We start from the raw sequence: 72089 nt of genomic DNA, 5'->3' as shown, positions 1-72089 counted from the left end.
GTGAATGCAAATTGGTTAGAGACCCACGACATTCCATTAATGAAATTTTTTGAGAGATGGGGGCACGACAATTATTTTAGACTATTCCCGAACGAATTCCATGATCACAGTACTTGGAGGCAAACTCAAGCTATCGCTTTCTCTACATGCCTCTTAGGAACTATGGTGTTCCCTAAAGACGAAGGAAACGAAATCGACACCCGGGTAGTGATGGTAGTGAATGCCATGTTCAGAGGATTCGGTAGAAAATCTGAAGAAAAGAAATACTGCTGCTTGGCCCCAGTCATCTTGTCCGACATTTACCGATCCTTGAGTCTTTGCAAGAACGGGTTCCCGTTTTTCTAAGGTTGCAACATCTTACTCCAATGGTGGTTGACGAAACATTTATGTAAAAGAGATAACCCCAGCCACAGGAGTTGGCCGAACCGAGTCAAACAAGTCCTCTCGATAATTACGAGTTCTACTTGAGTATCCGTAAATTTCCAATTCACACCACCAGGGAAGCGTGGGCAAGGGTGTTTTATGATTTAAAAGAAGGATACATACAGTGGGTGTTATCGAGCTTCAAGTCCCAGATGATAGCAGCACAAGGGGCCAAAGTGCCATTTTTAGTCCTTCCTAGCATCAGAGGACTGCGTCCTTACAACCCGACGAGAGTAATGCGGTAATTTGGGAAAGTCGAAATCATACCCGTCCAAGGGGATGCCAGCTCTTTCATTGTCGATTACAACGAGAAGGAAAAAATACCTTTCGTTAAAATTATCCTCCAGGAATGGGCCGGACGTGTCAACATGAAGTGGGATGTTACTGAAGACATGTATGGAGCTGGGTATGTTGACGAATACAAGACATGGTTGCACAATGATTTGCATGGTGTAGAGGATCCAACACCACGAACGGGTCGGAAAATCTAAGACGTGCAGACAAGGCTTCAGATTCACGCATACCATTTTCAGCAAGATTGGGACCGAAGGGAGCAAGAATTTCATAAGAAAGAGCAGGAATTTCAACAAAAGGAGCGAGAGTACCAGCTTCGGGAATTAGAAAATCAGAGGGTTTTGGCTGTGACGTCACAAGAATTAGCTGACACAAGGGCTTGTCTGGTGCGTTTGGACACTATTCTGGATGAGCAGATGAACACCTTACGAGACGTACCGACATCTTCCAAAGCTGCGTTCGCTGAACCATACGTGTTCACCAGCAAATGCATTATCCGAGAAGAGGTGGAGAAGGCCAGAAGAGGAGCTGGATCATCGACCCTTTAACTTCCCTGCGCGGGATTGATTTTATATGTGTACTTGCACTACATACCCTTCCTAAGATGTATCCCGTTTGATTTTGATTATGTAATGAACGGTCTCATGTCTAGTGAAATTTGTTTCGGGGATACAATTGCTTGTTTAAATGGTACAATACATCCTTCAGATCGCTAGGCCTACCCTTGGCACAAAAGGGTCACATGCATGTTTAGGACTCGATATATGTGTTTAAATGTTTATATGTTATGCCTCTATGATTGAGGATATCGTAAACCCACTCCTAGCCAAAATTCCAAAGAGTATACAGAAGCCACTATTACAAATGTCCGACCAAAATTCCCAAGTCTTGAGTTTCTCACTCAAAAGTCTGTATCCCATACAACAAATCCTAAATACCGCTCTATCGTCTCAGGAAAGGTGAATCACCGCTATTGACAAAGGCAAGAACGTCTAGACAGAGCTCACTGAGGATGCATTGTGCAGAAAGATCGAGCGAGTCACTCGAGAAATTCAGAAGATTAAGGAGGAAGGACTTAAAGTAGAAATGACCGCGGCAATCTACAAAGCTGCGGTCACAACCTTGGATGAAGATCTGGTATCGCAGATAAAAAGAAAGAAGGAGGTTGAGATGGAAGCTGAAAGCCTAAGGAAAAGGTTAAACTTGCTTCGTTTGGAGATACACGAAGGAAAGGCGAGAGAGGCAAAAACAGATATTGAGACTGTCGTGTCGCTGTCCAGAAGTGTGGCGCTCGACGGGGAATGGGCGACCTATAACAACTTAAAGGGTGGAAAATACCTCGCCCGTGATCAGGGAGCAGATAACAGTGGCCCCGACCGTGAAGTAATCAAGGAGGACGATGAGGAGAAAATCGTCTATAAGCATCCATTTCCGACTGTTTTAAAGGAAAAGACTGACGCAGCCACAAGATGAGAAATCGCCAAAATATTGTCTTCTAGGAATTTCAATGTTGTTTTTCAATTCCCTTGCACTCGCGATGAAAGAATGAATGAAAATATTTCATCCTAAGACTCGAACTACGTTGGGCTTGTATTCTCCTCGTGAGATACGTAGGCAGCCTTCCCCGGCCCGGCCCCTATCGCTTAAAATTTTCATTCTCCTCCGTGTTTCGGAGATACGAACATAAGATCAACGGGCATCAAAAAACAGCTGCAGAAAGACCATAGCTCAACGTGATTCGGCCTTCCCGAGATAGCGCTAAACAAACAAATTCCTGTTTGTTCAAAATATATTTCCGTCCTCATTCGTGGGTTAAGATATCCTCAAACAAAGCGACTTGTGTGTTTATCTGTTTTTTGTGCGATATCATGTATTTTGTACTCTAAACATGCACTGACAAATTTGCCTTTGAGTTGTTTCACCTCTCAGGTACCTTTAACTGATATGTGTCGATAAAAGCTTGCAGATCACCCCTACTTCACCAGATCAAAAGGTTCCGCAGATTCCTTCCCCGGACCAAACGCAAATACAGCCATGGGAGACAACAATGAGGAAGTCAGCCTTATAGATGTTGTGGTGGCTCAGCCTACCGTGGCAGAGTAAAATGAGCTAATTGCGCAGCTAATAAAGCAGATAGCAGATATGAGGGTAGAGATGCAGCGAAGGCAAGATACACATCAACCTGGATCTGGCCCCAACTTTCTCAATGACCTCCTACATACTTCCCCTCGTCCAACGTGGATCTAACTAAGAACCATCCATCGACGCCCGTGCATAACCCGTCCGGGATAGATATGACAACCCAAAACCCCCAATACGTTTCAGTATCCTATCAAACTCCCTCACCACTTCTGAACAATCCTCCACAAATGCCACCACACCCCTATAATACTCAAATAGTCCCACCACCCCAAATTAAGAACCAAAATCCGACCGCCTTCAACCCCCAGTCACCATATCCCCACTTGACCCAAAATACCAATCCACAAAATTATGCGCAAAACTATCAAACTGCACAGAATCTCCCGAGCCCTTCCATAGCCCCACCCCTCCCCAAAAGAACCACCTTTCAAGTCCTCGTCCCAGCCGAGCATGAGGTGCACGGTTCCGAGTTGGACCATTACGAGGAGCAGGAGAAAGAGCGGAGGGCGAGGGAAGAGGAGAAGCTCGACATTAAGGAAGAGATCAAGAGGGCAATGAAAGAGTTGCAATGCCTTGCAGACGTCGCCGGGTTAAGCTACACAGAACCATGCATCTACCCAGACTTGAACCTGCCTGAAGGGTTCAAGATCCCGAAGTTTGATACCTTCGGAGGGGTGGGAAACCCCATGGCACACTTGAGAGCATACTGCGACCAACTCGTGGGAGTTGGCAAAGATGAAGCTTTGCTGATGAGGTTGTTCAGCCAGAGTCTGTGCGATGAGGCCCTGGAATGGTTCACGTCGCATGAAACTCAACAATGGCCCAGTTGGAGCGCACTGGCTAAGGATTTCATCGACAGATTCGTGTACAACGTCGAGATAGTCCCTAATCGGTACTCCTTGGAGAAGATGAAGCAGAAATCCACAGATAGCTATCGAGAATTTGTGTACAGATGGAGGAAAGAGGCAGCAAGGGTGAGGCCTCCGATGACGAAGAAGGAGATTGTAGAGGTGTTCGTACGGGTGCAGCAGCCCGAGTACTACGACCGAATCATCCTGTTAATCGGCGCCAAGTTCACTGATATAGTCAAAGTGGGTGAGACTATCGAAGATGGCGTGAAGTAGGGGAAGATAGCCCGAGTGTCTGCATAGCCTGGATCTTCCGGACTTGTGACGAATAAGAGAGAAGAGGTTGTCGCCATTTCATATGGGGGAAGAAAAATCCCTAGAAACTCACCGAGCCCTCAAGACCGCTCCAAGCCTCCACCAAAGTCTCACCAAGCCTATCGCCCACAATCCCATCCCTCCAACAACTACAACGCTTCCCCCACTTATCCATATGCCCATATTTTGTCGTTTAAAAATCCACCCCGAAATCTCCAAAAATTCCCCCCTCCCCCCCTCCCGTGTACCCAAATTACCCCCAAGCTTATCAAATTCCTCCACCTTACCAGAATGTCGCTCCCAGATGTGCTAATGTACATCCAAGCTATCGAGCACCTTCCCCCGCATATCAAATACAAACTCCAGCATATCAAAGCCCCCTCCCAAATTACCAAGCTCCAATGCCAAACTACCAAACAAATCCCTACCCAAGAACCCAAGCTCCACACCCAAATGCCCGTAGTTATCAATAAGTCCCTCCCCCTCAGCAGAGCGGGTATGATCCCCCTCGCCCCAGGCTTGAGAAGAATCCCTCCAGAAGCTTCACCGCGTTGGCTGAAAGCAGAACAAAATTGTTCGAAAGATTATCCGCGGCCGGATACATCCACCTTGTGGGGCCCAAGCCCATGGATGTCAACTCCAGATTCTACAGACCGGAGCAGAGATGTGCTTATCACTCAAACAGTGTTGGACATGATACTGAAGACTGTATCAATCTTAAGCACAAGATCCAGGATTTGATCGACCGGGAAGTGGTCTCCCTTCAGCCTGCGGCTCCTAACGTCAACACAAATCCGTGCCAAATCATAGGGGGTGGAAATATCAACATGATAGAAATAGACGAAGACGAGCATGAGACTAAGAGGATTACTTGTGTTGAGCAGGAAGACTTGGAAAAGGTTGTCGCTTCTTTGAGCGTCAGGGAAAAAGGAGAGTTCGTCATTCTAACACCTGCAAAGGCTGTTGCCTTGGTGCCCTCAAAGACTCCCGCCAAACCCAAGTTTTTCATAGAAACGGTCGTGGCTCAAGGCATGACTAGATCTGGCAGATGTTACACTCCTGACGAGCTTGCTCTCGGAGGACAAAAGAAATATCATGCCAAGAGACCGATCATTGAAGCAGAAGCCGAGGAGTTCCGGAGGAGAATGCAGCCTAAAGATTACTCCATCATCAAGCACTTGGAGAAGACTCTAGCCCACATTTCTGTATGGGCCCTACTAATGAGCTCCCGGTCCCACAGACAGGCTTTGATGAAAGCCCTAGATGACACGTATGTGCCCTCAGGTACAAGCAGCAACAACGTAGCTGCCATGATTCACCAAGTCATTCAGGGACACCGCATCAGCTTCTGCGATGATGAATTGCCGGCCGAGGGGAGATCCCATGACAAAGCTCTACACATCACCGTGATATGCCTCGGAAAGGTCGTCAACCGTGTTTTGGTAGACTATTGATCTGGTTTGAACATATGCCCTTTGTCCACATTGAAGAAACTGAGGTTTGACCTCAGAAAGTTGGAGCAGAACCAGGTTAACGTAAGAGCGTTTGACAGTGTGCAGAGAGACACGTTAGGAGCGGTGAACTTGACCATCCAAATGGGCCCTGCGGAGTTCAAGGCAAAGTACCAGGTGTTGGATATCGACACCAGCTATAACCTTCTTTTGGGAAGGCCCTTCATTCAGATGGCTGGAGCCGTCCCCTCCACTCTCCACCAAGTGATGAAACTAGTATAGAAAAATGAATAAGTATTTATTCAAGGTGAAAGGAGCCACTCAGGCAAACAGGTGCCGGTCTCGGACGAGACGCTGCAAAGTTCAGATTTTTACACGGTGGAGTTGGTAAATGCCACTGATGAGAGCTTGGACCCGCAGACTCCAATGCCGGCCGTGTACAAAATTATCGCCACGGTAATGTTCTAGAGCGAATTCGAACCAGGTTTTTGGTTGAGAAATTTTCAGACAGTCAGAATTTTTGGTCGAAAAGAAATTGTTGTTCTGACTGCTGCAAGTCTTGGAGTCGAAGTTCGTCTCCCTCTTCATCCTTTTTTAAAGGGAGGCACTATTAGCTGAAGATATTTAAACAGAGCTCCCATTTAAGTTTCGATTAAGGTATCGCAGTCCGTTCTGATGATACCATGTTCGCGTGGTGGAACAGTTTGCGCCTGCTCGCTCGTTCCCGTCGCTGCTTTCGTAGAGGTAATCCCCCTCCTCCATATTATTTTTTTCTTTGTTGTTCTATTCCGAAAGTTATTTTTCTTTGTCGCTTTGGTGTTTGGATGCTGCTGTTGTGTCAAATGTGTTAAAATAGTCGAACTTTGAGTATATATATGTCCTGTTGTTTGTTTTATCATGTGTTGATTTGCACGTACTCATGTTTTCCATTTGTTTCTTCCTGTTTTGCTTTCCTTCTCTCATATCTATGCTAAATCGGCTGTTATTTGCCGCTTATTCGATAGCATTTGGTGTGAACGTATGCGTCTTCAGAAGTTTATCGTTGTTTCTTGCTTCTCCTTTGAACTTTGCTGTTGGCATTCGCTGTGAGTTCGAGTCCATGTGTTTCATATTTTGGGGGGTGTGGGATGTAAAAAATCAAGTGGCCAGCATCCGAAATATCTTCGATAAACAGTCTTGTTTCTCCCTTTGATCCCGACCAACCTGAAGGTGTTTTCCATTTTGGTTCTTCATTCTCGTGCAAGTATTGTCTGTTAGTACGTCTTGAAGGGGATGTTGGGTCATTTCCCTTGCCTTCACACCCCTGTATTTGGAGCATGATGGTCATTACTCATAAGTCTTCTCTGTGTGTATTGAAAGTCTTAACTCGACTGAGGTTTGTTTCGTCTGTTAAATCTGCATTGGTTTTTTATTTATTATTTATTTCATTTTGATACGTCCTAATTGAAAATAGTATCTAATGGTTAAATCATATGATTTATTTGAGTCATTAATATTAAATGCTATCTACTCAAGATTGATTTGGTAATATGGTTGTGACTAAATGTTATACACTTGTATGCTTATGGTTTCTAGTCATGGGTGTTGGTTTCGCTGTTCTTAGGAATATTTTATTAGTATTGCATGTTAAAGAGAGCCTGGTTGTGCTTATGAATTTCGTTATTCTAGTTATTTTTTTAAAAATGTCAAATCTCATTTCTTTTGATTCGTGGCATGTGAAAAATCCTCTCGAGTCCATTTTGGACTTCATTCTTTTCCTCGCCTTTCGGAAGAGTCAAAAAGGCTCGGAAGATTCCCATTGAGTCAACCCATTGAGGCAAAACGTAGAAAGTCGAATGCCATGAAGATTGAAGAATTTGAAGAGATGGATTAGAGAATTTCTTTATTTTTTTTGTTTTGTATTTTATTTTGTAATGGGCATAAGCCCTCTTGTTGTTGTTTTACTTTATTGAATTCTATTTTGTATGTTTAGACTAGGACAAGTACGAAAGAGAAAATGGGTCGAAACCCAAAAAATAGGTGGGTCCAAAACTCGGTCAAGGCGAACAGGACCCGAGTTTGGACCCAAATCACCCTCTCTCTCTCCCACTTTACTCTTTGTTTACGTGCTTTTACTTAAATGTCGTTAGTCTAAGGTTAGAAAATTTCAAACCTCGCCGAGACGCTTTTATAATTTACTAAACTTAAAACTAAACCTTAAAAGCGATAAACATTTCAACTTGTAAATTTGTCTAAAACTCTAATATGTTCAAAAATTCAAATTCTACAAGTTTGTTTGAGTTTAAAGAGCTTTAACCTTAAAAAGAAAATTTGTAAGATAAATATTCAAAAAATTTGTAAAATTTGCCTAGATAAGATCTTAAGAAGTTCGATAAACAAAAGATTCGCAAAGTTAAAATAAATAGTCGAATAGTTAATCGTCGGAAAACCGTAATTAGCGGAGCGTCTTAGGTGCTTTTTCGAAACCTTTAGAAGACACTAATAGGAATCCCGAACCCTAAAAAAGTTTTTTCAAACGATTTTTTGTTTAGTTATTTGAAAAAATAAGTTTTCTTAGTTTTTCTTAAAAATTAAGTGGCGACTCCTAAAAGTTAGAAATATATCTTAAAATAAAATAAACTCTTTTCGAAATTATATTTTTTCGATAAAACAAGTATAAAGTTCCATTACATTCAACTCATACGTCGTGAGAGCTGGCTTCTAGTATGAGGACATTATAGATCAATAGATGATTTCTCATCTCATCATTAATATTATTTGTATATTGATCTCAATACTTTCATTAGAGTTTTCATAGACACTGGTTGATACGCTCGAACTTACCTCTCAAATAAGAAGTAAATCGGTCGTATCAAGTAAAGAACTCAAAATTTGATACGCTCAAACTTACTTCTCAAATAAGAAGTAAAGCGGTCGTTTCAAGTAAATAACCCAACTAGTGAGGTTTGGATCGTTCCCACGAGGAAAATAGTTTAGACTTAACTTTAACCTATTATTACTATTGTTCGGTCAATTACTTCCTTGGAAAGCAAAAACAATAAAAGGGGGGTTTCTATTTCTAAATGAATGAAAATAACTTACGAAATTGAAAGAGACACTCAACAGCTTTGAATGTTGGAGTTTAATCAATTAATAAAAGTAACTAGGGTTTACGTGTTCCCACAAGTTCATAACTTGATAATTCTAACTATAACAATTCTTTCCTAGTATGTTTCATGCAAAGTTATAAGTTATGTATTTCTAAATCCTTGGTCCGGCATCTAGAAAATCTCACTCCGCACCTTGGTCCGGCTACGTGTCTTGCTATCCTAACCCATATCTTTACCTTATATTAAGCATCGTATTCGATATTTGACTAAGTGATTACCTCGTACCAATCAATACTAGCCTATTAGATAGTATACACTAAATCTATGTTGATAATTCTTTTCCTATTATCTACCTCCTTGGTCCGGCAAGTAGCATTAAGGCAATTTCTAACGTTGGCCATCCGTTTAAAAGACTTTTAAGCGAAAGAATTATTAATACATGCAAGACACTATTCTAGAATTGTTATTTTAGTTAGGTTTTATCTCATTATTTGCCTATGGTTCCCACAACCCTAGTTATGGAGTTTAGTTTCCCATAGTCATAATCACAATATTCAAATATATTATATAAGAATTCATGTACTTACTTCAATGAGAAAGAGTAAAATCTGAAAGTTTGCTTGATTAATCACCAAAAATCACCACCAATTACTTGCAAGAATATCAAAGTAATCAACAATCTCACAAAAAGGCTATATATAATCAAAAGTATAACACTAATACACAAAGTCTAATTATGATCCAGAGTCTAACAATACGGAGTCTAACCTCAATAACGAGGTTTTTCAAACTATTTATAAAAAATAAAAACCTAATTAAACAAGGAATCTATTTTCTGGAAATCTGTCAAGACGCGGCTGGGTCGACGGACCTCGCGACGGATCGTTGTGGTCACGACGGACCGTCATGGACTCCGTCGTCCCATGCTTGATGAAATTTCTTCTGCTGCTCTCTTCATTACCCTCGACGACAAGTTTGATGGACTGTCATCGGCACAATGGTCTGTCGAGGGTCTTCGTTCCAAAACACTTAAAGTCTTGGAATATGGTTACTAGATTACTTCGACGAACCTGCAGGACAGACCGTCATAGACACGACGGGCCGTCATGGACTCCGTAACCGCACACTTGGTCAGACTTCCCCATCTTCCTTCAGTAGCTGCACTACGCTGCGACCTACGGACCATAACAAGCATGAAGGACCGTCACAAGCTCCGTAGGTGGTCTCTTCTGCATTTCTTCGCTCAAAAACCTCCGCATACATCTTTGAACAGATTTTCTGCAAATAAGGAGAAACATATATAAAAATTAGCATAAAAAGGCTTTTGGACACACTAATTTAAGGAAAAGTGTTAATAATACCCTGAAACCACGGTATATCAACACCCTCAGCTTAAATTCATTGTTTGTCCTCAAGTGACGCACTATGACTCAATACAAAATCTTTGTACGATAGTATCCATGTTTTGTCCTTTGCAATCATTTAGCTATCAATCCCGATTAATCTCATCATATCTATGAATGCTATCACTATAAGTCTTGAATTATGTGGGTTCAGAACATGACACAGACTCACCATGCGCTAACACCTATCATCTTCAATTTCTCACCGAGATGCTAATATTTCCAGTATTGCAACTAGTGTCCTCACTTTGAAACAAAATCCTCATTTTTCACACAATGATTTCAGTTTGAGTATAAGGACTACTTTTCAACACTCGCTCTCAGAACAAAGTCACACTCATTCATACCTATTGCCATAAGCTTGCCCTTATTTTTACTGCCTTAAGTTTGCTATACAACCCTTAGGATCACGATAGGACTTTCTTAGGTTGTAACATATGCTCAGGGTCAGGTAGGGTATATTTAGGTATACTTTAGTGACTTTTTTTCCTCCTTGACATATCGGCTAAACATACCATTTTCTATCATTTTATCTCACCCAGTTTCTCATATTCTTTCACCTTGCTATTTCCTCTTCTTTCTTCATTTTTTTACGTGACTCTCTTCTTTTCTTGCTTGTATTTCTTGTATATTTTTCTTTTTCTTTAATTAGCTTTCAACTAATTCTTGAGTCACTTTACTTTTGTTCTTTCTTTCTCTTTGTTCTTTCAACCCCACTTTCCTGAGCATTCCTCATAATAGTCAGCCTCAACTCGTGGCTTCACCATGAGTCAAGGTACACAATACCCAAAGTTGGGTCAGGGCCATAATGAAGGTTGTTTGCTGCATTATCCACCCTCAACTTATGCTTTTGGCATAAGTTGAGGTGCACATTTCCAAGGAGGGACAAGGGCCAACACATTGTTCCCAGAAAAGATCAGTTGGGGTGAAAAAGAAAGGTCTAATTTAAGCTCAGATCATTTGGATCAAAGAAGGATAAATTTCATTTGGTTTTCTTTTATTTAGGTTAAAAATGGGCTATATTGAATAAGGGCCTATGATCCTTTCCTAATTGTCTATTATAGCTTACTTTTTAGCAGGACTAACCAGGCAAGTTCTAGCTCAGTACAAATAGTGGACTATTCAAATCTTCCTCACACTCACTTGACATCTCATCACTCTACCAGATTATCAGACACCTAGTTCAAATTTTAGACTTAGGGTAATGCAATGGTGTACCTCTATGTCATGCTTAGAGCCACACATTTATCAGTTACTATGCCTAGTCGTGCATCATTTTCCAGTTTATCAAGATATCATTTTAGTCATCATGCTCCAGAATTAAACTATGTACAAAAGATATAGACATGCCGGTTCAATAGAAAAAGTAATCATTCGTTTGGAGAAAAAGAACACAGGCAAGAAAACCCCAAAAAAGGATAGTTAATTGAGCTACTCAGACTTCACCCTAGCACTCACTGTCCATTTACCCCACCTCCAATAAAAAAACATGCAATTGTCCCCAATGCATAAAAAATTTAAATACTAGAGTGGTAGGTGAAGCAAACCTGTGGCGCAAAGCGCCGTCGATCAGCAAGCTGGTGGGTTCGGTTCCCCGTAACCAACGTCCTCTGCAATCTGGACAACCTCAGTGGTGTCCTCAGCAACAACCGCACTATCAGCAGTGCCTCTCGCAATCTCCAGAGTTTTGGAGCTAGACACCCCAGCCGCTAAATCTCTTGCTCTCATCTGGTGCGCCGCCTCCTCAGCAAGTGAGGCTCTCCTTGCCTCCATCTCACGGCGCTCCTTCTTCCGTGCTGGTGCCTCGTCCTCTGCTCAACCCCTACGCCTCTTGGCATGCTCTCGAGGGGGAGGTGGTGAAATCTCTGAGGTGGCGAATAGGGCCGCCAACACAGTGTCTTCAGCAGGCTCGACAAAAGGGGCCTCAGACTTCGGCACCCTAGCCTCTAAGATCGTGTCGATATCTGCGCGAAGACTGTTGACCGCAGCCTGAAGAGTCGACACATCCACCAGAGGGGCTGGCCGGGCTAGAACCCGCAACTCAAAGGTGTCTTAGCGCTGGTGAACCTTAGTGATCTTCCGGTCTGTATACTGGACCATTTTCCGCTCCACGCGCTCTTCTGCCTCGGTAATAGACCTCTGCATCCACGCCTGGATATGATGTAGAAGTGTATCCATTTACGCCTCTAATTTTTGGACCCTAGCAAGCGGGACCAGCGTGGGTAGAGGGGCTGTGCGAGAGGAGCTCGGGGCAGTTCTACTACCCGGGATAGACTCGGCCGGGGTAGTGTTAGTGGACGCTGCCTGCGTAGCCGTGCGGGCCTGGGCTACCGTATCAGCAAGATCATCAGCAAGTGGGGGCATCTCTGGACGGGGCCCTCTGCGTGGAGCCAACTCATTGGCCTCATCTCTGATGAGGCTTACATAAACAGTGCCCATAGGGGTCTTGAGCTGATCAACGTGCCATATAGACACACATGCGGACCTGCAGAGAGAAAAGATCATGCACGGGAAAGGGTAAGTAGTTGTGACCTTGAAATCCCTCTCGTGCATGACTGCCTGTAAAAGACACGTGAAATCGACCTCGAACCCGGCTATTATCATCGCAATCAATACTGCTCGATCTCATGTAACGATATTATCAGCGGCTGTGGGGGAAAGGCAGTGGCGGACAATCATCCACAAGAACTTCGCCGTGAAAATTAGGTTGGCCTTCTTGATGGCCCCTTTTGACTCGGTCACCCAATCGGCACCCTCTCCATCAATTGACAGGTGCAGGGCCATCCACCTCTTAGTGGTCTCTCTCAGCGATGGCTCGCATAGGAATTGGCCATCTTTAACAAGCTGCCATTGGTAGTCAAACTCGGCAGTGAGAGGGGTCCGAGTAGCATCAACACCATCACCGTATAGAAACCGGCGAATGGCAGGTAGGGAAATGTCGACATGAACGCCCCGTACTCGGACCTGCTCCAGTGGAGCCTGTTTGGTGGGGGCAGCCCGCCTATCAATCTGTGATCGGAGAGTCGCTACGTAGGATGCGTAGAACTCTCGGACCATTTATTCACCGTAACGTCCCAACAAACGTGCTGTCTACTCCAGGCGATGCCTGGTGAAGAGATTGTTGATCTCAGGCATCGTCGGGAGACTCCCTGTAAGGACCCGCCACTCCAATGTGAGTGTTCGAGTCATAACTCATTTGTCGTTCAGGAACTTGGTGTCGGAGTAGACTTGAAATTTCCTATCAACACGCCACCGGATGGGCTGGTCAGTAGCCGGGGTGAGGGCATAAGCTGGTGATCCTGGTGTGGATTCCAAACTGTCATCCTCATCAGACGAGGTCGACGATGCAGCGCTGGCGGTGCGGGTACCTTAGCAGAGCCGAAGGCTTCCTCTGACCACGAAACTTCTAAGGAGCAAGACGCTCCTTCTTCATTTGTGGCCGACCCAGAAGGTGTGTCAATCAGTGTGCACTCCTCATCAGACTGGGAGGCAGTGACTACGCCGGACACCACCTTTTTGGGTGTGGCTCTGGTGGCACGGGAAGCACGGGAAGGGGTGGAAGTGCCTGGGGGCACATACTCGGGGTCATGCTCATCATCAGAGCCAATGACCATGCGGGCAGACGGGGCGACATACTTCGATCGCCCACGTGCATAGATTCGATCGTGCTTGGGTGACATAATAGATAGTACCTGTAAAGGATCAATATTAGTACGAATAGTGGCAAACAAGACAAGCAAAACCACAAAAAAAAAATAAAAATAATATGACATTTCTATAATAACAGTGACACAAGACGGGCCTGGTGATGGCACGTCGTGACTATGACGGACCATCATGGGGTCCATCGTGTCTTACTTAGACTATGTATATATGGAGAACCCTGAAGGAGAGTCTCTGACTAGTATGGCGGTATGTGTAGGACGGACCGTCACAGGTATGAGGGTTCGTCGTAGGTGTCCGTCAGAGGACACTTGAAAAAAATGGAGACCGTTAGGAGAGGGGTCTCTATCCGTCATGACGGTCATGAAGGATGGGCCATCGTGGGTATGATGGTCCCTCGTACTCATCCGTTTGAGGACACTTAGAAAAATGAAGAGAGACCATTAGAAACAGTGTCTCTGACAACCAAGACGGTTGTGCAGGACGGACCGTTGTGAAGACGACGGTCCATCACATGTGTCCGTTGAAGAACACTTAGAAAAAAATGAGAGACCCTCAGGAACAATGTCTCTGACAACTAGAATGGTTGTGCAGGAAAGACCGTCGTAAAGACGACGGTCTGTCACATGTGTCCGTTGGAGGACACTTAAAAAAATGGGCAGTGGGGTGTTAGGGCATTTGGAACGGAACCTACGACGGTCCATCATCGGGGTCTCATTCTGTAGATCAGTGACAAAACTGGGGGTACCCCATTCATCCCCGATAACCTAAATCAAATTTTTAGTGTTTTGGACCTGGATTGGTCTAACCCAAATACCTAGTAAACTAGTTATTGCAAAAGCACCTATGTCTAGGGTTGTACACCCAGCAATTTCAGAGATTTTTAACCTAGGTTAGACAGAATTTTATATAAAAGAAATGAACATGTCAATAAAAACTAGGCCAAAACTAATTGATTAGCAAAAATGCAAGATAAATGAGTAGAAATTAGAGACACATACCTTAGAATTGGAGAAAAACAAGATGTAAAAGTATTTGGTGACCGAGAAGACACCCACAACAGCAACTCCGACTAGTAGATGATAACTTTTAGGGCTTTGGAGGATTGTGGGGGAACAATGATTGGTTGGTAGAGGGAGAGATTTTGGAAGTTGAAAAGGGAGGGAAATAGGCGGAATAGTGAAGGAATAGGGATGAAATGAGGGGTTGGGAGAGTCTAAATGGTATGATTTTGAAAAGAACTCCAGCCAGGTCTTGTCGGGTATGCCTCATTAATGACGCAACGACAGTCCATTTCAGTTGCGACGATTCGTCGTTGGGTCCATCGTGTGTTCCCTGTTTGATAATAACGGAAAGACATACCTGGCACGACGGATGCATACGACGGTCCGTCGCAGGCGCAACGGTCCGTCACTGTATCCGTTAGTGACTGCTGCAGAGTAATTTTCTGCAGAATTTCCTGGTGATGTGCCTACAAATTTAAAACCCATTAGTAGAAAAATGCTACCATTACTAAAAAGACTATAAGTATTGGGTTGCCTCCAAACAAGCGCCTGATTTAATGTCGCGGCACAACTGAGACACTTGATTACTCAGACTTCATCAAGATGGTATGCCTCGATCACTTCATTTGCTGATTCAGCATGCCAGAAATAGATTTTTATGCGTTGTCCATTCATTTTGAGCCGCACACCCTCCTTAGTTTCCAACTCAACTTGTACATGAGGTAATAGTTGGGTAACCAAGTAAGGACCAGTCCATTTGGACTTGAGCTTGCCTGGAAACAAGCGCAACCTTGAATTGAATAAAAGCACCAAATCCCCGACCATAAACTCTCTTTTTTCAATTTTTTTGTCATGGTACTTCTTAATCTTTTCTTTGTATAGGGCTGAGCTTTCATAAGCTTTCAGGCGAAATTCATCGAGTTCATCAAACCCATTTAACCATTATTCTGCAACTTTGCTCCAATCTATTTTCAACTTCTTCATAGCCGACATGGCTTTATGCTCTACTCAACCAGAAGATGACAAGCTTTCCCATATACAAGTTTGTATGGAGACATACCTATGGGAGTCATATATGTGTCCGGTAGGCCCAAAGAGCATCATAAAGCCTCCTTGACCAATCCGTTCTACTAGCGTTCACTATTTTTGACAATATCTGTTTGATCTCCCGATTCGACACTTCAACTTGCCCACTAGTTTGAGGGTGTTAAGGAGTGGCCACATTATGGCGAACCCCATATTTATCCAATAACCCCTTTAACAATATTTTGCAGAAGTGGGAGCCCCCATCACTAATAATTGCCCTTGGGGTGCAAAAACGATAGAATATATTTTTTTTTAAGAATGCACTGACACTCTTCCCTTCATTTTTTGTGAGGGCGATGGCTTCGACCCATTTAGATACATAATCAACTGCTACTAGAATGTACTTCATTCCATCAGAACTCACAAAAGGGCCCATAAAGTCAATACCCCAAACATTAAATAACTCAATCACAAGAATGGGGTTTAGAGGGGGCTCTTGCTTTCTTGAAATGCCGCCATCTCGTTGAAATCTTTCACATGCTTTAGCAAACTCATGAGCATCTTGATGAGGAGTTGGCCAATAGTAACCACATTGTAATATCTTATGAGCGGTTCGGATACAGATGTGATGTCCACCAACAGGTGAGGAATGGCATGCCTCCAACACACTCAACATCTCACATTCTGGCACACAACACCGAATAAGCCCGTCGGCACAACTCCTATATAAGTCTGGTTCATCCCAAAAGAACTTATTCACATAGTGCATAAACTTTTTTCTTTGATGAAAGGACAAGTCCAGTGGAACAATATCACTAGCCAGATAGTTCGCAAAATCTGCGAACCATGGGATCAAGTCTTGTGAAGCAGCCAATACATGCTCATCGGGGAAAGTATCATCAATGTCAGTCTTATCCCCTAACTCTCTCATAGCTTCATCCTCTAGACGAGACAAGTGATAAGCAACTTGATTTTCAGTTCCTTTTCTATTCATCACTTCAAAGTCAAATTCTTGTAGCAGTAATACCCAACAAATTAGCCTAGGTTTCACATCCTTCTTTGCCATCAAATATCTCAATGCTGAGTGGTTAGTATGCACTATAACTCTAGTACCTAGTAAGTAGGAGCGAAATTTATCAAAATCAAAGACTACTGCAGAGAGTTCTTGCTCGGTTACTATGTAGTTCTTCTGATCTTCATTTAGGGCTTTACCAGCATAGTAAATGGGGTGAAGGATTTTGTTCTTTCTCTGTCCCAATACTACACCAAGAGCCACCCCACTAGCATCGCACATCACCTTAAATGGACTGTTCCAATCCGGAGAAATAATGATAGGCGCAGATATCAATTTTTCTTTTAGCTCACTAAATGCTTTAAGACATGATTCATCAAAACAAAATTTACAATCTTTCTCCAGCAGTTTGAACAATGGATGTGCAATCTTTGAAAAGTCTTTGATGAATCTCTGGTAAAACACTGCATGCCCAAGAAAGCTTCTCACACCTTTCACAGAGATCAGTGGGGGAAGTCTCTGTATTACCTCGACTTTAGATCGATCAACCTCTATGCCCTTTTCTAAAATGCGATGACCCAAAACAATACCCTCTTCCCAATTTATTACTAAATTGAAGTCTTCACATCTCTTAAGGACCTAAGATAAATTGGTCAAACACCTCTCGAATGAATCACCAACCATAGAAAAATCATCCATAAAAACATCTATAGTATCCTCCACCATGTCAAAAAATATCGACATCATACATCTCTATAATGTGGTGGGTGCATTGCACAACCCAAACGCCATTCTTCTGAATGCAAAGGTCCCATATGAACAAGTAAAAGTGGTTTTGTCTTGATCTTATGGTGCATTAGAAATCTGATTATACCCCGAATATCCATCAAGAAAACAGTACCACCCTTTTCCGGCAAGTCTATCCAACATCTGATCCATGAAGGGCATATGAAAGTGGTTTTTTTCAGTCCATGAATTTAATTTGTGGTAATCCATACACACCCTCCATCTAGTAACCGGTCTTATTGGAACAAGTTCATTTTTTTCGTTGGGGACCACAGTCATTCCCCCTTTCTTAGGTACACACTGAACCAGGCATACCCAACTTCTATCGGCGATTGGATAGATTTCTCCAGCGTCCAACCATTTAATGAATTCCTTCTTCACGACCTCTTGCATAGGAGGGTTTAAGCATCTCTAGTGCTCAATACTTGGGTTATGATCAAGCATGAGTTTGATTTTATGAGAGAAAATACCAGGAGGGATCCCAGTAATGTCCGGAATAGTCCACCCAATAGCTCTTTTGAAACTTTTTAGCACCTTCACCAAACTCTCAACTTGTTGTTCATTCAGGTCTGATGCAATGATTAGCGGCAAAGTGTCACCATTTCCTAAGAATTCATACCTGAGATGAGGTGGGAGAGCTTTTAGTTCTAATTTTGGAGCCTTCTCTATAGATGGTTTTGCTGGTGGGGACTCGCGATTCTTCATATATAGCTCATATTTCTTTTGTTTAAACCGAACATCACCTCGGTCAAGAGCCGAGACTAATGACTCATACTCTTCAATGCAATTGCTATCAAAATTCATTATAATTTCCGCTAATGCTTCTACACCTAGACGTTCTTCTATTTGTGTCACAGATGTCTCACCGATGTTGTAGGATATAGCAGATACCGATTGGAGCTCACCACTCTGCCTCATGGACCTACAAATTTTAATGGTCACTTCCTCATTGTTCAATAAAAACTTCATCTGCCCCTTTTCCATGTCCACTAAGGCTCTTCATGTAGCAAGGAATAGCCTCCCAAGAATAATGGGCACTTCAAAGTCGACTTCACAATCAAGAATAACAAAATCTGCCGGAAATATGAACGACTCCACTTTTACTAGCACATCGTGAAGTATCCCTATAGGCCTTTTTACTATTCGATCAGCCATCAATAGCCGCATTGCAGTGGGCTTTGGATCACCCTAACCCAACTTCTTGTAAATCGAGAGGGGCATGAGATTTATGCTTGCCCCCAGATCATATAATGCTTTTGCAAAATTTAATAGCCAGATTGTACAAGGAATAGTGAATGTACCCGGATCTTCTTTCTTTTGTACCTGAGATCTTGTAGCAATAGCACTACAATGCTGCATTCTGTCATCATCCTCTAAAGTGACCGATCTTTTCTTCGTAACCATATCTTTCATAAACTTGGCGTAACCGAGCATTTGTCTAAAGCTTCTACCAAAGGGACATTGATAGAAAGTTGCTTCAACATTGTTATAAAACGCCGATATTTACCATCCTAGGTCATTTTAAATAATCTTTGAGGAAATGGGGGTGGTGGCCTAGGCATGGGCGTTACCTTTTTAGGAACTTCAGCATCTTTTACAGTGTTATCCTCTACTTCACCATCAACATCTACCACTTTATCAAAATCTTTTGTCACCATTTTTTCATTAGATGGCATAGGTGGGTCAATGGTTTTCTTGCCACCGTGAGTAGTAATAGCCATACAATGTTTATCATTTTTCAAATTTTGGATAGTTTTGCTAGGAAGAGTGCCCGGTTGCCGTGTGTTCACAATCGGAGGTAATTGGGCCAATTCTAACTCAAGTTGCTTAATCGATATTGCATGTGTATCGAATTTTTGCCTAATACCTACTAAATCATTCCTCAACTCTTTATTGTGCTCATCACTAGCATCGAACCTCCTCATCATTTTGTGCAACATATCCTCAACTCGTGCCATACTACCTCCACTACCCCTAGGAATAACTTCATGATTTTGAGGAGGAATATAGGGCCCATTCCTGTCATTTCTGTTACCATAGTTACCCCTGTTGAAGTTGTTGTCGCGGTTATAGTTTCCATCTTGGATATAATTACCCTCACGGTTGTAGTTACCATAGTTCCGACCTTGGTTCCCTTGACCTTAGCGCTAATTCTCCTAATTAGATCCTTGGGCACTTGGTCGGAAAACCCACCGTCTGCTCATTTACCGCATAGGAATCCTCCTCATAATAACACTCATCATTTTGTGGTGGTGGTTTCGACAAGTAGTTTACTGCATTTATCTTTTCGGCACCCCAGTGACATGTTTTAGTACCAACCCAAGCTCAGTTCTCATCTGAGCCATTTCTTCACGAATCTCATCTGTGGCTGGGTTGTGAGTGGACTGCACTGCAAAGGTGTTTCTCCCAGTATCGGACTTCTAGTACTCCAAGCTTTATTGTTCCGGGAGATTTTCTCTAATTTTTCAGCAATCTCAGCATAAGGACACTCCCCATAAGATCCACCTACTATAATGTCCAACACCGCTTTATTATTATCATCATGTCCTAGATAGAAGTATTCCTTCAGTGACTCATCATCTATACGGTGATTTGGACCACTTCTCAAGAATGAGGTGAATCTATCCCAAGAACTACTAACTGACTCTCCTGGTAGTTCCACGAAGTTGTTCACTATATCTTTGTGGTTTAGTTTTTTGGAGACCGGATAGTAGCGTGCTAAGAAGACATCCCTTAGTTGGTTCCAAGTGAAAATTGAATTATAAGGGAGCTCAGTGAACCATATAGCAGACTCTCCCGTCAGTGAGAGAGGAAACACTCTGAGCCCTATTACATCTAAGTCCAAGTCAGGTCTCCCTACACAACTTTTACACACTGCCCTTACCTTAGCTATATGGGCATGTGGATCCTCAGAAGGTAGCCTTGAAAACAAACCTCTGGTAGTGAGCATTTGCATCAGGCTACTAGTTACCACAAAGGTGTGTCCTGTGGGTAGAGGAGGTAAGACTAGTGGCCCATCGAAGTCTGCTATGTTATCATAGCCTCTGTAGTATGCTTGGGGCTGTGGAACGAGATTTTGTCTCCTCTGTTGGTTTCACCAAGAGCATCGGGTAACAACTGCCCATGAACATCAACCGGAGCTGGGATGTTTTGGTTTGGGTCATCATCATTCATTCCCAAGTTTCGATTCATATTGCGTAGTGTACACTCTAATTCGTGATCGTAGCGAAACAAGGGTTCTCTTCTTCTCTGTTTATTTGGAATACAAGGAGGATGGTTCTGAAAAAAATCAAAAACAATAAAACAAAATAAAATCAAGAAAATATCAACTAAACTATAGTAATAAGTTCAAGTTAATCTAAAAGCTATATTCCCCGGCAGCGGCGCCAATATTTGATACGCTCAAACTTACTTCTCAAATAAGAAGTAAAGCGGTCATTTCAAGTAAATAACCCAACTAGTGAGGTTGGGATCGTTCCCACGAGGAAAATAGTTTAGACTTAACTTTAACCTATTATTACTATTGTTCGGTCAATTACTTCCTTAAAAAGTAAAAACAATAAAAGGGGGGTTTCTATTTCTAAATGAATGAGAATAACTTACGAAATCGAAAGAGACACTCAACAGCTTTGAATGTTGGAGTTTAATCAATTAATCAAAGTAACTAGGGTTTACGTCTTCGTTCCAAAACACTTAAACCCTTGGAATATGGGTACTGGATTACTTCTCTGAACTTAATGACGAACCTGCAGGACGGACCGTAATAGACACGATGGACCGTCATGGACTCCGTAACCGTACACTTGGTCAGACTTCCCCATCTTCCTTCAGCAGCTGCACTACACTGCCACCTACGGACCGTCACATGCTCCGTAGGTTGTCTCTGCTGCATTTCTTCGCTCAAAAACCTCCGCATACATCTTTGAACAGATTTCCTGCACATAAGGAGAAACTTATATAAAAATTAGCACAAAAAGGCTTTTGGACACACTAAACTTAAGGAAAAAGTATTAATAATACCGTTAAATCACGGTATATCAAGGATCGTTCTTACGAGGAAAATAGTTCAGACTTAACTTTAATCTATTATTACTATTATTTAGTCAATTATTTCCTTAGATAATAAAATACAATAAAAGGGGGGTTTTTATTTCTAAATTAATGAAAATAACTATCTAAATTAAAGTAAACAACTAATAAATTCAAATCTTGGAGTTTAATCAATTAATAAAAGTAACTAGGGTTTAAGTGTTCCCCAAAGGTTCCTAACTTGATAATTCTAAGAATAACAATTCTTTCCTAATATCTTACATGCAAAGTGATAAGTTATGTATTTCTAGTTTCTTGGTCCGGCATCTAGAAAATTTCACTCCGCACCTTGGTCCGGCTACGTGTGTTGCTATACTAACCCTTGGCATCTAGAAAATTTCACTCTTCCACCTTGGTCCGGCTACGTCTGTTTCTATACTAACCCTTAGCTTTACGTCATATTAAGCATTGCGTTCGATATTTGACAAAGTTATTACCTCGTACCAATCAATACTAGCCTATTAGATAATATACACTAAACCTATGTTGATAATTCTTTTTCTATTATCTGCCTCCTTGGTCCAGCAAGTAGCATTAAGGCAAGTTTTAACGTTGGACATTCGTTAAAAAGACTTCTAAACGAAAGAATTATCAATACATGTAAGACAATATTCTAGAATTGTTATTTTAGTTAGATTTTACCTCATTATTCACCATGGTTCCCACAACCCTAGTTATGGAGTTTAGTTACCCATAGTCATAATCACAATATTCATTATGTAATATAAGAATTCATGCACTTACTTCAATGAGAGAATAAAATCCAGAAGTTCACTTGGTTAATCAACAAATGCACCAATAATCAATTCCAGAAAAGTGTTTCAATTATTTAATTTAATCGAGGATTAAAGATTTACCAAAATTATAACAATCAAAAAGTATAATATCCAAGAGTCTACTAACAAAGAGTCTAACATAAGAGAATCTAACCCCTAAAATGAGGTTTTTTCAACTATTTATAAAAAGAAAAAAAACCTAATAAAAGAAGGACTCTAATTGCTGAAAATCTGTCAAAACGAGTCCGAGTCGACGGACCTCGTGATGGGACATCGTGGTCACGATGGGTCGTCATGGCCTCCGTCATCCTATACTTTAACAAATCCGTCTGCTATTTTCTGCATTACCCTCGACGAACAAGTATGACGAATCATTTTAAGCACGACTGTCCGTCGAGGGTCTCCGTTCTATAACACTTAAACTTCTTGGAATTAGGGTACTGGGACTACTTCTCTGATCATCACGAGGAACAACCACGACGCACCGTCGTGGATATGACGGTCTGTCATGAACTTCATAATCACACACTTAGGTTAGACTTCCCCATCGTCCTTCAGCAGCTTCACTACGATGCCACCTACGAGCCGTCACAAGCTCGACGAACCGTCACAGGCCCCGTAGGTGGTAACTTTTCTGCATTTCTTGCTCAGTAACTTCCGCATTCATCTTTAGGCAGATTTCCTGCAAATAAAGAGAAAATTACATAAAAATCAATACAAAAAGGTTTTTTGACACACACTAAACTTAAGGAAAAAGCATTAAGAATACTAGTAAACCACGGTATATCAACACCCTTAACTTCAATTCGTTGTTTGTCCTCAAGCGACGCACTATGACTCACTACAAAATCTTTGTACAATAGTATCCATGTTTTAGCTTTCTAAATCATTTGGCTATCAATCCCGATCAGTCTCATCATATTTATGCATGTTACCACTATTAGTCTTGAATTGTGTGCAATCAGACCATGACACAGACTCACCATGCACTGACGGTATCCTCTTCAATTTCTCACCGATGTGCTAATATTTCTGGTATTGCAACTACTGTCCTCACTTCAAAACAACATCCTCATTTTTCACACAATGATTTTAGTTTAAGTATAAGGATTACTTTTCAACACTCACTCTTAAAACAAATTAACAACTCATTCATACATATTGCCATAAGCTTGCCCTTATTTTCACTGCTTTAAGTTCGCTATATAACTCTTAGGATCACGATAGGACTTTCTTAGCTTGTAACATACGCTCAGGGTCAGGTAGGGTATATTTAGGTGTACTTTAGTGACTTTTTTCCCTCTTTGACATATCGGCTAAACATACCACTTTTTATCATTTTATTTCGCCCAATTTCTCATATTTTTTCACCTTGCTATTTTCCCTTCTTTCTTTATTTGTGTAAGTGACTCTCTTATTTTCTTGCGTGTATTTATTGTATTTTTTTATTTCACTTTTCTTTCAACTGGTTCTTGAGTCTCTTTACTTTTGTTCTTTCTTTCTCTTTGTTCTTTCAACCCCACTTTTCAGAGCATTCCTCATAATAACCACCCTCAACTCATGGCTTTGTCATGAGTCAAAGTACACAATACCCAAAGTTGGGTCAGGGCCATATTAAAGGTTGTTTACTGTATAAGCCACCCTCAACTTATGCTTTTGGCATAAGCTGAGGTGCACATGTCCAAGAAGGGACTAGGTCCAACACATTATTCCCAGAAAAGATATGTTGGGGTGAAAAAGAAAGGTCTATTTTAAGCTCAAATCATTTGGATCAAAGAGGGATTAATTTCATTCAAGTTTTTTCATTTAGGCCAAAAATTGGCTATATTGAACAAAGGCCTATGATACTTTCCTAATTGTCTGATACAACTTACTTTTAGCAAGACAAACCAGGCAAATTCTAGCTCAGTACAAATAGTGGACTATTCAAATCTTCCTCACACTCACTTGACATCTCATTACTTTGCCAAATTATCAGACACCTAGTTCAAATTTTAAACTTAGGGTCATGCAGCGGTGTATCTCTATGTCATGCTTAGATCCACACATTTATAAATTACAATGCCTAGTCATGCATCATTTTCATTTTATCGGGATATCATTTTAGCCATCATGCTTCAGAGTTAAACTATGTACACATGATATAGCCATGCCGGTTCAACAATAAAAATAATCAGTCTCTTGGAGAAAAAGAACACAAGCAAGAAAACCCCAAAAGAGGATAGTCAATTGGGCTACTCAAACGTCACCCTAGCACTCACTTTCCATTTACCCCACCCCCAACAAAAAGATATTCAATTGTCCCCAATACATAGAAAAAATTGGAATACGAGAGTGGTAGGTGAAGCAAACCTGGGGCGCAAAGAGCCGAAGATCAGCAAGCTGGTGGGTCATGTTCCCCAGAACCCACTACCTCTGTAGTCTTGACACCCTCAGTAGTGTCCATATCAGCAATAACACTATCAGCAGTGCCTCCCGCTATCGCCACACATCTAGAGCTAGATGCCCCAACATCTGACTCTACAGCCTTGATCCGATGTGCCTCCTCATCAGTAAGAAAGGCTCGCCTCGCAGCCTCCAACTCATGGAGCTCCTTCTTCCGTGCTCTAGCCTCATCCACCTCTCGACCTTTGTGCCTCTTGGCATGCTTTCGAATGGGAGGTGGTGGAATCTCAGAAGTGGAGAATAAGGCCGCCATCACTGTGTCCTCAGCAGCCTCTGCAGAAGAGGCCTCAGACTCAGGCCCCCTAGCCTCTAGGATCATATCAATGTCCGCTCGAAGACTCTCGATCGCAGTCTGAAGGATCGACAGATCCACCTGAGGGGCTGGCCGGGCTAGCAACCGCAACTCAAAAGAGTCCAAGCGCTAATGAACCTCGGCAATCTTCCGCTGTGTGTTGGACCATTTTAAGCTCCAAGCGCTCTTCTACCTCAGCAATAGATCTCTGTATCCAAGGCTGGATGTGATGCAGAAGTGTAACCATCTGTGCCTCTAGTTTCTGGACCCTAGCAAGCGGGACCAGAGCGGGGAAAGGGGCCAAGAGGAGCTCAAGGCAGTGCTACTACCTAGGATAGACTCGACCGGGGTAGTTTCAATGGTTTTAGAAGCAGCCTACGTAGTCGTGCAAGCATGTGCTATCGTATCAGCCAGATTTTAACCAAGTGGAGGCAACTCTAGATGGGGACATCTGCGTGGATCCAACTCATTGGCCTCATCCCTGATGAGGCCGTTATCAGCAGTGCCCAGTAGATTCTTGAGCTGATCAATATTCCAGATGGACACACCTGCAGGCCTGCATAAGGAAAATATCATGCACGGAAAAGGGTAAGTAGTTGTGACCTTGAAAGCCCTCTCATGCATGACCACCTGTAGAAGCCAAGTGAAGTCCACCTCAAATCCGTCTATCATCGCCGCCATCAGAACTACACGATCCCATGTGACTATATTATCACCGGCCGTGGGTGATAGGCAGTGGCGGACAATCAACCATAAGAACTTAGTCGTGAAGGTCAAGTTATCTTTCTTGATGGCTCCCTTTGGCTCCGTTACCCAGTCGGCACCATCTCCATTTATAGACAAGTTCAGGGCCATCCACATCTTGGTAGTCTCTCTCAGCGATGGCTCACGCAAAAATTGTCCATCTTTTACAATTTCCTACCGGTAATCGAACTCGGCGGTGAGAGGAGAATTGTTGGCATCAACATCCTCGCCTTATAGATACCGGCGGATGGCGGGTAGGGAGATATCGACCTGAATGCCATGTACTCGAACATGCTTAAGTTGGTCCTGTTTGGTGGGGGCAACCCGCCTATCTATCTGTGATATGAGAATAACCACGTAAGAGGCGTAGAACTCTCGGACAAACTTCTCACTATAATGGCCTAAAGAAATAGATGTCCACTCTAGCCGGTGTCCGGTGAAGAGATTGTAGATCTCTGTCATGGTGGGGAGACTTCCTGTAGGGGCCCACCTCTCCAGTGTAAGGGTGCGTGTCATGACGCCTTTATCATTTGGAAACTTGTCTTCAGAATAAACTTGATATTGCCCGTTGACACACCATTGGTTGGGCTGGTCGGCAATCGGGGTGAGAGCACCAGTCGGTGAGCCTAGAGTGTAATCAGGACTGTCAGCCTCATCAGACGAGGCAGACCGTGCAGATGTGAAGGGGGCAGGGACTTCGGCGCACTCGGAGGCTTTTTCCAACCATGAAACTCCTAAGGAGCCAGACGCTCCTTCTTCATGTGTAACTTACCCAAAAGGTGTGCCGGTCAGTGTGCACTTCTCATCGGACTAGGAGGCAGTGACTACGTCGGATGCGACGATTTTGGGCGTAGCTCTGGCAGCACGTGTAGTCGTTATGGTGTGGTAGTGCATAGGGGCACGTACTCGGGGTCATGCTTATCATCAGAGCCTATAACCAGTCGGGAGACGAGGAGACAGACTTGGAATGCCTACGTGCATAAACTCAATCTTGTTTTGGTGCCATAAGAGATAGTACCTATAAAGAATCAATATTAGTACGAGAAGGAGCAAAAACGACACAAAATAAATATAAGAGCTAAGTTGTAATGACTTCTCTGCAGTAACAGTGAAACACGATGGAAAAGGTGATGGCTCGTCGTGAGTACGATGGACCGTCATGGGGTATGTCATGTCTTACATCAACTATGTTGATGTGGAGACCCCCGAAGCAAAGTCTCTAACAAGTATAATGGCTAAGCAGAACGGACTGTCGTGACAATGAAGGTCCGTCGTCGATGTCCGTCGTGGGGTACTTACAAAAAAGTATGGAGACCCTTATGAGAGGGTCTCTTGCCGTCACGACGGTTGTGCAGGACGGACAGTCGAGGGTATTACGGTCCGTCGTAGATGTCATCAAAGGACACTTAAAAAAATTGTGACACCCTTAGGACAAGGGTCTCTGACAACCATAACGATTGTGCTGGACGGACGTCGTGGGAACAACGGTCCATCTTAGGTGTCTGTCAGAGGACACTTAGAAAAAGTAGGAGACCCTTAGAAAAAGGGTCTCTAACAACCAGATTGTTTGTGCAGGATGGACCATCGTGGGAATGACAGTCCATCGCATGTATCTGTTGGTGGACACTCAGAGAAAATGAACAGTGGGGTATTGGAACAGACTCTATGACGGTCCGTCGTGGGTGCTACGGTCCATCATCGAGGTCTCCTTCTGTCATTCAGTGACAGAATTGGGGATGCCACAATCATCCCCTATGACTCAAATGGAATTCTTAGTGTTAACCTACATGTGTCTAACCCAAATACCTAGCAAACAAGCAATGCTAAAGCACCTATTTCTAGAGTTTTAACAATGCGATTTGAGGATTCTTAACCTAGGTCAGACAAAATTGGATCAAAGAATGAAGACCCACCAAAAAGAAATAGGCTAATACGAATTAAAAAAATAAAAATGCAATGTAAATGGGTAGAGATCAGAGACACATACCTGAGAAGAGGAGAAAAACAAGCAAGGGAGGTACTTGGTGATCAAGAACAGAACCACAGCAACCAACTTGACCAATAGAAAGAAGATATCCGTAATTGGGGAATTTGAGGGTGTTGATATAGAAGAGAGGTAGGAAGTTGGAAGTTTGAAAGGGAGGGAAATGGGATAAAGAGGGTAAGAAATCGCTCAAATAAAGGGGTGGGGGTTTTTATAGGTTGAAAATTTTTAAAAGTCCCCAGCCAGGTTGGGTCAGGTATGCTGTTTAAGGATGCAACGATTCCCCGACGACGGTCCATCATAGATGCGATGGTCCATCATGGGTTCCATCACGTGTGCCCTAATTTTGATAGTAAATGAAAGACATACCTGGCACGATGGATTCATACGACGGTTTGTCGCAAGCATGACGGTCCGTCGATGTATCCGGCAGTGACTGTTGCATGGTGATTTTCTACAGAATTTCCTGGTGATGTTCTTGTTAATTTAAAACCCATTAGTAGAAAATGCTACCATTACTAGAATAAAAACTATAAGTATTGGGTTTCCTCCCAACCAGCGCGTGATTTAACGTCGCGGCACGATTGAGGACACTTGATTACTCAGCCTTCATCAAGATGGTATGCCTCGATCACTTCATTCGCCGATTCAGCATGCCCAAAATAGAGTTGTATTCGTTGTCCATTTACCTTTAACCACACACCCTACTTGGTTTCTAATCCAACTGCTCCATGAGGGAATAGTTGGGTAATCAAGTAAGGGCCAGTCCATTTGGACTTGAGCTTGCCCGAAAACCAACACAACTTGTATAAAAGCACCAAATCCCCAACCATAAACTCTCATTTTTCAATTTTTAGGTCATGGTGCTTCATCGTCTTTTCTGTGTAGGATATATCAGATACCAATTGGAGCTCACCACTCTGACTCATGGACCTACAAATGTTGAACTTCGCTTCTTCATTGTTCAATCGAAATTTCATCTGCCCCTTTTCCATATCAACTAAGGCTCTGCCCGTAGCAAGGAATGGCCTCCCAAGAATAATAGGAACTACAAAATCAACTTCACAATCAAGAATAACAAAATCTGCCAGAAATATGAAAGACTCCACTTTTAGTAGCACATCGTGGAGTATCTTTCACTATTCGATCGGCCATCAGTAGTCGCATCGCAATGGGCTTTGGGTAACCCAAACCCAACTTTTTTAAAATTGAGAGGGGCATGAGATTTATGCTTGCCCCTAGATCACACAATGTTTTCACAAAATGTAATGACGCGACTGTACAAGGAATAGTGAACACACCCGGATCTTCTTTCTTTTGTACGACAGCTAGTAGCAATAGCACTACAATGCTGCATTCTATCATCATCCTCGAAAGTGACCGATCTTTTCTTTGTAACCAGATCTTTCATAAACTTGGCATAACCGGGCATTTTTTCTAGAGCTTCAACCAAAGGGACATTGATAGAAAGTTGCTTCAACATTCTTATAAAACGCTGATATTTACTATCTTTGGTCTTAAACACTAATCTTTGGGGAAAGGGGGAGGGTGGTCTAGGAATGTGATTACTTCTGTAGGCACTTCAGCATCTTTTCCAGTGTTATCTTCTACTTCACAACTACCCTCTACCACCTTATCATTATCTTTTATCACCTTTTCCTTCTTAGATGACATAGGTGGGTTAATGGTCTGCTTACCACCCTGAGTAGTGATTTCCATACAGTGTTCGTCATTTTTCGGGTTTTGAACAGTGTTGCTAGGAAGATTGCCCGGTTGCCGTGTGTTCACAATCACTGATGATTAGCCCATTTGCAACTCAATCTGCTTAATCGATATTGCATATGTATCGACTTTCTGCCCAATACCCTCTAAATCACTCTTTAACTCTTTAACGTGCTCATCACTAGAATCAAACCTCCTCATCATTTAGTGCAACATATCCTCAACTTGCGCCATATTATCTCCACTATCCTTAGGAGTAACTTCACAAGGTTGAGGAGGGACATAGGGCCCATTCCTATAATTTTGTTACCATAGTTACCCATGTTGAAGTTGTTGTCGCGGTTGTAGTTTCCATCTCGGACATAATGACCCTCACGGTTATAGTTACCATAGATCCGACCATGGTTTCCTTGACCTTGGCACCAATTCTCCGATTTTGGGCCTTGGGTACTCAGTCGGAAACCCCCGTCTGCTCATTTACCGCATAGGAATTCTCCTCATAATAATATTCATCATTTGTTGGTGGTGGTTTAGACAAGTAGTTAACTGCAACTGCATTTATCTGTTCTCCACCCTAGTGATATGTTTTGATACCAACCCAATCCTAGTTCACATCTGAGCCATCTCTTCACGAATCTCATCTGTGGCTGGGAATGTATTTCTCCCAGCATATGACTTCCTAGTACTCCAAGCTTTATTGTTCCGGGAGATTTTCTCTAACTTTTCAGCAATCTCAGCCTAAGGACTCTCCCCATAAGTACCACTCTCTATAGTATCCAATACAACTTTATTATTATCATCCTTTCCCCGATAGAAGTATTCTTTCAGTAACTCATCATCTATGCGGTGATTGGGGATGCTTCTCAAAAATGAGGTTAATCTATCCCAAGAACTAGTAACTGAGTCTCCTGGTAGTGACACAAAGTTGTTCACTCTATCTTCGTGGTTTAGTTTCTTGGAGACCGGGTAGTAGCGTGCTAAGAAAACGTCCCTTAGTTGGTTCTTAGTGAAAATTGAGTTATAAGGGAGCTTAGTGAATCAAATAGCAGCCTCTCCCGTCAGTGAGAGAGGAAATACTCTTAGCCCCATTACATCCAAATCTAAATCAGGGCTCCCTACACAACTTTTACACACTGCCCTTACCTTATGTATATGAACATGTGGATCCTCATAAGGTAGTCGTGAAAACAAACATCTGGCAGTGAGCATTTGCATCAGACTACAAGTTACCACAAAGGTATGGCCTGGTGGTAGAGGGGGAAAGACAAGTGGCCCATCAGAGTCTGCTATATTATCATAGCCTCTGTAGTTTTCTTGAGGGCGTGGAGTGGGATTCTATCCCATTTGTTGATTTTCACCCGTATCATCGGATAATAACACACCATGAACATTAACCGGAGCTGGGATGTTCTGGTTTGGATCATCATCATTATTACCTAAGTTTGATTCATATTGCATAGTGTACTCTCTAATTCGTGATCATAGGGAAACAAGGGTTCTCTTCCTCTCCGTGTATTTGCATACAAGGAAGATGCAACAATAAAAAACAATAGAAAAGTAAAATCAAGAAAATATTGACTAAACTTTAGTAATAAGTGTAAGTTAATCTAAAAGTTACTTTCCTTGGCAGCGGCGCCAAAATTTGACACGCTCAAACTTACTTCCCAAATAAGAAGTAAAGTGGTCGTATCAAGTAAAGAACCCAACTAATGAGGTTGGGATCGTTCTCATGAGGAAAATAGTTCAGACTTAACTTTAATTTATTATTACTATTATTTAGTCAATTATTTTCTTAGAAAACAAAAGACAATAAAAGGAGGGTTTTTATTTCTAATTAATGAAAATAACTATCTAAACTAAAGTTAACAACTAACAAATTCAAATCTTGGAGTTTAATCAATTAATAAAAGTAACTAGGGTTTAAGTGTTCCCCACAGGTTCCTAACTTAATAAATCTAAATATAACATTTCTCTCCTAATATCTTGCATGCAAAGTGATAAGTTATGCATTTCTAAATCCTTGGTCCGGCATCTCGAAAAATTTCACTCCGCACCTTGGTTCGGCTACGTGTGTTGCTATACTAACCCTTACCTTTATCTCATATTAAGCATTGTATTTGATATTTGACTAAGTTATTATCTCGTACCAATCAATACTAGTCTATTTGATCAAAATACCCCCCCCCCATGCAAACCCTAGCTTACATCTATATAAAGGGTCTTTATAAGATCAGAAAGAGAGATATAAATACATAGAGAATTTATTTGGTGATCTAAAAGTCTTCAATATACAAAGAATTCTTTGCTACAAGTGCTGAGCCACAAATACTTCATCAAATCAAGAACAATTGTGAAGAGAAGAACCAGGGATAACATTTCTTTTCTTAAAGATTTCATAAAGATTGTAACCTTCACTCAAATTTAAATACAAATATTATTGTTTGCTTGCTATTTTCCTTTCATGTTTGCTGTATTTGAGGAACAAACTTTAGACCCATACAAATTTGCACGTCCAGTTGGACCAAATCTATCCTTCATTTCTTCTCTCATAAATTAAATAGGCAAATATGAAACCACAAGACCACAAAGGTCAAAAGGTGAGTACTTAAAGTCTCTTCTTTGAGTTTCATCCAGTCTACACTCAAATAAGCCTTAAAGTAGGTAGAATTTGTAGACTAAATTTTTTTGGACTCTATAAGATGTGTTAATTTCAATTAGGATTCTTGGAGGCTATTTAACAATAAATCCTAGTTCATGCATATATAAAGGGTACTATACTCCCTTTAAAAGGTGTCTCGACACTACAAAAAAATCAGCGTTAAGCGACAGACGAAATTTGTTGCTAATCTATGATATTTCGTTGCTAAACATGATTAGCGATGGACTAGAGACGTAATATCGACTGGTGCTATATCGCTCCTTAGTAATCACTTAGTGACAAAAAATATGTTCCATCGCAAATTTAGCGATGTCTTAGAAACGAAAATATCCGTCTCCACTTGTTAGCGACGGACTATTCCATCATTTTATTTATATTTTTTGTTGCTAATTTCATAATTCATTTCGTCATTTTTGATAAATTCTTGATAGATTTTTCGTCGCTTATTCGTCGCCATAATTTATTTATGTAGCACCGACCAAATAGTTGCTTAATTTGTTGCTAAATTTTTTCTTGTAAATTTGATTTATATGTAACTTAAATTAAATTGCTCTATACCTTAAAAATAATCAACATATATAATGATATCATAGATGGTTCAAAATGTATAGAATATCGAAATTGCCTTTTTTAGATTAAAAAATTCATAATAATATATCAATTGTACTTAAAAGAACCTACATTCATCAAATATTATTACTAAAAAAGGGATATAGTGGTCACGTGAAACTAAGGATCAACCTCGTCCTCATAAGTAATAGCTGAAAGAGCAATCTCGTCCTCATAAGTAGTAGTTAAGGAGGCACTAAGAGTGTACTAACGATGAGGCAAAAACTTCTATTTGTATTAAGTTTTTGCTTCATAACCAAAACCTATAGTCTTCTCTTCTTTTCTCCCCCACAACTTGATAATATGCTTCACATTGATCAATATCAGTTTGAGACACTATTTCATTTTGTGATATTTCTTCATATTTTTGTAATAAATACAGGAAAAATGAAAGCATCACATTGGATACAAAATATATTTTGAAGTCCAATACAAAAACATGCATAACATTTTAAGAATTAGCAGTAATGTACATATTGTTCCTTCAAATTTCAAGCCTTAACAATTCATATCTACATAAGAAGTTTCTCTACTATAATAATATGCGCAGTTGATCAATAATATATGAGGAAATATGCAGCCCAACATAGAATATGCAGGGAAGAAAGGAAACAAAGGGAGTCGAAACAGACTCATCAAAACAAGAAAATGTATGTACCACCATTCAACCCTCGGCAAGTACTTGACTCTTTGAAACAAAAGATAAGTTAATACTTGATTATGCATAATGCTTAAAACAAAGAAAATTCTTTAGTCTATCATACTTATACTCAAGCTTAACTACTGAAAGGAATAATTAACTAATCAAGGCCACTTTTGGCTTTATATAAGCAATGTAAACAAAAAAATTCCAAATCATTACACTTAATTGTTCAATTATTCAACAAGGTCCAAAAGTAAAAGTTTATTCACAAATTGACATGGAAAATGAACTTTCATACACATAAAATTAGGCACTATTCATGCTTATATTTAAAAAAGTTAATCTCCACTATTAATAGAGTCAAGCATTCGTAATCATCAAACCAACATTTAATTCCCATATGTAAGTTGAACTTGTAAACCAACTTCGAGATAGAGAATATACAGTAGTTACTCAAATTGAGTTATTACAAAATACATCCACATTGACTTTCGATTAACACACACATATATCCAAAAGTGATGGATGATAATGTGATAGACTTCTCAATCTTATGCACATAGAAGGTCTTTGCATGATGATTTTAGTTTAGAAATACTCAATATACTTCTTAGAATATATTACATCATAATCATAAAAGCTTTTTAGTAACTTAGTAATGAAACATGTAAAACAGAGTGATAAACTTCATAATAATCGGAACTTAAAGTTCTTTTAGGAGGTTTTTTTTGCTATGTACACACTTGAAGATTATGGGAGATTATAAGCTTTGAGAAATTCTTCATTTCACATAGTATTATTGGTGTGTTCTAACATTGTTCTAACTTCTTCAATAAATTCTTCTCTCCATTTCGCAAAGGATTAAATTTGATTATTTTTTGTTTGTCCATAAAATATGCATCATAATTATTGTCACTCTCATTGGAGTTTAAAATTCTAATTTTTAAACACTACAAAGATGGTAAGAAAGAAAGATGAGGATTCAAACCTAGGACACTCAGACTGCAACTGTTGTTGCAGAAGAAAGTTCGTACATTTTTGTTATGGGTGAGAGAGTAAAGTTAGAAGAAGCATGAGCTGGGAAGTTGTGGCTAGTCTTTGTTGGTGAGCAGACATAGATCTGAGAAGTTTTTGGCAATGTTCCGTCATTTCAAACTTTTTTGGTGATCCAACTTCACCCTTACAAGTCCCACCACCATGAAGGAACCTACAACTACTTCCATTCTTACAATACCATATAGCAAAACAGAGACAAGGTTTACATCCAAGTCCTACACTTGGGATATCAACCCCAAAATATATATCACTCATAAAACAAATAATAGGAAATATTATAAAGTATACTAAAAAAAATGAATAGTAACCACAATGAAAAATAAAAGTAAATAAACTTTAACAGAAAAGTATGTGAATAAGTAAGCTTTAACAAAATGACACTAAGGGATCTACATGTCTGCTGTCGGTGCTCACTACTCGCTACATGGAGCTTATGTTGTTGTAATTTTATCCGGAGAGGGAGACAAGTGGTGGCGCCATCTCCTTGATGTTGTTGCGGACAAAGATCTCCTAGTTACTTGCCGACTAAAGCTGCTGCCATCAACGGACGTTCGATGGTGGTGTTCGCGTGCTTGCCGCAGCTCTCCATTGTTGTCCAACTGCTTGTTTTCACAGATGTTGCTGGATGACGTTGTTCTCTGATCATTCTCTAGGCTGCACTACCGGAAAGAAGGACGGAGAGGAGGGAAAATGGATCTGGGCGGCGGATTTGGAAAGGAGAGGAGGAGAATGAAGAAAAAATTAGGGGTTTGGGCTCTTTTGTATAAAATAGGAAAGAGGGTCCTAAATCAGGACCATTGATCAAATTCGTATGAGCAGATTTGATTGATTCTCGGAGTTTAACGAACCATGATGAGTATTGAAATCTGAAATTGGAGTTTGCAACGGAATAAGTGATGGATTCTAGAATACGTCGCTTTCAAATTAATGTATATATAATTTAGAAAATTATATTGACGGATATTTTCGTCACATTATAATATAAATAATTATAAAATATATCTAATAGTGTAGCAACCGTTTTTTCCGTCACTAATTCCGTCGCACGATATTAATTAAATTTGTGAGCACTACTTCGTTATTAAATCCTTACGAAAAATTAGGCACCAAATTTTTGCGCTAATATTTAGCGAAGAATTAAATATTTTGTTGTAAATTGGTTGCTATATAATAAATTAAAACATCATTTCTTAATTATGCAACAAAATGGTTATTCCTTCGCAAATCCGTCGTTATATGGTGATGGAATATTGTTCGTCGTCTAATATCCATCGCTAAACGTTATTTCTTTAGTAGTGCTAATATTTTGTAAATTTATGGAATATTCATGGAGACATCAATATCAAAAATCCTAGTTCGAGAAATACTCCTTAACGGCCTCCGAATTATGGATAAATCCCATAAGAAAAGAATCAAGAGACGAACATACTTATACCTACATATTTATCAATAAAGTTATGTTCCTTCATATTTTATTTGTGATTATAATTTTTGTCTATGCTTTTAAATTTTTTTTTGGAAACAACATCAACTAACAATGAAGTAAGGTGCGGTATAAAGTTCAATCAATCTCCTCCAACTGACAATAGAGGGCTGACCTGACTACAATTGATTAGTTTATTATTCAGGTTTGATAGCCTAATCAATGAATATTTGATCCTTTTCTAACAAGCTTGAAATCTTTTCTTCTGGAGTTAAATTTGTTGTTTTCTCTGCTCTGAGATGAGTTTCTTTTTCCCTTTCCCTTATGGGAAAAGAATGCAGGTTTTGTTGTGGCACTTTTTCTTCATCTTCTTTCATATCTGTTAGAAAAAATAATAAGAAATATATGGAATTAAGAAGACGGTGTCTTTGAGGCATGAAATATTACTTTCTTTTAAGAGATATTGCTTATAAAGATATTGAGGAATATGCAAGCAATTCCCTTGAGGATACAACAAATCCTTTTATACACTTGCAAATTTTTCTATTGGCTACTTCTAGAGAGTCTTTATATTTATAGAACTTAAGAGATTACTTTTCGTAATTACAATCATGTTCTATCATGATCAAATAAATTTTCAAAATAGTCATATCTTTCATGAACAAATGACTTTTCATAATAGTCATGTTCTTTCATGAACAAATGTATTTGTTCAATTCAAGACCTCAATATATTACAAAATATCCAACAATATCAAAACCACTAATTAAGAGCATTAAATGTTGTTTAAGCGTGGGATACGGTATCTTACCTAGCATGACAGTTATAAAAGTCTTGTACTTGAGACCTAAACCTCTAGCAAAGTTGATTACTTTGGTAACTTCATCTACATATTTGTAAATGGCTCCAAGGCCATCACATATGTCTTTGAATCTCTTAATGTATTCATTAATCTTCTTGGTTTCTAGCCTAACACTTTGCAATTGTTGTTTAAACTAAAACTCCTTATATTGTGTTTGTTGAAGATAGGGTTATTCTAAGCAGTCTCACATCTCCTAGGAAGTTGAGAAACCTACAATCAGATACATGATTTCTTTTGTCAAAGTGCCTGAGTTCCAAAACCTTAGTAGTACATCTTTCTCCTCTCAATCATCAATTAATATTGTCACTGTCTTCTATATATTCCTCAACACCTGTAGCTACAACTTTCTCAACACCCTTTCTAGCGGAACAACTACTTATCGTTGGCTCATTCTTCTTGATGATATGAGTTAATCTCATCACCTGAACCAATTGTAATATTTGTGTTCTCTAGATGAGATAGTTTGTTGATTTACATTTATAGAACAAGAAGCAATGAGGTGTTAAGGGAAAAAGTGGACTGATTATTGGTAGAGGGAGCCATTTCAGTTGGATGTCACTACTAAAATATTGCCAAAAAAAGACGAAAAAGCAACGGACTGCGACACTTTTTTAGCCAAACATGACTCATTCAATCTAGTCACTTTTTGGCTCGACACTTTTCCAAAAGTGATGGACTGCATCATTTTTTTAAAAAAAAGAATGTGACGCCGTCCTTTGCTTTTTTATTTTATTTTTTTAATTTAAAAAAAAAGAGACGAAGTCCGTCGCTTTAATTCATTTTTAATTTTTTTATAATCTTAAAAAGAGACGGACAATGAGACGCGTCCGTCGCTTTATTGGAAATAAAAATTTGAAAAATCCAGAAAAGTGATGAACTAAAAGGACCCGGTCCGTCGCTTTTCTAGATATTTTTAAAAATAAAATTAAAAAACGACGGACTAAAGGACTGTCGTCGCTTTTCTCGATTTTTTTTAAAAAATCGAGAAAAGCGATGGACAAACCCACCCTGTCCGTCGCTTTTTCTGCAATTTTTTTGAAAGCAAATCTGACTTTCTACTGCCCACTTGTAAAAGTAATTCATAACAATTCAATTCAATTCAACCCAAATCAAATACAAAATATATTAAAGAATCTACACAAAATATAAAATAAAAACTTATATTAACATTTAAAAATATCTTAATCACAACTTAAAGACTGCTAAAGTCTTTCAAAATTCATTTTAAAATTACAAATAGTTCATAGAGACTATATTTTATCAAGACATCTAAATTCAACCTAATGATTGGTTCATAAATTCTATAAGTAGAGATTTTTGTAAAGTTAACAACCAAGTTTAAATTCCTAATTCATGATTTCTAAAGTTCACTACTTAAAGTTCTAAAATCCCCCAATAATTCAAGATTTATAAAGCTCACAACTTACAGTTTTAAAATCCTAAAATAATTCAAGATTTCTAAAGTTCACAACCTAAAGTTCTAAAATTCTAAAATAATTCAAGATTTCTAAAGTTCACAACCTAAAGTTCTAAAATCTTACAAAAATTCAAGTTTTCTAAAGTACACAACTTAAAGTTCTAAAAATTAATAATAATTCAAAATTTCTAAAATTCACAACTAAAGTTCTAAAATCTGAAAATAGTTCAGGATCACTAAAGTTCACAACCTTAAGTTTTAATCTCCTAAAATAATTAAAAGATTTCTAAAGTTCACAACCTAAAGTTTCAAAATCCTAAAATAATTCAAAACTTCTAAAGTTTACAATCAAAAGTTTTAAAATCTAAAATAATTCAAGATTTCTAAAGTTCACAACCTAAAGTTCTAAATCCTACAAAAATTCAAATTCTCGAAAGTTCATAACTTAAAGTTCTAAAAAACCATAATAATTCAAAATTTCTAAAGTTCATACGCTTAAGTTCTAAAATCCTAAAATAATTCAAGATTTCTAAAGTTCACAACCTAAAGTTCTAAACTCCTAATATAATTCAAGATTTCTGAAGTTCACAACCTAAAGTTCTGAAATCCTAAAATAATTCAAGATTTCTAAAGTTCACAACCTAAAGTTATAAAATCCTACAAGAATTCAAGTTCTCTAAAGTTCACAACTTAAATTTTAAAAATCCTACAATAATTCAAGATTTCTAAAGTTCACATCCTAATTAAAGTTCTAAAATCCTAAAGTAATTAAGGATTTCTAAAGTTCACTTCCTGAAGTTCTAAAATCCTAAAATAATTCAAGATCTAAAGTTTATAACCTAAAGTCCTAAAATCCTAAAATAATTCATATTCCTAAAGTTCACAACCTAAAGTTTTAAAATCATATAAAATTTCAAAGTCTCTAAAGTTCACAACTTGAAGTTCTAAAATCCTACAAAAAAAACAATTTTACTAAAATTTATAACTTAAAGTTCTAAAATTCTACAATAATTCAAGATTTCTAACGTTTCACAACCTAAAGTTGTAAAATCCTACAACATTAAAGTACTCTAAAGTTCACAACTTAAAGTTCTAAAATTCAACAATAATTCAAGATTTCTAGCATTCACAATCTTATAAAGTTCTAAAATTCTACAAAAAAAAATGTTCTCTAAAGTTCACAACTTTAAGTTCTAAAATCCTACAATAATTCAAGATTTCTAAAGTTAACAACCTACAGTTTAAAATTCGACAATAATTCAAGATTTCTAAAGTTCACAACCTAAAGTTTTAAAACCCTAAAATAATTCAAGATTACTAAAGTTGACAACCTAAAGTTCTAAAACCCTACAAAAATTCAAGTTCTCTAAAGTTCACAACCTAAAGTTCTAAATTCCCACAAAAATTTAAGTTCTCTTAAGTTCACAATTTAAAGTTTTGAAATCCCATAAAAATTCTAGATCCCTAAAATTCACAACTTAAAGTTCTGAAATTCTAGAATAACTTAAGATTTCTAATGTTTCACAACCTAAAGCCTAAAACCCTACAAAAATCATGTTTTCTAAGGTTCACAACTTAAACTTCTAAAATACTACAACAATTCAAGATTCCTTATGTTCACAACTTATGAAGTTCTAAAATCCTACAAAAATTCAAGTTCTCTAAAGTTCACATCTTTAAGTTATAAAATTCAATAATGATTCAAGATTTCTAAAGTGCACAACCTGAAGTTCTAAAATCCACAATAATTTAAGATTTCTTAAGTTCACAACCTAAAGTTTAAAATCTTACAATAATTCAAGATTTCTAAAGTTCACAACTAAAAGTTTTAAAATTACACAACAATTCAAGATTTATAAAGTTCACAACCTAAAGTTCTAAGATCCTACAATAATTCAAGATTTCTAAAGTTCAGAACCTAATTAAAGTTCTAAAATCCTACAAAAATTCAAGTTCATATCTAATTTCTAGAATTTTTAAGTTCAAGAATTTCCAAGTTCAAGAATTCTAAGTTCAATAACAAAATTCAAGTAACCCAATTTTCAACAACAATAATTTAATATGATACATATAAGCACAAATACAATGGCAAATTGAAAAATCTCCAATTTTTTTATCTTCAACTTTCAAACTTACTAAATTCAAGAACTTCTAATTTTGAAAATTCAACTAATCTAATTTGAAATTTCATATACTATCCAATATTTTTCTAACATCAAAGTAATCTAACTTTCATGTACATTTCAATATTTTTCTAAGTTCAACCGTCAAACATACTAAATTCAAGAATTTCAAAGCTGAAAAATGCAACTAATCTAACTTCTAACTTTTAATTATTAGTTATTTCTAACTTCTGGTACTCAATTCACAATCATATTTGAAAAAAACAATTTAGAAAAAAAACCCTAAAGTCAAAAATCCCCAAGTCTTTCCCTAACTAACAATAATCAAATATACAATTAACAATTGAATAACACAATTCATCAAACTAAAACAATATACTATTTTATAATAAATCAAATATTAATAGAATTGAAAAAATAATTAAAATCAAACCCTAACCTTAATAAGCTAAGGAAAAAAGAGGCAGTGGGACGACGGATGGCGGAGGATATGGGGTAGGGTTGCAAGGGGACAAATGCTCAAGGAGAGAAAAAGGTGACGACGACGTGGGTGGCGGCGGCGCAACATTTTGGTTTTAGAGAGAAGGGAGAGAAGAGAGAGAAAGCGAGATGGGAAAATGGGGGGACAATCCGCTTTTTGGTTCAATATAATTTTTAAAAAGTGACGGACAACGTCTCTTTTTCCGGCGCTTTTTGAAAATATTTGACCAAAATTTTGAACAAAAAGCGATGGACTAAGAGACGATGTCCGTCACTCTTCTTAAATGTTTCACTAGTCATTTTGACCAAAGAGTGACGGACTAAGAGATGTCTGTCGCTCTTTTAAAAAAAACAATTAATCAAAAGTGACGAACAATGTGGTTAGTTTTAAAATAAATAAATAATTATTAAATAAAAAGGGATGGACTGTGTAGCTACCGATATAAGATAATTATTTATTGATTACATATATATAATCCACAAAAAAAAAAGAGACGAACTAAGAGATGACATTCGTCGCTTTTTGAAAAATAATTTTTTTATTTAAAAACGACAGACGGTGTGGCAATTTGTGTCGCTTTTTGTAGTGACGTTGTCCATCGCTTTTTCGTCTGTTGCTTTTTGACAATTTTTAGTAGTGCGTGTGATTATTTTAGATTCAATATATAGACAACAAAATATCTTAAAGCTCTAAAATCATGTAGAAATCTCAAGCAATGAATGAGAAAAATTAAGGATCGTATTGATGATTAAAATTTTTGTGTACATGTTCCTTATATAGATTAGATACATAGTTGTAGAGTTCTTGGCTAGCTACACTTAGAGTTTCCTACATTACAAATACAATTACAAGAGTAGAGGTTAACTACTAATACGTACTACACCTACATAACTTAGTCCTATTCCGATTCTTACTCTTTAATAGCTAACACAGTAGTTCCACATTGATCAACTCGATCCTTATATTCTGCTTGATCCTTATCTTGAACAATTCTTAGTAAAGATGATTGTGATTGGATTGAGGATAGTAATTGTGGATGGTAGGTGGTTTTAGACTACTTGTTATGGCTGAAATGGTAGTTGTTGGTTATGGATGAAAGTAGATGGAATAGCGGTGAACTGTCATTTTTTATACTTAAAAATCTTTATTAACATTTTTATGATATTAAGACTAATTAATTTCAGTCGTACATTTTCAAACACATTAAATGGTTGCAAAATAAGAAAAATAAATACAGTGAATGATTAAAATTTGAATAATTAAGATTCTATCTTCAAAAACAAGTGACCTTAATAATTAAGATATGAATAATTAAAATTAAGACATTTATCCAGTACAAACGAAAAAAAATCTTAATATATCTTCATTAGGGGTGCATAAATCTAAACCAAAAATCAAATAAAACCACAAATTGAGTCAATTCAGAAAAAACATCCGACTAATGGTTTGGTATTGGGGAAACCGATTATATTTTGGTTCGTTTGTTTTTAACTGAAAAAAAGTTAATTCAAGATCAAACCAACCTAACATTATATATGTTATTTTAAAATTTATATTATACATAAAAATATTTACTTTGACATAATTTTAAAATATTACTTATACTATTTCATAGTTTATCTTTTTAATATATTATTTCAATTTAAAACTTAGAATTCGGAATGATTCAATAAAGATTATAGTGCATAGATGTTGATAATTATAATAAAACATAAATCAAATTAATACTAATGCAAAAAGAAAATCATTCAACACTAAAAATGACAATAATATTGAATATTTATTCTTTAGTTTTACATTGGTTTAGATAATTAAAATACATAAATTAATTTTAATCTATTTAAATACTTAGTAATGTAACTAATACTTAAAACTTATTTTAGCATGATTTAGTACTTTTAAATTATGATCATTTTCAATATGACTTTACAGTATTTATTTTATATAATATTTCATTATTATTAAGATTATGCGTTTAAGAAACACCTTAGATAATTGTATTTTGGTTGGACTAAAAAAATTTGAAGCACAAGTTAATTATATGTTTCAATGCAAACTTTACCAAAAAATCCAAAAATCTGGGAAAAAAATCGAGGTTTATTAATTGGTTTGACTTATAAATTTAAAAATTTGACACAATGATTTAATTTGATATTTGAAAAAATTCAAAACAACCCAATATTGAAAAACCATATAAAAACCGAATTTTATTAATTTGATTTAGTTTATATATTTAAAAATTTTATACAAATAATTTAATTTAATATTTAAAAAAATTCAAACTAACCCAATCATGTACACCTTAATCTTCACGTTGAATAATCCCCAATTTGGTGGACGTTCGATTCTTCACTTTAGGGTGAAATTTTTAGTGGTATATATCTAATTGTGAGAGGAGTCCACCACCTCAACTTGTCTCACTTCGACCACTCCTTGAGCACACTTAAATTCAATAACAAATGAGTATGTCAGTGTTAGGTGAATACAACTGTAATTAGTTTATTTATTTTAATTTGTTTAACAAAGATAATATATTAATAAAACTTTCATCATATTTATATATATTATATTATTATTCAATACCAGCCACACATGGATTAAGTTCCCTACCATCATTATTCCTACTCTTATTCACCCTCCCTCACTCTCAAACACTACACATCGTTGTTCGACATTACTGATGTTTTATTAGCTTAATTTTTTTACGTTCACATTTTCATAACATTTATGCTACACATTTAATTTTGTACTTTATCATATAATTAATAATTAATAAAACGTAATAAGTAGGAAAAACAAATTAACACTTAAAAGTCTTGTATAAGGTGGACACTGCTTAGCGAGTTAAGACCCTTGGAATTAATGCATTCATGTGGATATTATTTTTTATGTTTACTCTTTTATACAATCCTTTGGTTTTTCAAAAAGTATTTTTGGAGTTCGTGATACTTGTGTCAACTTCCTTTGTTTATTTTATTTGCTACTTATTTCTAAAATAAAATTTTATTTTTACTTTTTACTTTTGACATATCATGAAAATATAATTATGTTTTTTCGTGTTTTCACGGCAGTGTAAAATAATTATTTTTCAAGTCATTTTCAAAACATTATTTAATAGAGGATAGTTTGGTAAAAATACTTATATCTATATTGATTTTTTTAAGGACAAATTAAAGAAAATAAACACCTTTTGTTTCACTTATTTCCATTATCCCCTATTACTTTAAAAAATCATCAAAATCCCTTACTTCTTTATTGTATTCATGTTGCATATTAATATATCTGAGTCAGTATTTAATACATTCGAGTGAGTAATTAATGCATCTGAGCTAGTTTTTAATCTATTCGAGCCAGTATTAAAGTATTTAAACTAGTTTTTAATGTATCCGGGCTATATAAAAATGTATTCGAGACAATATTCAATGTATCCGAGCTTCAATTATTCTATCCGAGTATTTTAATTTGTAAGGAATTAATGTAATTAGAAATTTATTGGGAATAAATTGTAATTTCATATCAAAACTATGGAATTTATGTAATTTACACTTTTCTTAATGGTATGTCAAGTAAAATTATGACAAGTAAAATTAAACAAAGGTAGTAATAAATTGTAATACATATATTTAGTAATTTATGCGAAACTTTTGATTTGATATTTTGAGTAGTATAATTAGAGATATAGTAGATGATTCTAATCATTTTAAGTGATCTTAAGTAGCCTAATACAACTTGAGCAGTCTCCAAGTAAAGTGTTCTCCTTCTATATTTCCTACAAATTAGTATCAAGAGTAAGTGTTCGGTCTTAATATGGGCTTAGGTGTCACGCTCCGAGCCTACACCATGAACTTGACCGGCACCCAATGACCACTGTTGCTCTTGAGCGAACACTTGGCCTTGATTATTTAATGTGCGATACTTAAAGCATTAACACATATAAATATCCTAACTAACTCAACTGGCTGGAATAAAAATCATAATGTTTTAAAAATAAACATTTACCTTAGCCAAAATGGCAACTCAAATATGAAAATATTTTAATAATTATGACGAAAGAACTGACATTTTACTTACTATCTATGAAGCCTCTAATAACAGAGATGATTCTTGGGATAGACCCCACAACATCCTAATGAACTAAACTAGAAAGCAATGAAAATGGATCCTCCTGAAAGCAAAGAGGCTCACCGATTAACTCTAAACTACTCATTGGATCTACGGGTGTCGAAATGTCGATCCTATTTACCTACATCTACATCATAATATGATGCAAGCCAACTGACATCACTACATGGAATGTACGAGTATGCGAGTTGGAATTCTAAACAACAACTTAAGCTTGAAAAGGACTAAGAAGAAACACTTACCTAACTCTGCTCAACTCATGAATAAATAAATCTTTATAGCTAACTCATTTCATTATATAACAGTTTAAAGACATGAGCAATATAGACAAGAGTTGTTTAAAACATGGTTTTCAATTCAGTGTATGCAAAATTACAATGGACTGCGGGATGTATGTAAAAGTACAAAATAATATGATGTAAACGCATAATCTTAAAAATAAAGAAAACATATCATGCTTCCTCTCAAAGTCTATTCAGGCAATGCATGAATGAAGTCCCATACCCCCATTCACACTAATCAGAACCTCTTGAGGAACCATGCAATTACTGTTGTGGGAGTTTCTCTAACCGACAACCATCACTTAATATTTATAGTGATGTACAACATTTTACCTCATTCTGCCGAGGAACATCCTAATTTTGTCATAGTATAGGACCTGAACTGCCTAATGGATCCACTAGTAAACAGTGAAAAAGATTCATCTAAAAAGTATAACCCTTTTCTATCCATGATGACTACATGATTTTCATGGAGACTTGAGTTAATTTGAAACATGCATCCCCACATCGGTGCTCAATACTATTTCTAAAAATATACTAGCTCTTATGTTCTTAAAACATACCTATTATGTGGTTTGAGGCTAGTGCTCAAAAATTAACTTTTAATGCTCTCTTGGAAATAATAGTTTCCGTGCTTGCTTCATTTTATAAAGCTATAACTCTATTATGAAAACTAGCCCGAAGGCACTTTGAAAAACATAGCTTCCTTACTTATTTAAATGTGAAAACATTTCAAAATCACTTTGGGGATACTTAGTCCCCCTATACTTTCAAAGAAATGAAATTTAACTTAACTTTTTACTCTTTACTACGCTTGAAACTTGAGTCTTGAAACAATTCTTCGCGAAATACTTGGTTCCCTTATATTACTTTAAATGATGAACTTCGACTCTTTTCTTAACTTCTAATTGAGCGGTAAAACAAAGTTAACATGTTTGCTAAAGACTCTTAAAAAGTTTTTAAAACATTCTTTGACTTGCTTTTTTAACTTTTAGACTTGACTCTTAACTTCTTTTACTATGATCTTAACTTTCCTTGAATTGTATTATGGGTTAAAGGTTCACGATCTCATGTTTATGGATGATTTCATGATGTTTAGACATACCTTAGAGTGTTGGAATCAACTAACAAATGTGGGTACATTACTTAGAAACTTGTACGAAATAATGGGAAATGAATGGGGAGAACTGGCATCCTTGGCGCTCTGAGAGGCATGGGCCGCCAGGCCCCAAACTTTAGAAGCCATGTTGGGGTGTTATGGATGGCGCAGCACCCTAAGGCCCTACAGACAGATAATGTCCTGTGGGACTATGGGAGGCGCGGCGCCCCATAGCCCTACGGATATGTGTTTCAACTTTTCTTCTCCGTTTTTTTATCTCCAAACCTTCTAAACTTCCATGGATATTTCCCGAAACACTTAGGATCACTTCAATACCTAATCGATTAGACTTGAAAAACAACCTGGAAATATGAATCAAATAAACTCTAGGCAAGCAACAACTCAACCAACAATGAATCAACAATTGTTCTTCAAGAACATCAATATTGATCATTCAATCTACTCAAAATTCGTTGAATTAAACAAATTGGTGTGTGGGTAAACTAACCCGACATTAAAAGAAAGCATATACCTTGATAGATATCACCCTCTACAATTTCCACAAGCTGAACTTCGACCATCTTGAACGTTCTTGCTTCCTCTTCGGTTTTCTCCTCTTCTTTTCTCTTCTCTCAAAACCCTAACTTATTACTCGAAAAACGTGAAATGAATAGGATCAGTTTAGACCCCAATTTACTACCCAAAACAAAATAAAATAATTGGGTAACGAAAATACAACTTTGCCCTTCTCAAATCCGGATTGGACTATCCTTAATCCAACAGCCCAACTACTTTAGGGTAGAACTCACTCATACGAAATTGAAACCACGCAAACTCGGTGGCGTTGGAAAAATCTTTCCAAGGGTTTTTCAACCATATCAAGAACTACCGCTAACTCATCCTGAGCTAGGAGTTATGACCATTTGAAGTTAACCAAAAACTTTGTTTTCCCCAACTTAAGAAAATTTCCAGATTTTAATTATTTTTTTTCAGATTTGAATATTTCAACATCTAAGATTCTTTCTAGATATACCAATTTTCGAGATGTTATAATGTCTCCCCCTTGGGAACAGTCGTGCTCAAATGAGATTACCTCTTACTAGGCTTGTGGTGAAGCATATTACATTTAACTCATACATCCAGCAGCAAAATATAAACACAACATGCCAACTTAGTTCCAATGCCAAGAAAAGTATTAGTACCTCAATTTGGAACTTCTCCGGATTTGAAGAGATGTAGGTATCTCTTTTTCCTATCCTCTTTAGCTTCTCAAGTAGATTCTCTACAAATTGATTTCCCTTCTTCCCAAATTTCATAACAATCTTCATGGGTGAATTTTTAAAGTAATTCAATCATCTACATTGGTACACATCACCTACCTGATATCTCTTTACACCATCTCCCTCTTGTTCAAAAGTCATCACTTTTTTCTTATGAACACTTGCCTTTAAATCAAGACGGATAGGGTCTTGGTCTTGCTTTCCTTTTACTTCTGACAATAATGATGATTCAGACCCATTCATCACCACTACTCCTCCTTCCGTGTAATTCATTTATCAAACTCTTAATCATGCAAGTTTATGCACCTCCTCTGCTAACTCTTTCTTATCTTTCTCAAAATAGGGGGTACTACCCATAAACAACCTTCTTTGCCTGAGATTAAGCTCTTTCTAACTAAACACGTGCCGAAAACTCATGTGGTCAGTAAAAACTTCCCCATGAACACCATAAATATATATTGGCATTATATTTCGAAGCAAATGCTAACAACCACAAACTCCAAGTCATGGGTTGGGTAATTTTTCACATGAACTTTCAACTTTCTAGGACAAAGGCTATAACTTTTCCATTTTGTATTAGCACACAACCCAAACAAACTCTAGATGCATCACAATACACCACAAAAACTTGAGTACTTTTCGGTAAAGTCAAAATTGGGCAGGAGTCAACTTCTCTTTCAATTCCTGAAAGCTTTTCTCACAAGCTTCAAACCATTGAAACTTAACTGCCTCCTAAATTAATTTTGTCAAATAAAACCCTTCTCTAGAAAATCTTTCAACTACTCTTTCAACTCTACTGGTGTCATTCTATATGGCGGAATAGGGATAGGACGAGTATCTAGAAAGATATCTATGCCGAAGTCTATTTCTCTCTCAGGAGGGACTTCGACTAGATCATCGTGAAAGACTTCTGGAAACTCTTTTACTACTGAGACTGACTGAATAGGAGGTATCTCAGCACTTTAGTCATTGCGAACTAAGTGATAGACACACCCCTTGGAGACTAACTTCTTTGCCTTAAGGTACAAAATGGACGATCCATAGGCCCTGTTGAACTGCTTTTCCACTTTTAATTGGTTCATAGGAAACTGAAACTTTACTACTTGACTGCTGAAATATATTGTGGCAGCCATGAAGTAAGTCCATACCAAAAATGACATCTAACTGTACCATGTCTAACTCAATTAAATCAGTCATGGTACTCTTGTAACTCATGAACACGGGACAATAATGATAGACCCCCCCCCCCTACTAGAATGGACTTATCAATAGCTGTGGAAACATTGAGTGGTTCACTAAGTTGCTCAGGGATAACATACAAATTCATAGCAACATATAAAAGATAACTAGATCCTGGGTCTAGAAAAGCATAAACAGTGTAGTCAAATACTCAAATCATACCAGTGATGACATCTGGCGAATCCTCTTTGTCCTGGCAATCTTTATAGCATACAATCGGTTGGTTTCTTCGCTAGTAACATTTCCTTTCATGGTCTTTGGACACTCTCTCATGAAATGCCCAATCTCACCACACTTGAAACAACCCCTGGAGACCTCACGATAAATACCTCAGTGGGTTCTACCACACCTAGAACATGTAGGAGCCCAATTACCTCATTGCACCTCACTACCTTGAGACTTGGCGCATTTAGCCCTTAAGGGTTTTGAACTCCAACAATTATGCTCACCTTTGTTGCTGGGTGAAAGGACACTTGCAGATGGTGGAGCAGGTTCCTTCTATTTTTGTTGGAAGGAAGAATTCGTACTATTTTTTTGCTGCAGAAACTCGTTGTCTAATGTATTAGCCCTTTTATTCTTAAACCTTTCTATATCCTTCAACTTATGCTCCTCAACTTGTTTCACAAGAATTATTAAGGGTAAGAAACTCTCTAATGTTTGCCTCTCACAACTCACGTGGAATAAAACGTCCCATGAAAGTATTCTCAAACACATCCCAACTAACTATTGGTGCATCTTCAACCCTATTCCTTTTCCATTGGTCGAACCATACTCTAGCAATACCATTTAGTTGATATGTAGCTAGTTCTAACCTCTCAGCATCAATAACATGCAATATGTCAATAAAAAATTGAAGTACTTCAACAAAATTCTCTGGATCCTCTATAACACTTGAACATGTGAAGCTTGGTGGATTAATCCCTAAAAACTCAAAAATACTTGAGGTATCAACCACTTCATGTCGATAACCTCTCTGTCCAACTTGATAAGTCACAACTTGACCTAGCACCGGATGGTCTCACAAAATTCAGCATGCATAACTTTTCCTTGAGGTTGCACTTCAGGTGCATTTGGCAACTCTTGTTCCTCAACAATCCTCCTAGCTAGACGACCTCTGACTGCTCTTCATGGAAGCATGATTCTCTGAAAACACACACAGGCACGAATTAAAAGAAAACTTTTTAGAGATAAACACTAATGCACAAAAGAAATATGAAATAAGTGACGAATTCTTAAATGTCATAGACTCTTTATCATAGATGTGGGGCTCTTCGTATCGATGACTAAGACTCTAAGAACACAACTTCATAGACTCGACATGACTCTTGAACTCTATGTTGTAATACAAAGTTTGTCACGCACTGAGCCTACACTCTGGACGTGGCCAACACCCAAAGACAATGCTGGTCTTGAGCAAACCCTTGGATTGGATTATTTAACTAAATGGAAGACTTAAAGCATTACTATAAAGATTAAGATGATAACTAACTCAACTGGCTGGAATAAAAATCATAATGTTTTAAAAATATATATTTACCTTATCCAAAATGGCAACTCAAATCTGAAAATACTTTAATAAAAAACTATGACAAAAGAACTAACATTTGACTGACTATCTATGAAGTATACGATAACTAAGATGGATTTTGAGACAGACCCCACAACATCCTAATTAACTTGTAAATTAGAAAGCAATGAAAATGGATCCTCCAAAAATCAAAGAGGCTCGTCGACTGACTCTGAACTGATCACTGATCAACGGTGCGCCGGAATATAATGTCAATCCTATTTACCTGCATTTTCATCACGATACGATGCAGGCCAAATGACATCAGTATATTGAATGTAAGAGTATGCGAGTTGGAACGCTAAACAACAACTTCAGCTTGAAAAGGATTTATAAGGAACACTAACCTGATCTACTCAACTCATTAATAAGTAAATCATTCTAAGTAACTAATTTCATTATATAACAGTTTAAAGGTGAGCAAGATAAAGAAAAAAATTTTAAAACATGGTTTTCAATTCTCTGTAGGAAAAAATACAAATGACTCTGAGATGTATGTAAAAATACAAAATAATCTAATGTAAACACATAATCTTATTAATAAAGAAAACATATCATACTTCTTCTCAAACTCTACTCATGCAATGCATGAATGAAGTCTCATACCCCTATTTATACTAAGCGGAACCTCTTGACGAACCATGCAATTACTATTGTTGAGTTTCTCTAAGTGACAAGCATCACATAATAGTTATAGTGATGATACAACGTTTACCTCACGCTGCCAAGGACCATCCTAACTTTTCCAGAGTATAGGACCTGAACTTCCTAATGGATCCACTAGTAAACTGTGATAAGGATTCATCTAAAAAGTATGACCTTTTTCTACCCATGATGACTACATGGAGACTTGATTTAATCTGAAACTCGCATCCCCTCATCGGTGCTCAATACTAATCCCCAAAATATGCTGGTTCTTATGTTTTTAGAACATAACTATTATGTGGTTTAATATTAGTGCTCAAAACTTAGCTTTAAAAGCTCTCTTGGAAATCATAGCTTCCCTGCTTGCTTCATTTTATAACGCTATAACTCTTTTATGAAAACTAGCCCGAAGTCTCTTTGGAAAACTTAGCTTCCTACTTGTTTAAATTTTAAAACATTTAAAAATCTCTTTAGGGATACTTACTCCCCCTATACTTTTGAAGAAAAGAACTTCAACTTAACTCTTTACTCTTTATTTAACTTGAAACTTGAGTCTTGAAACAACTCTTTCAGAAATACTTAGTTTCCTTATATTTCTTTAAAGGAGGAACTTCAACTCTTGGCTTAACTTGTAACTTGAGCCTTTAAACAAAGTTAACATGTTTGTTATTGACTCTTAGAAACTTTTAAAAACATGTTTTGACTTGCTTCTTAACTTTTAGACTTGACTCTTAACTTCTTTGACTTTAATCTTGACTTTCCTTGAATTGGTTTATGGATTCAAGGTTCACGGTCTCAAGTTTATTAATGATTTCATGATGTTTAAATATACCTTAGAGTGTTAGAATAAACTAGAAAATGTGGGTACATCACTTAGGAACTAGTATGAAAAGATGAGGAATGAATGGGGTGAACTGGCATCCTTGGCGCTTTGAGAGGCGTGGGGAGCCAGGCCCCAAAATTCAGAGACCAAGTTAGGGTGTCCCTACGGACAGAGACTGTCCATTGGGGCTATGGCAGGCGCGATGCCCCAGAGTCCTACAAGCGTGCATTTTGATTTTTCTTCTCCTTTTTTCATCTCTAAGCCTTCTAAACTTTCATGGATCTTTCCCCCAGACACTTAGGATCACTAATACCGACAATATCCAACCGATTATACTCGAAAAACAACCCAGAAATATGAATCAAATAAACTCTAGGCATGCAACAACTCAACCAACAAGAATTCAACAATTGTTCTACAAGAACATCAATATTCATCATTAAATCTACTCAAAATTCGCTGAATTAAGCAAATTGGTGTGTCGGTGAACTAACCCAACACAGAAAGATCTCACATAGATTGATAGGAGTCACAACCGACGATTTCCACAAGCTGAACTTTGACGATCTTGATCGTTCTTGCATCATCTTCTGTTTTTTTTCCTCTTTTCTCCTCATCTTTTCTCTTCTCTCAGAACCTTAACTTATTATTCTAAAAGTGTGGACTGAATACGATCAACTTATATCCTAATTTATTACCCAAAAATGAAATAAAATAATTGGGTTAGGAAAAGACATCTTTGATATTCCCGAATCTGGATTGGACTATCCTCAATCCAACATCCCAACTTACCAACTTCCGAAAGGCATAACTCACTCATGCGAAATTGAAATCACGCAAACTCGGCGGCATTGGAAAGATCTTTCCAACTATATCAAGAACTATCGCTAAATCATTCTGAGATAGGAATTATGACTATTTGAAATTGACCGAAAATTCATTTTTTCCCAATTTAAGAAAATTTTCAGATTTTATTATTTTTCAAAAGTGACTATTTCAACTTCTAAGTTTCTTCCTAGCTATATCAATTCGGTAGATGTTACATTAGGTGAAGAATATAATTTATTACATCCAAAACAAATGAATGTGTTGATTCTTCAGTTGTGTTTACTCCATTTTTTTATGGAAAGAGTTTTGAATATAGGAACATAAGAATGAGAACACATCTAAAAGCTGAAGGCCTGCGGACTATTGTTGCAACTGACTGTGAAGACTAAGAATATGATGGTAAACTTTCAACATGAGATGAGAAATATTGAGACTAAGTGTCGTCAAGATGCAAAAGTCTTTCAGAAAAATTCAAATGAAAATCTCAAGAGCATAATTTACAAAAATTATTATACTTATGACTTGCAAAGAAAGCATGAGAGTCTCTGAAAGCTGAAGTGTATGGTGATGAAGAGATACGCTTTAGAAATCTTCAAAACTTTAAAAAAAAGTATCAAAATTTGAAGATGACAGAATCAGAAAAAAAAAAAGGTGAGTATTGGTAATGAAATGAATAATCATGATGATTTTATCATCGACCAACAAGCTGTGTAAAATTTTTAATGTCACATAAAAGTATGAGTATACTGATTTTATCACTGAGGAGACGAAAGATTTTTCTATATTTTTAGTCGAAGCTCAAAATTTCTCAAAATATCTACAAAAAGAAGGTACAAAGAAGAACCGTGATAACTTTACTAAGAAGGTCGAAGAAATGTATAATAAAAGTATAATATTTGTACATAAAATTTACAAAAAAAAAACTAATCATAATACAAAAAAATATTGGCACACAGCCAATCTCTAATATACTTTTTGTAAAAACATTTGTCCACATTGAAAAGGATGACAGACACAATAGTGGGAGCAACAAAACTTCTACGAAGGAAAAGAGAAATGAAAGGAAGATAACCTTTCTTCAGAAAAACAATGAAGCCTTAATTAATGCAAAAAGTAAGTGTTCCATTTCGATCAATGAAACGGGAGCAGTATGCAAATTTATGATCTTTTTTATGTTTGACTTGGAAGAAAATTTTCTTAGTACTCTTCAACTCATGGAAAATTTCATGTCTTTATAGATAATTATTTAAATATTTGTGATAAAACTGAGCCAAATTAAGTCATTGCTGCAGTAAAGATGATAAAAAGAAATTTTCATTTACAATTTCATTATAATGCATTCAAAAATGAAGTTATGGATGACTCGTGGCTTTTGCACGAAAGATTTTATCACTTGAATTTTCATGGTTGAAAGCTTCTTAAGTAAAAAAACATGGTGCAAGACCTTCCTGAGATACAAAGGTGAATCTATGTGAAAGTTGTATAATTAAAAAGTCTTTTCAAAAGAAAAATATTGGAGTGCAAGTGTATTTTTGTGAACTGATCCATACAGATGCTTGCGGATCAATGAAGACTCTATTTTTGAAAAGTCAAAGATATGTTCTAATCTTTATAGATCATTTTTCAAGAATGTTTTGGATATGTTTCTTGAAAAAAAAGTTTTAGAAACATTTGTCTCATTCAAAAGGTTGCAGCATTAAAATCATTACTAGTGACAGAAGAGGTGAATACACAAATTGAGAATTTAAAGAATATTTCAAAAATGAAGGCATACAAATCTAAAGGATATACTCCTCAATAAAATAGTGTATCTGAAAAAAGAAATAGAAGTATTATTCAAATGACCTGAATAATGATGAAGATTTTTGGGCATAAGTATACATACACTAGTGTATATCCTCAATAGGTATCCAACAAAGGTACTGAAGGACAAGATACTAGTTAAACTTGGAGTAAAATGAGACCTTTTTCAATTCATATTAATTTTTTTGAATGTATTTGTTAATAAGATGAAAAGAGTCAAAATGTATATTTCTTGATTATAATGATATCACAAAAGGCTATGGGCTTCTCGACATCAAAACTAAGAAACTTGTTGTTTGTAAAAATGTAAAAACAACACAGAATTGGAAATTTTAAAGATGAAGAATACTTATATAATTTGTTTATAGTGTCAAGTCTTCGAGAGGAAATAAAATGTTGAGTGACATTAATCAAAGATGCAACTTTGTTGGTGTTGACGCAAAAAACTATGAAGAGGCAATAAGGCATGATGTTTGGAAGAAATTCATGATAGAAGAAATACGAATGGTTGAGAAAAATAATACTTGGGATCTTGTGGATGTATCTAAAGATAGAGAAGTTGTAAGTCTAAAATGAAATTACAAAATCAAACTCAATAAAGAAGGAGATATTCAAAAGCACTAAGCAGGGTTGGTTGCTAGTGGTTTCACGCAAAAAATAGGTATTGATTCTTATGGAACTTTCTCCCCAATTACAGGACTTGAGACGATTAGAACCGTGATTGTTTTTGCTACACAAAATAAATGAATATTTTTTCCAAATTGATATTAAGTATGTATTTCTAAATGGAAACCTTAATTGGTTATTTTGATAGTGATTGAATTAGAAGCATGGATGACATGAAGAGTACTTCTGGTTCTGCTTTCTTATTTAATTCAAGTATTTGTTTTTCATTTTAAAAAAGGTAAAGCATTCTTGCTCAATCCACTGCCGAATCAGAATATGTCTCAACAACTAAGGCTAGCCTCTCAAGCTATTTGGCTTAGGAGAATTTTCGAAGACATTGGTAGAGAATTAAAAAAAAAAGGTTTGTTATGTGTTGCAATAACAAATCAGTGATTGCCATTGCCAACAATCCGGACAACCATGAAAGCTCGAAACATATTTTAATCAAGTATCAATTTTATCCTAGAAGCACAGGAGAAAGACGAAATTCAGTTGCATTATTTCTAGACATGAGAACAACTTGATAATATCTTCATCAAAGCACTTTTGCTACAGAAAAGTTTTGCTATCTTCAAGAACACATTGTAATTGTCGAGCAAATGGATTAAGAGAGAATGTTGGAATTAATGTGTTCAGAAGAATATTATCCTTGACATTTAGCCTTTCTGCATTATCTCTTAGTTTTTCAAGAGTTAAGATACATGTATCTAGTAAATTTTGATACATGTATCTAGTTATTTATGCAAGATCTTTGATTTGATATTTTGAATATAATATAAATAGAGATGTTGTTGATGACTGCAATTATCATATATTATTATAAGCATGAAGCTCTAAAGTGTAAAGTTAAATTACTACTTTGCCCCTATACTAAATTAAAAAGTAATAAAATACTTTACCCAAATATAAATTAAATATCTAATTAAATAGTAATATTGAATTACATAATAGAGGAGCAAAATAAGAAGTTCAGCAGTCTATTCAATTACTATGTGTGAAACAACCAAATAGGATGAACACTAATAAAGTTTCAATTAATATAGAAGTTGAAACGTATTTTACTAATTATGAGAAGTTGAAAGGGATCAAATTAATTAATTGAGGAATATCAAAGAGTTTTTATCAACAAATATTCAAGACTACACTATATAAACATACTCAATATTAGTCATTCAACACAAGCTTCCATTGTTAAGTGGGTACAAAAATGTCTTCTAATTTTCAGGTACAATCTTATTAAGTCTAGATTTTTCCGTTTGATTTGCTAACTTCATTTGAATGATAACTTTCTAATTTTTTTAATAGGTAAAATAAAAAGCTTGAAAGGTATAATCGTACATATCAAAAATTGAATGTTGTTGTACACATATGGTTTGATGTTGAATGATGATCAACTCTCTTTGAAACTCTCTACGCATAGCTTCCCACAGAAAAGAAACCATGTTTAAACCTTTAAACTATTAATAATAAATTGAAATTGCAGCTGTTTGCTAGCAAAATATATCACATTTTCTTCAACAAATGTAGCAACTCCAAGTCTTCTCTAACAGTGATGGATAGTAGTTGTAAGCCTGTAAATGTAAGTCTGGGTATATCTGAAAGTTTTTAAGGAAGTAGTTACATTTGTAACGACACACATTAAGGATACAAGATGATTTTAAGTAACGTCGCATTTCCCTTTTTAATTCTTTAACTTGATGTGTCTTTCTTGGAAATTTTACTTGTTGATGACTGTCTGTATATTTAATTGCTTATAAATGGGTAAGCTTTGGAGACTTATCTAATGTGCAGTAGATCGAAAATATCGAGAGAACACTCGAAAAAAACATCATAATTCTCCTAATAGTTTATTATCTACTTTTTCATTTATTTTTTTTATTGATTTTTATTTGGGATACACGTGCAACGCACGTGCCCGGAGACTAGTATCAAATAACCTTAAGCAACCTAATAAAACTTGAACATCTTCTAAGAAAGTATTTTCCTTTTATATTTGAGAAAATAGTCAAATGTGTCCTCAATGTATAACTGGATATCCAACTAAACACTTAAGCTTTACGGGAACCCTGTCATCCCGAAATATTCAAAAATGAAATAATTGTACAAAGACGAGGGAAAATGATGAAAAAATTATAAGCATGAAAGAATACTGCGGGTTAAATTGTAGCGGGCCAAGGCTTGTCCCACAAACTATTTAATTGCCATCCCTACTAAGCGTAAGGCCATCTACCACAAAAATTAAAGTAAAAAAATAGAAAAAGATACGGATAGAAAAGATGATTTTTCAAGGTCATGAAAAACAGCTCTTTCGCGAGGAAGAGATCACTCCAATAGATACATAAAGCTAAAATTACATTAAAGTAACTCTTGATACTAAAAACTTATGTATGGGGTTTTAATCAATCAACCAATTAATACATAACACTAAAGCCTACGGTCTATATGTACAGTTCAATGTCTCTCACAATTTTGTTTGTATGAATTCAATTCTCCATCTTCTCCCTGATCTCCAATATAATAAAAAAGAGTTTTAAAAAGAACAAGATAAAGCGACATACAGTTTGATGATCAACATTTTTTATGACACGGAAAAAACATAGCACACAATAATAAAAATATTTTTTAGCGGCAATAAATAGACACATTAATAAAAAGTGTTATTGTCTTTACCGACATTAGTTAAGTGTTATATGATTCAATGTCTAAAGCTTTTAAGGTCACATACAAAGAGTGTTAATTGTTCCTAAAAATATATATTTAGCGGCAATTGTTAATTAATTGTCGCTAAAGCTCATTTTTTATGCAAAGGCATTAGTTTAAATTGAAAAAGCCCAACATTGAAAAAAATGAATTAGTACACAAACGGCGAACAATTTAACAATTAGCCACTAAAGAATACAAAGATCAAGCGAATAATAAGGCTAATAAGGATTTCAAACTTTGAGACTCAACCACATTTGAATTTCCCTGCCACCATAGTTGCGCAAAGTGATGGAAAGCCTTTCCAGTGGGATGATAAAAGTCAAATATTACATGTTCCTTCACATTTTCACACAACTCATAAGCCTCTGCCATTCCACAACTACCAAATCCTCTGTATGGACCAAACCCACAGCATGCTGCCTTTGCTTCTTTGAAACCTTTAACATAATAAAAGTATCATTGTTATCTCCATCTCCTTTGATTTACCTTAACAGTAGGCTGTACTAAATTAAGTACTTTCCCGTTTCAATTCACATGAATTAGTTTGACTTGACACAAAATATAAATATTTTCTGATTTCAATTTATTGCTAGAAAATTTCTTCAAGGGCAAAATAGAAACCTTAAAGTTAAATTGTTACTAAATATATAAATGTGTCCTTTTTTTTGGACTGACTAAAAAGGAAAGTAAATCATATAAGGTTGAACAGAGGAAGTACTATATATGTCACGGTCCTTACGAAGTGAGTGCTATTTGAGAACATAAGATAGTTTACCTGCTATAATGCAATATTACATGCTAAAGTAATAGGAACGCACCATGTGTTGAAGGATTTTCGTAGAGTTCCTTAAGAGCATCAAAGATACTGAAGAATGAGTATTCGAAACCTCTTAATTCCTTCTTCAACTGTTTAAATTTCCGCGAAAGAGCTAAATTGTGCTTCTTTACTACAGAGTTGAGTTCATCCAAGCAATCACTATGAGGACCTTTCTTAAGCAAAGCAAGACCCCTAAATCTTGGTAAACAACCCAAAGGCAACAAATCCTGGATCCCAAATTTTCTCCCAGCTAACTTGTATATTTCCTAGTTTAAAAAAAACGCGATAAATTACTTATATAAACATGTTAAATGTAGCAATTAAAAATATGTATTTGGTTACCATCATGACTGTAACGAGGCTATCCATCACCATATTCATGTATTCGTGCTCTGTTGTATAAGATAAGCAAGACGAGTCTGAAGGTATATCTGGAATGTCATAAAGACGTAGATAATCGTTGTTGCCTATGATGAACAAGTAGACTGCATTGGATAACAATGCCTTTGAACCTTTTTCCCTAGTTGTGCCATCAACTTTTTTCTTATTATCTTAAAAATTGCCTAATTTAGGGGGGATCACCTGTAAGGTCAATTAAGATCGTAAGAGAAAACAATATTTGTTGATTTGGCAAAAATTGTATCTAAAATGATCACCCAGCTAATTACTTTACTTCTTAATCCAATATTTTTCTATAAGAAAAAGTGACTTTCTCATATATTTCTTTTGTTCCATTTCGGGAGACATTCTTTTTTTCCCGTCGTTTCAAAAAAAGTATCATCTTATTATAATTAGAAATAATTAAATTCTTAAAAAAATTCTTTTACTATTGATAAAATAAAATTTGCCACACAAATATCTAAGGATTATATTAGACCACAAAAACAATGTTACGTAAAATACAATAGTACTCAATAATTAGCTAAGTGATCATGAAAAAAGGGAAAAGGGCATATCCTTAAATTTGTCATTTAAAATTGACATAACTCTCGCTATAATAGTGACTCATATATATCCTTACGGTTACAAATGACTCACATATATCCTTACCTTTACAAAATGAGCTCGCATATACCCTTCATTTAATAAAGTAAAAAAAATAAATTTTAATTTTTCTTACTTTAAATTTTTTTAAAAAATCATATAGGAGTATGTATGTGTATTAATATATATATATATATATATATATATATATATATATATATATATATATATATATATATATATATATATATATATATATAATCCTTCTAGCAAAAAATTTGGATAAAAATAATTATTTTGAATTCTTTAATTATCACTATTTGAGTTTCTTATTTTTTTTCTTTTCATTCTTTAGTGCAAAGAAAATTTTAAAATTAATTTTTTTGACAGCTATACTAGTAATTTTATTTTTGCATTTGTAAAAATAAAAATAATGAGACATCTAAATTTTACTAGATAATTAGTGAAATATAAATAAATTTGACTATTAAAAAAATAAATTTAAATTAATAAAATATAAATAAATTTAACAATCAAAATAATAAATTTGATTCATCATCATATAGCATTTTCATTGGCTTATAACGAGAACGAGAATGGTTCAATAACATGATAATAGGAGCAGTTAAGTTACTAATCCTACAACTAGAGCGGGTAGAGAGCAAAAGATAGTAGCTACGGAAATGGCAGCATGTTGGCTTTTATATTAAATTAAAATTCAATCAATGAAATTTATTATGATAAATCGACTCCTCAAAATTAATCACGGAATATTCAGTCAGCAAAGATTAATACAATTAACATATGAATGCATACTCGATTTATAGCCTTATTTTGGGGATTGTAAGTTAAAGCAAGAATAGAGCATGTGATTTTATTGATATAAAATAATACTTAATAATTTTATTAGATATATTATAAAATAAGTAATATATACAAATTACTTTCATAACGAATAATATATCTAAACAAATTTAAAAGATATATCAAACTTTCTTTTGTCTCCAGGAGAAATAATCTACAAACAGTTTGTAACATTTTATTTTATATTACAGAAGTAGAACTATATAGCTTTACCAACCTTTTCACGGTATGTTTCATCTAGACAACCAGCACCAGCAGAAGCAAAGTTCACTCCATGATTAATATAATGGTTATGTAGAGCTTGGTAAAATGCTGGAATCGTTGGTAAATTTGCAAATTCCGCTAATAGTGATTAAAAAAATTACACCGTCGTACATAAAATTTGTGTTAAATTCAAAAAATTAGTACATAAAACTTGTATTAAACTCAAAATAAGAAATTATAGAGGTGTGAAAGTACTGATAAAATCAGGGAGGCGGCGGCCATCAGAAAATCTGCCAGTAGGATACTTAAAATATGATATTCCATATGGCTCAAAATTTGCTTTATAAGCTGAAGGATTCATTATGTAATTATTGTTTCCAGGATCAAACATGGAGTCTCCAAACACAAAAAGAGTTGTTGTCACTTTCTTTTCTATATCAAACAATTAACTAGGAAATTAAAAGAAGCTTGGGATATCAAAATGCAGATATCAAAGCATATATTTCCCATGGAAAAATAATCTTTGAAACTTGATACTCAATTGTTCTGAATACACTGTGAATGGGGATTTTTATAATTAATGCAGCCTTCTTTTATTTTTTTATTTTTTAATTTAAGTCTGTTGGTATTAGAGGGCACATCTTTGGATTTTAAAAAGATATTACCACTAGTTAATATATCCGCACTTCGCGCGGACATTATTAGATTTATGAATAAATTTTTTTATTTAAAATCTATTTGGTATGTTATCTTTAGAAATATGTAAAGAAAAAAAATAATTTCCTGAAAATTTTCTTTTTGTTTATGCGGTTGTAGTAAATTCTAAATGATATTTTAGGAGGGAGTTAAATTATACAGTGTTCATAAAAAAAATATTAATGATAAAAGTTACTCTAAATAAATTGATAACCAATAATTTAATAAATTAGAAAACATATCATATATATTTGTGTGTGTGTGTGCGCGCGCGTGTGCGTGAGCGTGTGCGTGAAATTCCTAGAGTGGAAATATACAACTAATTTCAAGTCATGCTTATCATATTTTTTTATCTAAAATAATTACATCTTTTAGAATCTATTGCTTGTAAAATAATAAAAGGTTGACTTTTATTTTGGTGAAAATCATCTTCGCTATATTGAGAAATCATGTCAACACTACATAAGCAATTCAATAGGAGTATCATATTTTCATTATTCAACTAACAATATACTCTACTTAATTTTTTAATTTAACATGAATCTAATATGAAAAGCAAAGAAAGTGGAAAATTAATCTATTAGGATTGGAAATTAGATGTCAGTTATGGATGATTATTATTTACTCCTAATAAAGTAGTATGTGAAAAGTTTTTATTATAAATGTTTCTCTATTAATAAAAATTATTTATAATTAATTAAGCAAATTACTTTTACAAAAATTAATTAATATAATTAAGAAAAAAGGTTAATAAAGAGAAGATTAATGTCACATCACTTTTTTTTTATGTTTCTCAATTTCAATAATTAAGAGGAGAAAAATAAATTACACTTTTTAGTTTTAATATAATTAATGTGACTAAGGGGAAAATTTTTCTTCAATCTTTTCATTAAATAATTTATTTATTCATTAAATTTTTTAAAAGTACTAAAAAAATGATTAATTTATTTTTTATTTAGTCTATGACTATTTTTTAATATGATAAACTACATCATATATTTTTTAGAGACATCAATATGCAATAGCTATAAGAAATGTATCATGTGCAATATTATATTTTTCAACTGTGACAAAAATTAAAATATTAATTAGAACTTGATGAAAAAATTACATAAAAATAAAACTATATAACTTTTCATCTTCATTCATTCAAATCATAAAATAATAATAATAATAATAATAATAATAATAATATTAATGATAATAATAATAATAATAATAATAATAATAATAATAATAATAATAATAATAATAATAATAATAATAATAATAATAAGAAGAAGAAGAAGAAGAAGAAGAAGAAGAAGAAGAAGAAGAAGAAGAAGAAGAAAAAGAGCAAAGTAAAATGAAGAAAATAATGTTAATTGAGCTTTCTAATGTGTTAATTAGTAAAGTTTCATAATTTAATTTTTGTTGAATAACATGAAATTATATATCTAACTAAAAAATATAATCAAAACAATACATGAATGAATTAATCTTCAAAATATTTGGAAATCATTCAAACTTTTTTACTAATATGACCATCTTCTTGATGAAAACTTGAAATAATTATGATTCCTTCTTTTTCATAAACTTGTACCAAAAATGCAAACACCAATTTGATGAATCTTGAATAATATCTCTATGATCTTTATCAATATGAAGATCATATGGTGAACTTATTAAGTACATGATTGATAAAAAATATGAAGAAAAAAATATAAAAGAGGAAAAAACTATACTAATAAAAAGAAAGAATGAGAAAATGAGAATAATCATTGAACATAGATAGTTGTTATTTTTAGTTTGTGTAAACCATAAGAATAACTAAAAATAAGTTGAAAAGACATATTATTTAAGTAGGGAATGTAAATAGATGGAGGTTTTGTTGTAACTAATTAGGTATAATTAGAATAATGAATATGAATGAATTTTTTAATTAATAAATAAATTATTTAATGAAAAGAAATGAAAAAAAAATAAAAAAGGAGGGGAAAAAATTGAAATGGAGGCCATAGAGAGGTGTCACATCACCTTGTCTATGGTCCTCATATATATATATATATATATATATATATATATATATATATATATATATATATATATATATATATATATATATATATATTCATTTGGTTTGATTTCATTATTTTTTTAATATAATAATTTGACGACCTAGAATACAGTGTTATTGGATACAAAAATAGTCATAATAACAGATTATTAATTTAAAATAATTGATATATCTATATTTAATTTAATTTTAAATTTGGAGCAAATTTCTTGTCATTCATCTCTCTTTAGAATCTTGCTTGTCACTCTCCTTTTTCTTAAATCTCTTTCACTTTATACAAACATAAATGTCTAATTTGTATTTCTGTTTGTACAAAGTGAAACAAACTGCTTATACAAATACATATCTCTCTATCCTATACACTTATAAATTATACAAATAGAAATATAAATATTTTAACTCAATTCAATAATGTACGAATTAAAATTTTATATAGATATACAAATATAACTATTGATACATATACATATGTTCGCAATAAATTTCGTAGCCGCTGAAAATCGACTGCAAGCAAAATAAATAAAAGAAAAAATGTGATTTTCATTAATGAATTGTTGTGAGTACAATTCAGTTTTTCTCTTGATTCTCTATCCTAAGTTTCTCGCGATTTGAGGGCATTCAGTAGCGTATTTCCTGAATTGTTGGATGATGTAGACCTCCTTGAGATGTTGTCGATCTCCGGGATGTCGAAAAACACTTCGTCGTTGTAAGTCGATCTCTGGGAAGAACTCTGTTGATCGCTCCTTCGAAGAACTATTGATGTTGATGTTGTAGCTTTCTCCAATTTGTTGTTGAATGCATGTTGAAGAGTTTTCTGCAATTGCAGAATGCTTGTTGAAGTCTCTTCTTCCCTCTCTTGAATGTCACGTTCATCCCCTATTTATAGTTGTAAGGGATGGACAAGGTTGCTTGTGATTGGCCAAAGGATGTCATTTTGACACTTGGCGTATTGTGATTTGTTCTTGCATTTGACGGGGAGTACCACCTCATTTGGACACGTGGCGTCACCTTGTTGGTCTTTGATGTCTAGTCACTATGACACGTGACATGAGTTTGAACTTCAAGGGGAAATGGACCTTGGACTTGAATTTAATAAAATGGATTTATTTATTTGTAAAGCCCATATTCATCATTCAACCAAAATAAACATGAATTTAATCAGAATTTTTTATGAGTTAAATCCAATAAAATTTGTGTGTCTGCAGATGCCCCCTACTTCAAACCTTGTTGAAGTTTAGGTCTGCCAACACTTTGTGACAAGACTTGAAGTATTCATGTATGTGTATTTTTTAGACGTATCAACGTGTAGGCTTGTCGAATTTGATGACGAAAATTGAAGTCTTTATGAAGGAATTGTTGAGACTTCAAGAGTATTTTTTTTCTTATCATCGCATTCTAACTAAGTCACTACAAATGATTTGTTTGTAGTGATCTCAATTTTTTTTTTGTTTAAACATTTTTGCTTGAAAATCACGTGGACCCTTTATATTAATTTCAAATAGATAGGTCTAGTGAGTAGTAACATTGTGTAATTTCTTGCAAGGTGTAAGAAGAACAAGAATATTTATTGTATCTTGACACAAATAAAAGGAATATTGACTTTCCATTGGTTGATTTTGTAAGAATCATTCTTCTTTTGAGTGCTAACAACTTCCATTTACATGGTAGAAATTGATATGATTTGATTCTTCTAAGTTCACCAAAATTTCCTTGTACAAGAAATAACAATTTTTCAAAGGAATTTCTATATAAGAATCTTCCATGTACAAAGGATTGATCAAAGAATCATTGAAAAATAATTCTTCTAACCAAATCAATGTGAAACTCCAAATTTGGTGTCTTCTTTTCTGAATCTCGTGCAGTCCCAACAATATTTTATTTTCTTAGTGTAGAAATGTCTAATGATAAGCATCTTGGTTTGGAAGAAATAAGATTCGTAGTACTTTGGCCTATTCAAAAATCAGCCTTAAAAACCTTCAAGATTCTCGGGAATCTGTTTTTAAAGTCAGATCCCAAATCTGTCAGTTCTTCTCACAGCTACACGGGATCTTACAAAAACATGAGTTTATTGGTGTAGAAACATTCAAACGATGAAAGACTTGATTTTGGAGAAACTAGAGTTCGAGTACTACGACATATCCAAAAATCACAGTTAGAAACCTTTTGGATCAACGGGAATAAATTTTTGAAGTTGGACCCTAAATCTAGACATTCTTTCCATGGGTATGCGGGATCTCACCAAAACATCAGTTTGTTAGTGTAGGAACATTCAAATGATGAGCGGCTTGATTCTCCAGAAACTATACTTTCAGTAATACATCATATTCAAAACTTACAGTTAGAAACCTTTTGGATCAACGTGAATCAATTTTTGAAGTTGGACCCTAAATCTAGACGTTTTCCTCACGGCTATACGCAATCTTTCAAAAATACTATTTACTTGGTGTATGAACATTCAAACGATGAGCGGATTGATTCTGGAGAAATTAGACTTCTATGATTACAATATATCCAAAAATCAAAGTTAGAAAACTTTTGGATCGATGGAAATCAATTTCTGAAGTTGGACCCCAAATATGGACGTTCGTCTCACGGCTATGCGCAATATCTCCAAAACATCACTTTCTTGGTGTAGGAAAATTCAAATGACAACATACATGATTCTGATGAAACTAAACTTTTGATTATACGACATATCCAAAAATCAACGTTAAACTCCTTCTGAATCAACGAGAATCAAATTTTGAAGTTGGTCATCAAATCTAGAAGTTCCCCTCATGGATTTTCGTCTTTTGGATTTTTCTTGTTTCTCTTTCTTGCAGGTAATGATTGTAGTTTTGCATATTTATTTTGCATAGACATGTTTCTTAAAAAGGAAAAATTAATTTTCAAGATCCAATTTGACCGTAATTCAAAACTTCGTGCTATTGGCACTGCTATGTCGAACAAGATTTTGTTCTGCTCATTTTTGTCATGCAATATTGAAGGGTCATGCACTTACTACATGTGTTATCAGAAGTATATCAACCAAGAAAAATTGAAAACTTTGTGCAATTGGGATAGATGACTCTCGCGAACGAGGAGTAACATGCAGTTTATGGTCATACCTTAAGGAGCATTGTAACTTGTAGCTTAGGCTCGTACATTGAGGAGCATTTCACGGAATATTTTCATTAATTTAACTGGTCTTCTAACCTTTTGTGATGAATCATTAATGTACTTTACTTTGGAGTTGGATTTCATGCTTTCGCATTGTCGAAGTTGAATCATAATTGATTTTGTGACAACTTTTGAAAGTTGGAGTTCAGAAGTACCTTGATGATTCTGCCTTTTGCGAGTAACCAAAGTCCAAGTGTCATCACTCTCTTCATTGAAAAAGGCATCTACCTTGGATGTGTTTGTTGTTTTCGTCAAGACGAAAACTTCAACTGATTCAAATCATCCAAATTGCAGTATGATGAGATCTTCAATTTTCAGTGATGCCACAGAACGTAGAATTTCTGAAATTGAAATATAATCTAGTTCGACACTAGCATGGTTTGTCTCAGCTGTCTCACCATCGTCAATGATGATTTTTCTCTTTCTTACCAATGTCATGATCTTCTCTTTTAGAGTGAAGCATTTTGTGATGTGATAACCGATGATGCGGTGAAATTCACAATACATAGGATCATTGGTTTTATTGGATTCTTTGGGTCGCTTTGACTCTGGGAGTACTATGACTTTCTTTGTTAGCTGCTCATCAAGAATCCCAGGAACGTCAGAGTTCGGAAAGGGAAATTCTTTTGCTTGTAACTCCTTCAAGGTAGATTGATTTTTCACTTCTCGCATTTGTTGATGTGCTACAATCTCTTTGAACTTTTGTCTCCTAGAGGCTTTCATAGAAGTTGTGGTTACCATCAAGGACTCATTAGTTGTGTAGTCTAACGACTCTTTGAATTGTATATTATCTTTTTTTGGGATCAAAGACATATGATGTCTTTCCATGGCTTGCAATGCTCAAATCCATGTCATGAGAGCGTGTAGCTAATTCTTTAAAAGTTTGAGGTTTAATTCCTTGAACGATATATACAAGGCCCCAATGCACTCCTTGTAATCTAAACTCAGCATTCTCCAACAATTGATGTAGTCCAAAACGAGTTCATTCTTAAGTTGTTTCTTGTTTGTCAATTCCATCATGCTCGCTATACGGTGAGTGTTGTAGAAACGATTAAGAAGTTGATTTTTTAATTGTTCCCAACTATCAATTGATTCAGGATCCAAGTCTAAATACCAATCAAACGTGTTTTCTTTTAAAGAACGGACAAACTGCTTGACAAGAAGATCATCATGTGTACCAACACTGCTACATGTCTCGACAAAATGGGCAATATGTTGCCTTGGATTTCGTTTTCCATCAAATTGCTGCAATTTTGGTGGTTAATATCCAAATGGCATTAGTAGACCCTCGATTCGCTTAGAATATGGCTTTGAATATCCTTAGGAGCTTTGGGACGCACCAACATATTGAGCTTTTATTGTGTTTGTGATCATATCTATTAGTTGTTGAACTGTTAGAGTGGCAACTGAAGAAGACTGTTTTGCGCTTTGAGAGTCAAGTGACTTGGTGAGAGAATCAATATAAATTTTTTCTTGAATTTTTAGATTGTGATGTGACTCTCTAGAGTTGTAGAGATCTAACTTGCTCATCAGTTGTGCGATTTGGAGATTTTTGTCATCAATAGACTTCTTGAAGGCATCAATGGTTTGCTCCATCATTGCGAACTTCTCGTCCATGTCAGTTGTGTCAACCATAAATGAGTTAGCCTTTGTTGAATTGAAGAATTTGTTGAACTTTTAGATGCACCAAAGTTGAAGCCATAGTATGAAAGTTCATCAAACAACTTTGATGCAATGTTACCCCCAGATATTGCAGTTTTGAGTGTTATTTGAGACTTGCTCTTTATTGAAATCTCCATGGAGGTGAAATATTCAGATCCATTCTAACACACTTGTCTTGAACTCGCGTCGAGTGATTGGATCAACATCACTAAAATCAACAAATGTGAAAATAGTATATTCCTTGCATGAAACATCATTGATCTTCTTGAAAGCCATTGCAGAGTTGAACTTATTTTTTTTTATTTGCAGGAGGAAAAGCTGATGAGCAGAATTGGTCCCACTGGGCGTGCCAAATTTTTTCGCAATAAATTTTTGTAAGCGCTGAAAATCGACTGCAATCAAAATAAATAAAATAAAAAATATGATTTTTATTAATGAATCGTTGTGAGTACAATTCCGTTGTTCTCTTGATTCTCTCTCCTAAGTTTCTCCGGATTCGAGGGCCTTTAGCAGCATATTTTCCGAATTGTTGGATGATGTAGACTTCCTTAAGATGTAGTTGATCTCTGAGACGTCGTAAATCACTTCGTTGTTGTAAGTCGATCTCTGGGAAGAACTCCGTTGGTCACTCCTTCTAAGAACTATTGATGTTGATGTTGTATCTTTCTCTAATTTGCTGAATGCTTGTTGAAGAGTTTTTCTGCAATTGCAGAATACTTGTTGGAGTCTCTTCTTCCCTCTCTTGAATGTCATGTCCATCCTCTATTTATAGTTGTAAGGGGTGGAGAAGGTTGTTCATGACTGGATAAAGGATGTCATTTTGACACTTGGCGCATTGTGATTCTTTCCTGCATTTGATTGGGACTATCACCTCGTTTGGACACATGGCGTCACCTTATTGGTCTTTGATATGTAGTTACTATGACAAGTGGCATGAGTTTGAGCTTCAAGGTGAAATGGTCCTTGGATTTGTATTTAATAAAAATGAACTTATTTATTTGTAAAACCCAAGTTAATCATTCAACCAAAATAAACATGAATTTAATCCAGATTTTGTATGAATTAAATCCAATAAAAATTGTGTGTCTACAACAGAAAACTTATATACATCTATACAATTATCTAACCCATGTACATATATAATTCACCTCTCTCCACTCTTTGTCCTCTCTTGATCACCTTCCTCTCTCTTCCTTCTCTCTCGATCTTGCTCGTCATTCTAACTTAAGACAGAAAACATATACATGAACAAACACAATTTGTATACAAATCACACAACATAAATCACTGTGATTTATAGAAATCAAATACTCCGTAACAATTATAATTTGATTTTGTAACATAAATAATAGATCTATATTTATAGAACATTAATATAATTTTTATGTAATTTATTTTTGTTGTTCCTGAAATTTACTCTAACAAGTATCGCCCTTTAAAGTTGTGAACTCATTAATTCAATATTCAAATTTAACCATTGACACATTTTATTTTATTCTATTATAAATATATGAGAATTGATAAGGCTTTCTAATAATTAATGCTCACATTTATTAGTCAAACTAGTAATAATATCAAAGATAGCTTGACAGAAGAATCAAATTATTGGAGGCCCCATAAAATTAAATTGAAAAAATTGCTAAGTGGATACTAAAACCATCTTATGTCCCTTTCTATTTTTATTTTTTTTATTCTTTTTTTATTTTATTCTTCACTCTTCATATTGAAAGAGTAAATAAAAAATTGGTTCCTATTATTCATTCATTGTTACTTGTCACATTTAGACATGACACATTCATTGAAAAATTAATTATTGATATATATATTTGAGATAAGTTTAATTTGAAAAACAAACTTAAACTAATTTTTTTTAAGTTTCATACCTAAACTTTGAGATTGTGAGTTTCATATCTAAACTATAACTTTTTATTTTGAGAAAATGTAACTCTCTTTTATACCATTCTCATCATGGTGTGATACACTTTCTGCTTTATTTTAAAAATTATCACATCACACTCGATATGAAAAAAATATTTAATCTTGATAAATATTAAATAAATTATCAGTATTAATTAAAATTCTAAATTAATAAATTATTATCCAAAACAATAATATTTCTTTTATAAAATAAAATACAAAATATTTTTCACACCCCACTTTATCACTTCCTCACCGCCCCTCCCCCACCCCTCAACCATTTTTTTAAAATTTCATTTATAAAATAATTTATGTTATAAATCCATTAAATAAGTGGATAGTCCATAAAGTTAGTACATGAACAACCATTCATATTCACTAGGTTACATGAACCTTTTTGGATAAGAATGTATCTATTTATTATGATACTTAATTTGGTGACCTTTGGAGTTATTTCTCACTCTATAAATAGGTTTGTTCATTCACTATTGTAATATATACATATGAAACTTACATATACTTGAATAAGAAGAAAGTATTCTCCTACATCTACTTCTCTTGTCTTCTTCTTATAATCTTGATTTTACAACACGTTATCAGCACGAGTCTCTACCAGTTCAAGTAAAGACTTTAAAAGCCTTGGAGGTAAGAATTTTTTTTTTTTAAAAAATAATGTCTAATCTTTAAAACTTGAATTTCTTGCTCTAGAAATATCGAGAAAAAGCTATCTATCATGGGCACTCGATACAGAAATTCATCTTGATGCGATGGGTCTAGCAGACACCATCCAAGAAAATAATCAAGCATCGAATCAAAACCGTGCTAAGGCGATGATATTTCTCCTTCATCACCTTGATGAGAGTTTGAAAATGGAATATCTCACTGTTAAGGATCCTCTGGTGTTGTGGAACAATTTAAAAGATAGATATGACCACCTGAAGTTGGTCGTCCTTCCACATGCACGTTATGACTGGATCAACTTGAGACTTCAAGATTTTAATTCTATCAGTGAGTATAACTCTTCCATGTTTAAAATTATCTCACAATTAAAATTATGTGGAGAAAATATCACTGACCATGATATGCTGGAAAAAACGTTTTCCACTTTCCCTGCCTCGAGTATGCTTCTGCAGCAGCAATACAGAGAAATGGGATTTAAAAAGTATTCCGAATTAATCTCACATCTCCTTGCTGCTGAACAACATAATGATTTACTGATGAAAAACCATGAAAGTCGACCTACTGGTTCTATGTCATTTCCTGAAGTAAATACGACAAATTTTCATACCTCTAAGCGTGAAAAAGGTCGTGGCCCCAGTCGTGACCGTGGTCGTGGAAGAAATTTAAATCATGGTGATCGTCTTGCACTAAATAATAACATTAAACACCTGCAGTTTAAAAAGAAGAATGAAAAAGATGACGTAGTGCAGAAGAAAAATTCAGACAACAAATGTTATCGATGTGGAAAAAAGGACATCGGTCACGTACCTGTCGTACGCCAAGGCACCTGGTTGAGTTATATTAAGCTTCGCTGAAGGAGGTGAAAAATAACGCAGAGGCCAACTTTATCACGGAAGATACTGTTGAACCCATGCATCTAGATGTAGCGGATTTCTTTGAGAATCCCGAAGGAAAGATAGATCACCTGATAGGTGATGGGTCTGTGATAATATAAATATATTTCATTTTCGTTGTTTATATGAACTAGTATGAATATGTTTTCCTAGACTTGTAAATAACTAAAAGGTTGTGTAATATTTTTGTTTACTAATAATATTATAATATTTATTTCTTTTATATCTTTTATCTTGAAGAGTACATGGATACCTCAATAATCAATCATGAAGATATTTGTATAATTGATAGTGGAACAACGCACGCCCTATTCAAAGA

The 72089-nt window shown here is 35.9% G+C and overlaps 2 protein-coding genes and 1 long non-coding RNA gene across 3 annotated transcripts; 1 reads left to right on the top strand and 2 right to left on the bottom strand.

The window, feature by feature from the left end:
- Positions 1–35917: 35917 nt before the first annotated feature.
- Positions 35918–40911, bottom strand: LOC138347892 (uncharacterized). Its single transcript, XR_011220455.1, has 2 exons — positions 40740–40911; positions 35918–36277 (listed from the first exon to the last, which is right to left on the bottom strand). It is a non-coding gene; the product is annotated as an uncharacterized lncRNA (long non-coding RNA).
- Positions 40912–57949: 17038 nt separating this feature from the next.
- LOC101251875 (GDSL lipase-like) lies at positions 57950–61148 on the bottom strand (the record flags this gene model as incomplete). Its single annotated transcript, XM_069296576.1, has 5 exons — positions 57950–58274; positions 58656–58920; positions 58997–59197; positions 60720–60844; positions 60944–61148. Coding segments are annotated over 5 exons (1032 nt in total), but the record flags the coding sequence as incomplete, so codon positions are not given.
- A 9815-nt stretch (positions 61149–70963) lies between these two features.
- On the top strand, positions 70964–71731 carry LOC101252169 (uncharacterized). Its single transcript, XM_004237277.1, has one exon. It carries the CDS (start codon positions 70964–70966, stop codon positions 71729–71731), a length of 768 nt encoding a protein of 255 aa, XP_004237325.1.
- The last annotated feature ends 358 nt before the right edge of the window (positions 71732–72089 follow it).

Source organism: Solanum lycopersicum, chromosome 4 (assembly GCF_036512215.1).
Source record: "Solanum lycopersicum chromosome 4, SLM_r2.1".
NCBI classification, from domain to species: Eukaryota; Viridiplantae; Streptophyta; class Magnoliopsida; order Solanales; family Solanaceae; genus Solanum; species Solanum lycopersicum.
The sequence above is the reverse complement of the archived record's forward strand: the minus strand, read 5'-3'. Positions and strand labels throughout refer to the sequence as shown.

What these genes read in the sequence shown, in the direction of transcription:
- LOC101252169 (XM_004237277.1), top strand. Translation starts at nt 70,964, where the DNA reads ATGGGTCTAGCAGACACCATCCAAGAAAATAATCAAGCATCGAATCAA.